This window comes from Phyllostomus hastatus, unplaced genomic scaffold, assembly GCF_019186645.2.
Source record: "Phyllostomus hastatus isolate PE091 unplaced genomic scaffold, TTU_PhHast_1.1 phas_scaffold_317, whole genome shotgun sequence".
Taxonomy (NCBI): Eukaryota; Metazoa; Chordata; class Mammalia; order Chiroptera; family Phyllostomidae; genus Phyllostomus; species Phyllostomus hastatus.
The window spans coordinates 379,460-450,907 of record NW_025334023.1 but is presented as its reverse complement, the minus strand read 5'-3'; the positions used below and the strand labels follow the sequence as shown (position 1 = coordinate 450,907).

Below are 71,448 nucleotides of genomic sequence, written 5' to 3'. Positions count from 1 at the left end.
TTCAAATATGTATTTTGGCTTGTATTTGGTAAATTTGTGGGCATTATAACAATAATAACATGATACACTGTGACATTTTGTAATTTCTTTAGAAAAAGAAGTTTATAGCATCTTATTGATAATCCCATTCTTGACTATAGGATATAAGAATACTCTTTTATTTTTAGGAAAAAAAGTTCTACTGCATCTTCGAGCACAAGTGAATAAGTTCATTTATGAATGGCTACACTCACTTTTCGTAATGTCTGCTCAGTACCCAGCTCCTTCCAGCTCACTGGCATCCCAGGGCTGGAGTCCCTGCACATCTGGCTCTCCATCCCCTTTGGCTCTATGTACCTTGTGGCTGTGGTGGGGAATGTCACCATCCTGGCTGTGATAAGGGTGGAACGTAGCCTTCACCAGCCCATGTACTTCTTCCTGAGCATGTTGGCTGTTATTGACCTGGTTCTGTCTACTTCTACCATGCCCAAACTGCTGGGGATCTTCTGGTTTGGTGCTGGTGACATTGGCCTGGATGCCTGCTTATCCCAAATGTTTCTCATCCACTGCTTTGCCACAGTTGAGTCAGGCATCTTCCTTGCCATGGCTTTTGACCGCTATGTAGCCATTTGCAACCCGCTGCATCATACCACAGTGCTCAGTCCTACCATGGTGGGACGTTTGGGGCTGGCTGCCCTCCTCCGGGGTATACTCTATATTGGACCTCTGCCTCTGATGATCCGCTTGCGGCTTCCCCTTTATAAAGCCCGTGTCATTTTGCACTCCTACTGTGAGCACATGGCTGTTGTCACCTTGGCATGTGGTGACAGCAGAGTGAATAATGTCTATGGGCTGAGCATTGGCTTTCTGGTGCTGATCCTGGACTCAATGGCCATTGCTGCTTCCTATGTGATGATTTTTAGGGCTGTAATGGGGCTGGCCACCCCTGAGGCCAGACTTAAAACCCTGGGGACCTGTGGTTCTCACATCTGTGCAATTCTGATCTTTTATGTTCCCATTGCCGTTTCCTCCCTCATTCACCGATTTGGGCACCAGGTGCCTCCTCCAATCCATACTCTGTTGGCCAACTTCTACCTCCTCATTCCTCCAATCCTCAATCCCATCGTCTATGCTGTCCGCACCAAGCAGATCCAAGAGCGTCTCCTCCAAGTCCTGAAGATAGAAACTAAGATTAGATGACTACTACTTCCTTCTCTGTCAAATAAGCACGTGGAGAATGTGCTTAAATATGGTGGGCAGCCTCCCAAATGGGAACTTCAAGAAGTCTGAGATATTAGGCCCAATGATCTTCAGCTTTAGTAATTCCAAAGGAATGATAAGAAAGAATGTCCAACTCTAAATTCTAAGAGTAAAAAAATGTTTGTTTAATGACTATAGGATATTTGATCTGTAAAAGGTACAAATGACAGTATCAGTAACAGAAATAGCAATTATTGTTTACTCAGCAATTACAAGTCACATAATTCTTATGAATATGCTGAAATCTTATGAGGTAAATAGTGTGTTCACATTTTACACACAAAGAAATAGGACAGGGTACTCTTGCTTTATAAATTGCATCCATAGTTTAAATTGCCTAGGTCAAGTGTTTTGATTGGAGTTTATAATATATTGTGGTGTTATATAATACTTTCTACTCTGTTTTCTGTGTATGCTTTAGTAAAAATCCTAAAAATCTTGGGCTATTTCATTAAAGTTTTCTTAGCTACAAGAAAAACATTTTCTCATTTAAATGTTTAACAGTTGAGATGCTGCCAAAACTGTTTGTACTAATAAAGCATGGAGTGTTCTAAAAAAAAGACTGACTTGTGTGCCTGTCTGGTATGGGGAATACCACTCATGAAATAGAATGTGGCCTGGAAAAAAAGTATCGGCTCAGTGAAGGAAATGAGACAAAATGACCATCTCTCAACACTGCCCTTGTTGCATTTTCTCTGCAGTTCTACTCTCATTGAGTGGCCTGAGGCTTGTGAGGGACCCATGGAAAGAAACACCTTCCTCTTTCCACAGAAACTCTCCTTAACCCCTGAGCCCATCTGTAGGGTCCCTGATCATAGTGTGCTTTTTTTGAATGGAACACACAGTAAGATAAAGTTTTGAGGTCTGGTATTTATAGGAACATTGGCTTCACCCTCCAGGTAGAAAACGGATAATATATGTGAAGCACTTAGTTCCTCAGTTGCTATGGGCTGAAAATTACTAATGTTATTCTCAATCATACCAAAAAGACAGGAATTACTCTCCCTAAATTTCAGATGAAATTGATGTTCCCAGAAGTAATAAAAGATTTGCTGAAGAGCATGCTTATAAGAAGTAAAAATAATAAATTAAGCCTTTAAAAAAACTCTAAAGCTTCTAGTCTTTTCCTGGCCTTCATTTTATTTAACTGTGAAAAAACTGAATGGTCCTTCTCCTGGGATCTGAGTGGTTGTGCATTTAACATTTCCAACTAGCAAACATTTTCTGTACCTCTATGCCCAGCACTGAGAGTGTATAGATCAAGAAAGCAGTTTCCTCTCAGCATTCCCTTTCTGGAGGGACGACAAAGGGTAGATAGAGCTGTGTTCAGTACAAGTCTGGTTACAAACTCCATAACACATTAAACTAAACAGGTGGGAAAATGTTGAGGTTACTAGGTTTCAGGTATACAACAAACTATCACTGGGCAAGGTATAAATGGAGGTAGTCTGATGTGGACTCCATCCAGCAGGGTCTGTATGTTGTAGATGAGACAAACAAATTCACACAGACTACGAAAGTCCTGTGGAGAAAAAGGGATGGCATGACCCTCTCTGAGAGAGAAAGCTCCCCGACCCTTGCCTGGACAGGTTTTTATTGCTTTTCTGGGAGGATTACCTTAAGGAAGGTCTTCATTCATCATTGTCAGGCAGGGAGGGTCAAATAATAGATAACATTCAGAGAATTATGAGGGAGGGCTTATTCTGAGTCAGGGTCAGTTAGCTAAAGAGCTATAAAACTTTGGGAAACAAACTCACTTCAAGCTTGGACCCTTATCAGAAAATTGAGGACATTCTTAGCAAAGCAAGTTTTACAGGATTTTATGCATTCTTTCTTAGGCTTGATTGCTGAGGAACTGCCCATTCCTGCACAGGGCTGAACTGCCATCCAGCATTGTTTCAGGCTTAAGTCAGGCAGGAGAAGTAAGTCAGGCAGGAGATTAGGAGACTTCTTGCAGACAGAATGAGGACTCAGGCTATGTCAAAGCTGAGGGGTGAGGGTCCATCACCCCCTTTTTCTATAGCCCCCCAAGTCCTTCCCTGAGGGCCCCTTCATGACCATGCCTATCTTAGGTTGTCCCTCCTTTGAGGAATCTTAGCTGTCATTAGCTAACCAATCATCTGCCTGGGACCAAGCAGGGTGAAGTAAAAGGGGGCAGAGATGACTCCCCTACTAGGAAGATAAGCTTTGTTTCCTTAGTGGCTTATGGTCCCAAGGTCTCTTTACTCAGCCTTAGCCATGGGGGGTTACAGCTTCTGAAACTAGGCGGGGTGGTTCCCAACAGTAGTCAAGTGCAAAAGAAAGACCACTACACATCAATTGCAAAAGTGACTCCTGGTTTTGCTTTGGCCATTCCGATAACTTTCCCCACTACTGGGAGATCTAGAATGTGTGATCACCTAAGGTTCCAATTACATTCACATTCCTGCTAATATATCTAACTTTCATCTCATGACTCCATCATGGTATTTAGCTTTCCTGAACATTATGTTTAAGTTTGGAGGAGTCAAGTGTTTTTCTATCTATGGATGGAAAAAATAATAATAAGCAAAGTCCTGTTTTACTCATGCCCACCAGCATTGGGGGCCTGGTGAAGATGTTTAGAGTTAGTGCCAAGTATGTGCTCACTGGTTCTTATTTGTGAGAACATGGATGAACCTAGAGGGCATTATTCTAAGTGAAACAGGACAATCACAGAAGGACAAATACTACATGATTCCACTTACATGAGTTATCTAAAATAGTCAAACTCATAGGTACAGAGAAGGGAATAGTGGTTGCTAAGGACTGGGATGAGGGAGAAATGGAGAATTGGTCCTGAAATGGATATAAAGTTTCAGGTATGCAAGATAAAAAAGTTCTAGAGATTTTCTATACAACATAGTACTAATAGATAATTAATAATTATCTATTAATAGATAATAATTATTTATTAGTGAGCTTTAAAATGTGTTAAGAGGATAGTTCTCATGCTAAGTGTTTTTACTGTACATATACAACCCCTCCTCCCACACAAAATAATACAAGGAAATTTTTGGAGGTGATGAATATGTTTAGTATCTTGAGTGTGGTGATGGTATCACATGTGTATGCATGTGTTTAAACTCACCAAAATATATACATTAAATATGTGCTAATTTCTGTAAATCAGTTATACCTCAGTAAAGTTTAAATATTTAGGTTTAATGGCTTACATGAACATATATTATGTCAAAGTTTATGTGGTCAAAAATCTTGGCATTGCTGAGCTGCATGGCTCTGACTCAGGGTCCTTCCAAGGCTGCAGAGAAGGTATTGTCCAGTGCTACAGTCATCTCAAGGCTCAACTGAGGGGTGATCCACCTCCAAGCTCACTCACATGGCTGGTGGCAGCCTCAGGGAGGCAGTCCTCCCTGAATCTTCACTGAGGTATCAATTTCTTGCCACACAGGCATATCTGTAGGGCTTCTCACAACATGGAAGTCTGACTCGATTCATCAATAGTGAGGGCTGTGAGAGGGAGAGAAAGTGAAAGAGAGGGAGAGAAAGACAGAAATCACAGCCTTCCTGTGACCTTATGAATGCTTTGTCACATTCTGTTTGTTAGAAATAAGTCACTAGGTTTTTTCTACCCTCAAGGAGAAGTAATCACATGGGGCAAGCATACCAGGAGTGGGGTTCACTGGGGGTCATCTGAGAGGCTGCCTAACACACCACCCTGCTTATACACTAAATTCTATGATCAGATCTGAAACCAGCCTGAGTTGGTGAAGACACTCAACCAACATTAGATAACTTCTTAGTTAACTTGTCCTACCCCTAAAAAAGTACCTTTTAATATAGAAAAAGAAGAAAAGGGAAGTATATGTCCTAGCATGATAAGGACTCTCCTACTTGAATTATACCCAGGACAGTGTAGACACCCGTCTTCTGGGTCCTCCATTTCCAAGCTGTCAGCTTGTAATCACAGCTGAGTCTACTTTCTAGGGCTATTCCTGCTCAACTATCTTAAGTCCCAGGAACGGACTCTGAGACCTTTTCATACAGACAGTTTAGCATGGAATATACTCAGAAACAACATCCAAACAGATTTTTCAAAGAAAGAAGGTGAATTACAAGGTACTTTCATCAGAATTCTCAGCTGATTAATCTTATGGGGGACTCTGGAGCTGAGCTGATCCTGAACACTTGTCCTGAGTGGGCAAGGGCAACAAGCTTTTCTACCCAGGCTCGGACAGTCATTGGATGCAGTCATTGCATTAGGAGGTTGCATAATTTAGGATGAGGCAGCATCTTTGGCTGAAGGTAATTCCTGGAGAGGAATGAAGCTGTGAGCCCTCATTGGCCAACTCGCAGTGGCTGACTGAATGGGGTCTGTGTGGTGGTGCTACATAGTCTACTATTCAGGAACATTCATAACTGATTCATCTTCTGAGGGGACTTCTGAGGGTTAAGGAAATACACCCTCAGACTTTTCCCAATTGGAGAACAGAATGTCTCATTATTGATCCATTTACACTTAAATTTTATTCTGAATTGAAATCAGGATTTTGAAGCACAATCTGCACCCTATGTCCACTGCAGCACTATTCATAATCATCAAGATGTGGAAACAACCCAAATGTCCATCAGCAGGTGACTTATTATCCTGCACTTATTATCATACTTCTTGGTTAAGAAATGAAACAGATGCAATTGAAGTCATAATTTTAAAATGTAGTTAACATTAAGAATAAAGACATAAATTAAAATGAATGAGATACAATGTAAACAGACATTAGAACAAACATACATTCACTTCCCAATTTTTATTGTTGCTTTTCATTCAAACATGAAATAAATATGAGAAACAGATAAATTTGAAAAATAAAATTGAATGCTCACTTAAGTTTTGTTTGTATTTATTGGTTAGCTTTCTAGCAATAGATAGCATAAGGAAGCATGCGTGGAGGGGGTTGGAAGTAAATATTCTCATGACAGAAAGCCAAAGATCATATGTAATTGATGTGCCACTTTCTAAATCCTGATCTCAAGAGACTTGTTAAACTGATACAACTCTAAGGAGAATTATTCTGCTGTATGGGAAATTCAGCTGTTTTCTATAATAAAGAGACTTTTTTTTCTTTGTGAAGAAGCAACTGAAATCTTATAGGCTGTTTTCATTAGGTGGTATTGGGACTGGTTCTTCATGGCATGAAGTGAAATTCTTCCTTGGAAGATATGGCAGAGTCCTAATGAAAAGTAGTTCAATCAAAAGGGCTGTGTGATTGAAATGGGATTGTGTATCAATACTTACTTGCATTATGCACTTGCAACCATACCTACACATGTAAGCCTGCCATCTGCCATTATGCCTACATGGCATGTCCGAATAAAGCTTTGGTCTACCGAGGTTTAGATTTAATCTTTCTTATTATGTTCTAAAGGGTGGGAGAATCAAAGATGTGGAAAGCTCTTGATTCTATGTAGAATACCTTTTCTCTGTATCATTACTCTGTTATGTTAAGCTTCACTTTTTTGGGAATGCTTCCTCTTCCTTTTGAAACCCTTCTGCTCTGGTACTGGGTGTGGTGAGTTTAAGGTCACACCCTGTTCACATAGGATCCACTCCTGCCATTAATGCCTCAGTAGAAGTCAGGTTGAATTCCAGGGCAAAGTGGCCCATCTGTCCTCATTGGCACTGTCACAGTTTAGCTGTCTTCATCTCATGCTGGGGCTACTTAGATATCACCCCTCTTGCCTTCTGCATTTGATTGCCCACTTTTCCTATCAATATTCCACACTGTTGTTTATGTTGGTTTACATTCTGGCCTGTTCTCTGAATTATCATATAGGCAACAGGGAACAACAGGCTTTGGAGTTTAAACATTTAAGTACAGCAGTGTTGGAGATTAGTTCCCTCACTGGTTTGAAGACTAGACCTCTTAATAGCCTAGTAAGCCTAGTAAATTAAACTTCAACCTCCCGCCTCCACATTTAGGAATGTGATGGGTCAGGTAGAGAAAGGTTTGAAGCACTCCACACTCCAAAGGAACCTAAGACCTCTCACCATTCACATCACTAGTAACTATGTCCCTGCTGAGGATGATGGGAGCATGCACCATCATCTTCTGATGTATTGTTTCCATATATCTCTATATCCTTTGTCATTAAAAAAATAAATTTTGTATCTTGTGCCTGTTGGCTTCTTTCTCTTACCTTTATTTCTGCACCATGATCGTGCCCAGGCAGAAATCACAATCTTTAAAATATGGACCATGAACTTTATTTATTTTCAGTCTCTTACAAGTACCCTGCACTCTATCTTCTTTGGTTTATTTTCTGTTTGGAAAATATTTTGTCTTTTCATATCTTTGTGCTGATGTCCTTGCCCTTCCCCCACTTTGAAAAGCTTATTCACCTTGATTCCTTTACACTCTATTTCCCTTCTTTGTTTATACAGGTCTTTATAACAGAGAATCAGTATTGAAATAGTGAAGCCCACCGTAAGTCCTTAGGCAGTACTTTAGAACTGGATTGAACAGTGAAGTGGACTTTGACAGATTAAGTATGCTATCACTGTGAAGAGTTCTATTACAATGAAGAAATGAATTATGATTGAATTTGAATCCTGACTCTGGCTTCCTAGCTTTGTGACCTTCTCTGCCTTTCAGTTTCATCTATAAAATGAAGAAGTAATAACGGCAGCTACTTTAGAGGGATGAGAAAATTAAATGAGATCATTTTTGAATAGTATTTAGTCAGGGTGCTTGGCACATAGCAAGCTTTCACAAATCTAACTAATCTTGGGCCTATTGTTTTCTCTTCAGGATGCACTCTATATTCTTCTCATTCTTAGGTATCCTCTGAGGACTTAAAGAAACAAAGACTCTTTATCCACTAAGCATCTGCCCCCTCCTGCAATCTGGAAAACCCTAGGGGTCAGAGCACAGAGAAAAGCCAGTCTCTGGAGGTGTGTTACAGTGTTTGGCTGCTGGGCAGAGGCTAAGGGGAGCTGGCCTGTCCAGGGAAAACGCGGGATGATAGAGAATCTAAAGGAGCAGCTCCCAGTGGGAGGTCTTTGAAAGTGACAATACTCCTTACCACGACTCTCTGCTGTTCATCTTTGATCTTAGGCTGTTCTTTCAGTTCCTCCTGAAGGGTCCTGCTTAAACCTCCAATCTTTTGAGTGAAAGACATGTGGACACATCAGAGGAAGTTGAACAGAGAAAACTCCAGAGATGTGGGTAACTGACCAGGGGGTTGGGGATTGGGCTGATGGAGTCTGAAAGCCAGGGTCACCCTAGAAGAAGGATATAAGCCCTCTACTCCACTATAAAGGTCTGGTCAGGTCTGGTGGGTACTTCTGATGCCAAGATCACCTTCTGGAAATGATGAGAGGATGGTGGGGAGGGAGAGAGCAGGGAACACATGACTACTTTGGTTCAAAGCTGAGAGAAAGGGGTAAGTTCAACCACAATGTGATGCAGAGACAGAAGAAACAGAGCAGAAGGGCTTACCGGGTGCAGCTGTATTTGGCTGTAGAGGGGAGGCATAAGGTTATCATAAACAAAGGCTATATCGAATGAGTTATGCATGCCTGCCTTTACCTTAAAATTTTTAAAATTTGGATTGTGTATTTCCCATCCTTTTAAAAGGAATGAAAATGCTAACATATCCTGACTTTATTTCTTGGAGTTAAGTGACTTTTCTAGTTTTTCTTTAGTGATTGGCCCTCCAGGTCTTTATGTGAATGTCACCTCAGGGCTGAATGCGGAGGCAGGTTCTGGGCTCTTGACCAGAGAGCTCTGGTTAAGCTCTTGACCAGTCTGAGCTCTTGACCAGAGCTTTCTGAAGACCACCTTAACAACCAGGAGGCAACTGTGTCTGTATCTTGATCTGCATAGTGGCCTCGTGAGCGTGTACGTGTTCACTTTATAAAAACATTATCAAGCCAAATGCCCAAGATTTGTGCATTTTACAGTATGAATGTTATAGTTCAATCAAAAAGGCAGAAAATTAAGGAGTAGGCAGTAATAGTAAATGTTTTGGGAAGGACAGGTAAAATAAAAAATGAAAATAAATCACTGGATTGGCAACAGGTCATTGATGGAGATCATTGTTGATTTTAGCAAGAAAATTTTCAGTAGCAATAGTATCAAAAAGTGAAATAAAAAAAAAGACTAACCAAGCCAAATGTCCCATCATTTAAAAAGACTAATAAAATATACAAACCATAGGCATTACTAATTAAGAAGAAAGAGAAATGAGGAAAACAAAACCCTCAAGGGAATGAAAAATCTGACCAGCTACATGTTGTCAGGATGGAGAGTGGAGGGAGGTGCAGTGTACAACTGGGGCCCTCAAAAGAGGGAAATTACACAGGCAGCCAGCCAGGAGAAGACAATCCTGGATCAGAGGCAATTTGTGTGAGCAGATATTCTGGTTCCTCAGGCTCTTCTTTAGCTCCTTAAGTCATGATGCTCAACACTGAGTTTGTGGCATCCAGAAAATACACAGAAATCTTATTTCTGATAACCTGGTAGTTCCTCACTTCTGTTCTCTGTCAGAAAGCTTTCCCTTGTCTTCTCATGGTCTATCATTGAAGATGTCTCACCCAGTGACCATACAGCAAGGTTCTTTTAATCTGACCTAAAGCAGAGCTTATTATTTTATTTAGTCTGTTGCAGTATAGGCATTTCTTACATTTAGGGTTTGTTGGTGGTGGTGGTTTGCCTGGTTCAATAAAGGCCACAGCTTGCAATTATAGCTCCAAAATTTTAAAGATAAAGCTTCATTGTTATTTGGAATGTCATGGTAGCTTATCCTGAAGAGACAGTTATCTATATTGAAGAACCATAAAAACATATTGGGGGGTTCATCTATGAGGGGGTACTCCCCAAAAGGAATTTTTTAATAAAAAAAGTGTGTCCTAATATGTTTAAACTTGTCACCTTCAAAGTACTCTCCCTTTGAAGCACCTATTGACATTTTTTTCCGCCACTCAAAATGGTTTTGATGCCTTTTAGTGCTTCTATTGTTTTTTGTTTCACCTCTCCCACATTGGCAAATGTTTCCCTTTCAGGATTTTTTTTTCGTCCTGGGAAACAAACAAAAAAAGTAGCTGGGGGTGAGATCAGGTGAATAGGGAAGGTGGGGCATGGAGGTCATGCCATTTTTGGTCAAAAACTGCTGAACACAGTGTGGTTTGGGTAGGTGTGCTCGTAAATTAGCCATCATGAAATGGGCAAAGCGTTCATTGAAAGAGTCTTCAAGAAAAAAATTCGCTGAAGGTGAATACATCCTCTTAAAACAACACAACCTGGTACACTGATACAGATGGATTCCTAGGACACTCACCTAGTGGGGTTAGCCTGTATGACAAGGGGCCTGCCCTCCAGAAGATAAGTCTGTTTTTTTTGTCTCCCCTTGTGTAAATAGCCCTATGTTTTATTTCCAGCTATTTAATCTATTAATTGAAAGTAGCTCAACAGGCAATCCAGGCTAAAATAAAGAAAAGGTAGGGATTATACAGACTTCCAGACAGTTTACTATGAAAAATAATGTTGGTCTCTAATGACCTTATTTTTGTAAATCTACTGATCCCTCTCTTCAACCAGAAGGTTGCTTCATTCATCTTTTGTCTAGCTCTATACTGGGGATACAAAATATGAAATGCTTAATATCAGGAAGTTCATTGTGTCACTCAACAAATATTAAATATTAGAATCTGAATGTACAAAGAAAAAAACTCTTTCCTCTGATTTCTTTCTTTCATTCATTCATTCAACTGTTTGCTATAATGAGCACACACATCTTCTTTTAATGGACTTGTGCACCACAGCTATGCGTCACAGATTTGGTAAAAGGTGTAAACCCATGACCAAGACACACATGACTGAATACAATAAAGTCATTAAGTAGAATATCTGAATTGTTAATTTAGGTCCCTCAGAGGTCAGCATTGAGAAATTCCATGAAAGCTCAGAAAGTACCAAATTTAGCTTTGATATGGGGTCAGGGAGGAGATAGAGCTGACACTTCCAAAGGAGGTGTTCTCATAAGATGATCTTTGAACAATGAATAATGAGGCAAAGGATAATGAGGAGGCTGGAAGATGGAGAAGGACAACTGTCAGATGTCAGTTTTTTTGGTCCTGAGCTGAAAATATCACCAAGCTCTCCTAACACCAGAGCTGGGAATTAGTCTCACAGGATTACCTCCTTTTCTTACATCATTTTATGCCTTAACAGGAAAGCAATCTCATCTGCAATGCTGAGGCTACCATACAACCACACAGTGGAAACTTCTGCCACCTTCTTCCTTGTGGGTATCCCAGGTTTGCAATCTCCACATCTTTGGCTGGCTATCTCACTGAGTGCCATGTATACCATAGCCCTGTTAGGAAACATCCTCATAGTGATTGTAATCTTGATGGATTCCACTCTACAAGAGCCCATGTACTGCTTCCTGTGTGTTCTGGCTCTCATGGACATTGTCATGGCATCCTCTGTAGTGCCCAAGATGGTGAGCATCTTCTCCTCAGGAGGCAGCTCCATCAGCTTTAATGCTTGTTTCACTCAGATGTATTTTGTCCATGTAGCCACAGCTATGGAGACAGGGCTCCTGCTGGTCATGGCTTTTGATCGCTATGTAGCCATTTGTAAGCCCCTACACTACAAGAGGATTCTCACACCTCAAGTGATGCTGGGAATGAGTGTGACCATCACGATCAGAGCTATCATATTCATGGCTCCATTAAGTTGGATGGTGAGTCATCTACCTTTCTGTGGCTCCAACATAGTTCTCCATTCCTACTGTGAGCACATGGCTGTGGCCAAGCTGGCATGTGCAGACCCCACGCCCAGTAGTCTCTACAGTTTGATTGGTTCTTCCATTATTGTGGGCTCTGATGTGGCCTTCATTGCTGCTTCTTATTACCTGATTCTCCGGGCAGTCTTTGGTCTCTCCTCAAAGAATGCTCAGGTAAAAGCATTAAGCACATGTTGCTCCCACGTGGGGGTTATGGCTTTCTACTACCTACCTGGGATGGCATCCATCTATGTGGCCTGGCTAGGGCAGGACGTAGTGACTTTGCACACCCAAGTGCTGCTAGCTGACTTATACCTGCTCATCCCACCTGCTTTAAACCCCATTATTTATGGTCTGAGGACCAAACAGATTCGGGAGCGAATATGGAGCTTGCTGATGCACTCTCTGACCAGCCTACTTTAAATATGTCTTAGATCTGTGGAGCTGGTTTGGTTCATGAGGAGCCACAGGAGTTCTAAGATGAAGCTATAGATGATTCAATTTCTAGCAAGAATGTGAATAAAAATGGTTTTCTGACATTTTAAAAATGATTTTAATCAACTAGTATCTGAATGAAAGATAAGTTTGAGCAGAGAAAAGAGATTTGGGGCTTTTCTTTCCTTAGCTTCTGACTCATATTTCCAACTTAATATCTTACCAGTCCCTCTGCAAAAGAAACCAACTGTTTGGCCTGCCCACACCTGGCTGATTTATGAAAATTGTTCATTTCCTCATGTGATTATATGGAAGCAGCCATTAATATATGACTGCCTTCTGGCCCTTTGATAACTCTATTCAGCTTGGGTCACATGCTCACACCTGAACCAGAGTCCTTCTCCAGTCAAATGAATTCGTTTGCGATGTAAATTTTGGATCACTGATGGTGGCCATTTCGTAACACATGAACTTGGAAAGAGAAATCTGTTCCATAGCAAGAGAAGCAGATTAGTAAAATGGGATGAAGGAACAGAGTCTCTGGTTCTGTTTCCAATTCATTTTGGGTACCTTGATATGCCTCTATTATTAAGTGTGGTAAGATACCTCTATATCCTTTTACTATGTTCCCTATTGTTAAGCTAGTTGGAATAAGTGTACTAATCACCAGCTTTTTGTTTTTAAGCAACAGAGGCTGGGGCAACATGAGTTCTGTTTTGGACACCTTTCGCTTTTCTTCCTAGTCCTTTTACTTAACTGTAAGACATGAAGGAGAGGAATCAAATACAACATATTTCTTCTTTTGAACACCTCTAAAAAGGTGTGTGCTGGGATGAAAAGGTTAATAGAGAACAATATTGTTAATGAAGCTGAAATGCCACCAGATTTTTGTTTTTCTTATTTTTCCTCCTTACAGAAGTCTTAAGTGAATGATCAGTATACACTTAAATAAAATTTCATATATAAGAGATACATATATTTGACTCTGGTATGTTTGAAAAATCTTAATAAATGATAATTCCCTAATAGTATTGATAACAAGGTATTGTATCTGAGTTATAATATCTCCTTTCTACTGATGGAAGAAACAATGATAATTTATAGAGAGTATGGAAAATCAAATAAAATAAGGAAAGCACATAATGTTAAGATCAACATGTACATACTTAAAGAATAAACTCAATAGATTTCTCTTTAAAACAATTTTTATTTATTGATTTTAGAGAGAGAAGGGAGGCAGGAAGAGGGGGACAGAGAGGAAGAGAGAGAAAGGGACAGGGAAAGAGGAAGAGAGAATCTTGCTTTGTTGTTCCACTTATTTATGCATTCATTGGTTGTTTCTTCTAATTTTGTATGTGTCCTGACTGGGGATTGAACCCACAATCTTGGCATACCGGGATGATACTCTAACCAAGAGAGCTAGCTGGCCAGGGCTACACAATTGATTTCTAATTCCATAATTTAGGAGGTAGTTTTAGGCACTATTAGAACTATAGTACTGTAATTATCATTCATGGGATAATTCTTCCAAACAGATCTGCTGCATCCATAGCTTTTGCTAACAATGGACTTGTTTATGTACTAGAATATATTCTGTTTCTGAATACCAGTGGGGCAGAAGTCACCCTCTGAAAATCTGATAATGCATTGAATGTCCACAGTAGTAAAAAGAAATTCTCTTGCAACCCCATAACATAAAAACAAATCAAGATGAGGTGGTTAAGCATATCTGATAAGATTTCTATTTTGAAAAGTCACACTACTCTTTCTTAATAAGCAAACCTAAGAATTGACTATATTTGATGGGAAGCAACAAAGGCATAGTCCAGCTTGCATCCAAACCAGAAATTTCTTTACAGCATTTTCATTAGAAACCTACCCTGCCTGCTTTGTTTCGTTCACGTTAGTATTCCCTAAAACTAGCTGGAACCCACTGTTGGTATTCAAATATTTAGTGGACTGGTTCCTTTCCATGGCCAACCTCAAACAAAAAGTCCTGTTCTTTTCCCAAAACATTCAGATAGAACCCCTGCCCCATCACATGAAGCAATGTATGCTCATTCAACCAGAGCCTGTGGTCCACAGTAAGCACTCAGTGTTTGCTTTTAAGACATTAGAATCAATTCTGCTTGAATAAAAAAAAAAGGCAGACGAAATTTCCTGTGGGTGAAACCAAGGACTGCCTTCTGTCTCTTCCTTTTGCAAGACTCAAGCATTTCACCCTTTTAGTAACCTATCCCTCAGGGTTCAGGCACTGCACTCCTTGGTTTCTCTGCTAGTGAAACAGAAATATGCAAAGCTTGTTCCTGACTCCTTCCTTGTAGTGAATAATCACATCAAGTTGGAGATGCTCTGGTGGTCATTTCAGGAAATATGCAGGCACCCTATTCTCTACCCTACCTGCCCCTTCCCATGCAGTGGTCCGTATGGATAGTCGTCCATCAAATTAGTTTTTGAACAGGATTATAATTATTATGTAGCCTTTCATGCTCCTTTAAGGCAAGGAGAGCTTACTTTTGTTTTGATTCTAGGAATGAGATGGAAAATTCCTTCACTTACTTATTAATGTGTGCACACATAAATGCACATAGTGCTAGACTGGGGCTACAATGGTGAACCAGATGAATAAGGTCTTGTCTTCATGGGGTTCTTATAAGTATACATAAATACCCTAAAAAGGGTTTTCATATACTTAAGAACTTTAACCTTCTTGTCTGGTCTTAAAAATCAGAAAATATGAAATAAACGATGTGACATCATTTAACCTTATAATTCTTCTAACCAGCAATCATAGTTCCCAAATTAGCATACAAATGGGGGAAAAAAAAACCCCCAACAACCAAAGCCCCAAATAGTATACTATAAATGAAGCCATTCCACTCCTTAATTCATTCTAGGTTTGAAGGAATTTATCACCTAATAATCTTTTCTCTGAACCTTCCAAGGATTACCCTAAGAAAACCATAGGAAAGAACAATATTGATTTGTCCCAAGCCTCTTTTGCCAACTGTCTGAAGACAGATAATGGGAAGCACTTCCTAAAGAACCTATTCCTCAAGTCTATACACAATTCCCCAGGCACTCAACCCTCCACATTGCTACCTGGCTACCTGCATTTTACCCACCTGGACCACTTTGTGTGTTCCTCCCACTCAAAGGCAGTCTCTCTACTGTAGGTCAACTTAGCCCGTTGCTGAGACCAGGCCTGTGACTTACTAGTCCATTCCCCTTCTACTGCTAATACTTAAGAAGTGACTTGGAAGCATGGTAGGTGGAATGAGTTTATTTCCCCATTTTGGCCTGTTTTACCCCCTTCATTTTTTTTAATCCTCACCTGAGGATATGTTTAGAGAGAGGGAGGGGATGGGAAGAGAAAGAGAGAGAGAAACATGGATTGGTTGCCTCCCATATGTAACCCAACTGGGAATCAAACCCGCAACCTACGTATGTGCCCTAACTGGGAATTGAACCCGCAATGTTTTGGTGGTGTATGGGACACTCCAACAACTGAATACCCAGCCGGGGCTCCTCCTTCACATGTTAATGACCAATACAATAAAATTATAAAGACAATTTTTGCTATTATTTATTATAGGAATTACTTTGCTTCTGTCCATACATCACCTAGTATCTTCGTTGCTGCTCAATCCTACCCAAACAGTCACTACCTTCATGTCTAAACTACATCAGAGGTGGTGTCAAACAGTCATTGTGACAATCTGTGAGGCACATACTGTAGCCTCTCACAACAGGTAAAGCCATTAACTCTCACATGCTAGCCTTGCACTTTGTTTCCAGACAGTTATTTCCACATCATACTCTTAAGGCCTGCAGCGAATTATTTTTGCCACACACAGCATTACTTTTAGGTCAACAGCACAGATATATGGTCTTAATTTCTCTTTCACTATAACATATGGCTCCACAACTGGCTTCTTGTGCCTAGTTCTGCTCTTTTCCCTACACTTCCTTTCCCCATAGCTTTAGAGAAGACAAAGGCAGGGAGAACGTTAGGTAGTTACCAGAACCATGTGGATTCCCTTGGTGACACCAAAAGAGCCAAACTTTGGCTTAGCTAGTTTGTGGGTGAGTGAGCCTTCCTTCCTGCGTATTTTTTCTTTTAAAAATTATTTCCACTACCCTGCAGTCACAGCCCCAACTCTAGTGCAGAGAAGACAAATATACAAGAAAATAGATTCACAATATATTACTGGGACCCACAGTATGCCCCTGGTATGGCCACATTCCATCTAAAGGGCTCTTGACTGTCAGGACAGGCCCTGAGACACATAGGCCCTGCTGCAAGATGCTGGCTGAGAAGGAGAGATAGGAAGGCTACACAGGCAATATCCATGGCATGCCTTCCTCTGTCCCTGAGCAAGGAACACAAGTTTGGGATGGATCTGAGATCCTTACAACAACCCTGTGAGGTAGGAGATATGCAGCCCCTCTACCCATTTCTCCATGTAGGACAAAACATCTTCCAAACGAGTGGGAAGTTTCAGACCCAAATGTAATGAATGACATGCAGACATGTGACCTGAGTCTGTCGACCTTTTTTCATTTAAATGTGAGAAACACTTTATAATCTTTACAATCTTCTTGCAACAGCTTTGTGAGAAAAAACTTGCTCTAGTAAGGCCATTTCAGTTTTCTAACCCATAAAATGAAAAGTAAAACACAGCTCACAGGTTTTCTGATCCTGTCACTCAGAGAGAAGGGCAGGACCAAGACACAGGTCTCCTCAGAGTCTGGTACACAGTGGTGTGTCCAGCTCGTGCTCAGAGGGGGAGGACCACTGGGACAGTCTGGGCAATCTGCACTGCATTTCTATGCTTTACACCTCGGAGAGCTGGGGTCAAACACTCGCTCATTTGCAGCAAACCACAGGAGAGGTCTCCTTCAATGGGCTTTAGCACAGCGGCCAGGTCTGGATATGAACAGTATTCTGGCTTGTTGGTAAACCCTATCCAATAGGTTTCCAGAAGGCTGGATCTACTTCATTGTCCTTACTGACTGAATTATGGCAATAACAGGGACTGAAAAAGAGGGGCCAGAGCTACAGAAAGGAGAAGTCGTCATTGTTAGAGCCACTCTGACCCCACTCTGATCCTCACCATTGGCCCTCTCATGTTTCCCTCACAGGGAACAATGCTCATTTGACTAAGCCTCACCTCTTTCACATGAGCGGTTTAGTGAAAGACTCTAGCCCAGGAACAGCAGGCCCCTGGGCAAGGGAGAGGAATCCCCAAATTCTAGGCTCATTTCAATGGAAGGGGACCCTCAGCAGGGGCAGGGCCCTCCAAGATTCCTGTGGCCCAGGTGAAATTCTGAGGCTTCTGGCTGGGATGATGGCTCTCTTAGTCCTCCCTGTCCAGGGAGCAGATGGCCAGAGGAGCGGTGTTGTTGGCACCAATGCTGTAGCAAGGACTGAAATAGGGCAGAAGGCGCCCAGGGAAGGGATAGTGGGGAAAAGTAAAAATGTGGGAGCCGTTGTCAGTCACATTGTAGAAGGAGATGTCATGGGCCTCATAATCCAGGAAGATGCCTACCCGTCGGGGAGGGATTGGCAAGGACAGGAGTGGGTATTCGTCGGTGCCTGCCCGGTACTCATTGCCTTTCCTTAGCCTTATCACCCAGAATCCATAGTGGGGGGATAAATAGACCACCTCCTTCCGGTCCACATCTTCCTTACACACTCCTAGGCCCCATTCAGACCTGTCTCCCACCTCTACCTCCCAGTAGTGCTGGCCTGAGGAGATGCACTGGCTTCCCAGGACGATATTATAGCGGTAGAATCTCTCGGGATTGTCAGGCAGTTTCTGCTTGGTGTCTCCATAGCGTACACATTTTCTGTCCTCAGACACGATGAGGCGTGAATAAGCAGTGTCTGGATCAAGACGCACATCAGCTAGGGAAAAGGATCCTGGTTGGTGACACTGGTACAGAGTGAGGGGGCACCCAGAGGGCACTGAACCACTTTATTTCTCTGGGAAGGGTTCCTCCCATTGCCCATCACAGCCTCCCCCAGCATTCATTACCTGCATATGTCTTCAGCATCTCTCTTAGGCCTGGCACACAGCAAACCGTTTTCAGCTCCAGGGAGACTGGTTCTGGCCGCTGCAGGTTCCAAGAGTTGCTCCTAGTGGAGGAGGGTTAAGCCTTGAGGCAAGAAGTCTTAGTTCTGCCACATGGACCTCCCCTTAGTACAGGGAAGAGGGGCTTGGCAGGGAGGTGTCCCTCTCCTGCATCACCAGGCTAAGCAGAGATGTGATGCTTATTCAACTGAGATGAACCGTTTGTGGCACAGGGAGAACATCTGTGTACTAGTGCTATGAGTAGGGTTAGATGTACACCTGATGTGAGGAGAGGAACAGGTGTGCCAGAGGAGAAAAGCTATGCTGAAGAGCTTAGAACACTAATGGTTCATCTGCAGGGTTTTTCCCTCCTTGGGAGATCTATTGGAAAACATATTTTATAACTTTTCTGAAATCCTTACTGGTAATACTTGAAATGAATCTTACCAAACACAAAGAAGAAAAAAGAAACATGAACAAAAAAGAAACATGAACAAACCTTCTTTGGCCAATACAAGGGAAGAGGAAGAACATTATGGAGCAGGCCCTGCTTTTCTACAGTACTGGCTCTCTGTTACTTCTCTACTTCTGGCCAGGCCCCACTATCCCTCCCAGGTTTGCCTAGGTGCTCCAAGGATGGGAACATACCTGTTTAAGACTTCCCGAATACCCTGGAAGGAGAAAAAAAATGAAGCACATGAGTATATGCTGTTCCTGGGAGGGATCAGATGGATGATGAGCTCTGGGAGGGGGTTTCTCTAAGGGCAGGAAAGGTGAACAAGGCTGGATAGAAGGTATGCAGAGGTGGAGGGTAGAATCCTTCAGGAAGGGAGCAGAGCAGGCTGAGCCAGACTGGCCGACTCCAGGCTCCATCTCAACTCTCTAGCTAAAGGGAAAGGGCTGGTATGATGCCAGAGTTGCCTGGACACTGCCCCACCTATGTGCCTACAATGGGCTGAGTTGGACAACCAACCAAGGGTAGAAGAGCAGGCATTAGTGGGAATGGGAGTAGATGGTTATGAGAGCCAATCACCTGCAGCATCCATCGGACAGGCCTCTGAGACCTCTCTTCAAGCTCTGCAATCAGCCTGCACAGGACCCGGCTCTGCTGGATGAGTGCGTCGTGATTCAACTCCAGTTTCTGTCTGGTCTCCCTCTCCTCCTGCTCCAAGCTGGCTAGAGCTGTGGCTGCCTCTACGTCCAGCTGCCGACCTGGTGGCTTTTTCTTTAGCAATCGCTGATACTTCTCAAACTCCCACATGATACTCTGCTTTCGGGTTTCTACCTGCATCTGCACAGCCAAGATCAGAAGCACTGATATTGTTCATGTAAGAGCCACCTGGGACTGAGGACACCTGGGTGTGTGCATACATACACATTCTGGAATGTTTTGGTACCAACTTTGTGCCAGATACTATAGAGGCCAAGACAAAGGACACTATTTTTCCTACCTTTTTGTCCCCACATGCTTCTCTGCATGCTCCTGGGTCCCTATTCCTTATTCTTATTGACTCCAGTAGGGCCCAGGACATTATCTTGGCACTATATGCTCTGCTTCCTATTTTCTGAATAATATATCCTATTCTCATAATAACAACCAGAGCATTACACTTAAGCCTTTAAGGCACTGTGACAGCTACAGTGTTAGATTCATTTGCTTCTTTCTGGCATTATATCAGTTCAAAATGTTGTTTTTGACTGGTTCAGGTTGTCTTCTGTTGATCTAAAGTTCTGATAGTTTGGTAGTTATGGTCCTCAAATTTATTTGAGGGGACTTTCCAGGATTTTAATAACTTAACTTTTAGTAAGTATGCTCTAACTGGGGAAAGTGAAACAGAAACTACGTTTTACTAAGCATTACACAAGTTGTACCACCGTGAACTGACACATAAGTGAGGTGTGTATAAGGACATATGAGGACATTAGGCCAGAGGTTACCCCTATATCACAAACAAGAATCTGGGATGAGAAGCACATGGCCCACCTATGGCTGCACACCCGGCAGAGAAAGCTGGTATGAACATTCCTGGCTCTCTGACCTCAAACTCTACATTCTGCTTCACAGAGATGAGGAAGCTACCATAAGCCAGCTCCAGAACACTACTGGGACCACCCAAACTCCTTCCCCAGGTGGCAACCTGCCTTCCAGGTGGCAGTTCGTTTCCTCTCACCAACTTCCAGCTTCCAGGCCTCTTCTTGCTCTTTCCTCAGATGTTCCAGAGCCTCGTGGAGTTTCCACTGGAAGAGATGAAAACCTCATGAGGTCACCCAGGGTAGCTGGGTTGCTAATGAGGCTCCCTAGCACTGGTAGGTAATGGGAAAAGAAGTGTCCCTCAGGTGATGAGCCAGAATGAATGCCAGGAGAAAAGGGATGCCAAAGAGGGAGTGGATTCCTGCCCACATGACATTCAAAGTAGCTTTTGATTTGAGAATCACTTCAACTCCCAGAGTCCCTAAGTTTCTGTAGAAGAAAAGGACTGTTTCCAGGCTTCCCAGAAAACCACCTTGGCCTATCCATACTTTTTTTTATCCTTACCTGCTATGTTATCCCATGGCCTCCTAAAACCTTCATATTCCAAGTGCTGTCCAAGTGGGCTGGCAGAATCAGTACCATCTGGGAACTTGTTAGAAATGTGGGGTCTCAAGCCCTACCCCATGCCTCCTGAGTTAGAATCTGAATTTTAGGAAGAATTTTGGGTAGTTCAAATGCCATTAGAGGTGAGAAGCACTATCCTAGAACACCAGTGTAAAAATTATTCCTGGAAAAGCATAAAGTATTCTGATGATAATATTAACCATTTCGTTAGAGTTACCAAGTGCCCCACATGGCTTACGTACTAAACATACATTCAATACTCCCAATCCCTTGAGACTGGTATTATTCCCATTGTATAGATTAAGAAAACTGAGGCTTAGAGTCATATTCAAAGTCATTCAGCTAGTCAATGCTTTGGGCTGGGATTTAACATTGCTGTACAACTCCTATGCCTATGTGATACTGCCTCCCTATTCTAATGGCTCTCAAAACAAAATGACTAAGTTAATACTTTAAATTTTTTAGAAATTCTTCTCACATAGAAAAATAGCCAATTCTGAGGATTTGTCTTATACTCTTACCTTCTAATTCCAACTTCTAGAAAGAGAATTAAGACTAGTATTGTATCACTGGATCACAGAGTCATTACTTAATTCTACTAAAGATATGTCAGCATGAACAACTGAGAAAAGTATAAGCAACTGGAAGTTGATGACGGTAGCTATACAAAAGGGGTAGCAGGTGTGTCAGAGATGACGCCCCTCTTCTCCCACAAAGAAAGGCTTGGGAGAGGAGAAGGAATACTGGCCAAAGAGCAAGAAGACCTGATTCGTTTCCTTTGATCTTCCTTTAGCTAACTTTTGACTAACTTAACCTAAAGTCAATCCTAAATGACTCGGCCATAATCTCTTCCAGCTCTAAAACCAGTTACCATGATCTCAAACCTCTAAGCCTCAGTTCTGTCTATAAAAATAAGGAAGTTAAAGTGACTCATACAGTATCAAATGACTATGGCATTGCTAGGAGTCCGCAGGTGTTGATGGGTACAGCTTTGACTACCTCTTACACAAATTCATCCAAGGCACCAAGAACCTCAGGTAGACCAGACTGGTCTTCAAATTCCCAATAAAGAGGCATCTTTGGGTAAGGCATTAATCCACTTTGGGACTGGGGATGGAGTTGGAAGTGGGAGGGAAGGAGGTCAAAGGAGATCATAAATGTAAGGAGAGATGTGACTCACTATATCAGATCCCAAGGTTCTATGGGCATGAGGACCTTTTCATTTTACCTCTGGGGCTTCTGATCAAGTCCTTAATTTAGAGATAGCCAAGTGAGGAGCAGGGGAGAGATTGGGGTAGGTAGCCTCTGTCTCCCACCTTATACTCCCAGGCGACATCCTCCATGGGCACGACACTGTGGGCCTCATGCTCAGGAGACCGGCTGCACGCCTCACATGTGATCAGGCCATCCTCTTTGCAGAACATCTTTAGCTGTTCCCCGTGGAGCTCACACACATTACCCTTCAGCCCCATTCCTGGGTGCAGCCCTAGCAGACGGACTTTTTCTACCACACTGGCCAGCTGCCAATTGGGCCTCAGGTTCCGGGGCTGGACAGGAGCCCGGCAGAGGGGACATGTGTAGCCCCAGTTCTGGGATTCCCCTGGAACCTCCCAGAGTCCGGAGAGACAACCGTGGCAGAAGCTGTGGCCACAGTCAATGCTCACAGGCTCCCTCAGGTAGGTCATGCAGATGGGACAGGCCACTTCTTCCACCACGGCTTCTACCAATGCTGTAGGATCCATGGTTCCTTTTCACAGACTCCTCAGAACATGAACAAAACCAGGCAGAGGTAATAAAGGCTGAGAAGAAAAGAAAAACAAATGAGAGGAAAAGGTAACAGAGGAGCAGGGGGATCAGTAAAAGGGAAAATTAATGAGTGGAAAAAACAAGTTTCTCCTTTTGATCCTTCATTGACCATGTTTAATAAGCACTGGGCTTCCCAACTGAAGTTCTGACTGGGTCACATTACTCACATCACAAAGGGACATTTGGGGTTGCCAAAGCAAGTTGGGATTTCTGTTTTTATTCATTTGGTCACCTCTGACCCTCCTCTGGGTTTGCCCACTCCACCTGAATCATGCTCTCCAAATCAGCATTATTTTTCTTGAACTTGGATAAGGTCACACAAAATGTGATGTTTCACTATCTAAAATAAGGCCAGAAATACCCCCAGTCTCAGCCTGTGGTATGTTTACATGTATACTTATACCCCTCAAGGGGCAAAACAGTAATATGCCAGAAACCCATTGCCTATGTGCTTAATTGGTTTTCTTGCATTGCACACTAAAGTGTTAAGTAGAAGAGAACAAGCAATCCTTTCCCCACACCCTGTAAAGCCCTGCTCCTTATCCAGCACCAGCTTTCACTGAGATAGATGCTAACACTCCTCAGCCTTCAGTGATATGTTGGAAGCAGAGATGAAACAATACCCCTTGGCAGATAAAAACAAAGGTCATCTGATGTTAATCAAACCTATAGGATGAAATCATTACCTTAACAAGAAAACTGAGATTTTTGCCGGGGCCATATGTGTGTTTGGAACTTACACGGCCAATGGCAGGCTCTTGGCACAGTTGGCAATGTTTACTTGTTCACTTTGCAAGTTTGTGTTAGTAGCTGGAGTCTATAAAGGGAAGAGGCATCTTGGACTTAGTGTTGTATCCGTACTACCTGCCTGAAATGTAGTTATTGCTGAAAAAATATTCCTCAAATAAATAAACCAGTTAGACATAAGAAGTAGTTCCTATATTCAAAATGCTTTTATAATTTGTTAAGATAATTGAGAACATATATTAATAACAGTAAGCACCCCTCGAACTCTTATGCTATATACCAGGCACTATTTTCACAGCCTTAAGTAGAAGCCATTATTCTGCTGTTCTCATTTTACAGATACTTGGTCCTGGGCCCCGCCATTCTATCTTGGGCAAATTACTAACCTCTCCAGCTTCAACTTCTAATAAAAATTCAAGAGAGACAGAAACTACTGTGATTTCAGGTATTCCAGTAAGTGTCCCTGGAGGAAATGAGGCAGTAAGTAGATTTTGCAGGACTCTCTGTAAAAGGCTAGCAGGAGGCCCACCCTGCCTCCTGCTTTCCCTGGCTCCCAGTATCATTACCAAACTGTGGGATCAAGTATCCTAACACCTAGTTTTATGAAATCACTAACTCACTGAAGAGCCTATCTTGGTTCCTGAGCACCCAATTCAGTAGGAAGCTCTTGCTCTTCATCTTTGAAACAGTGTCTGTGTCCAGTTAAGCAGAGAGAGAAACTTCCACACTTTCCTGGAAACGCCACACCTGTTTATTCTACCCTACCTGGGTTCCTGCTGTTCTCCCAGCTTTAAATGACTTCTCCATGATTCTGTTAACATCATTTGACACGTATGCATTTATTTATTGTCTTATTTCCCACATAGAAGTTTCATGAGAATAGTGACATCATCAATTTTGTTCACTACTATATCTCCAAATCCAAGAACAGTGCCTCCAATATTTTTGAATATATGAGAATTAAATGTAACTGTTGAGGTCCAGCTGATTGTAGGCTGCAGGTAGAAGAAGTGTCAATATCCTCATGTAACACAGAGGGGCACCAAGAGCTACCACCTAAGGCTGACAGGAAACAGGTTGAAATCTATGATTGAAAGCTACAAAGATCAACAAAAGAATAAAAATGGAAATAAAAAATTGGTGGTAGTAGGGAAGTGAGATAAAAAAATCTTAAAATGACAAGTCAAGAAATATGGTGTAAGCATATTATTTAAATTTAATAGGGTGATAAAAACACCTAAACATGAAAATTTTAAAAGCAGTGGCCTCCGCAAAATGGATTTAGGGGTGGGTAGGTATTGGTCTTAGACAAAAAACCTGTTTCAGAGTGCTCTTTTTTATTATACATAAACTACTTCAACAAAACTTTAATTAGTAAACATTTAATTGCTTCCAAATTGCCTTTCGCAGGGTGGGGAGTCAGTCTAGGAAACACATTTATTTGAAGGGGCGGAGCTTGTTAAAGACTCGCGAGGAGGGACCAGAGTGGGCAAAGTGGGGAGAGTGGCGAGTGGAAGCGGTGATCTCCGGTTTGGGAGCAGAGGGGGATGGTAACCTTCTGGCCACTGGGCGCGAGGCAGGGCCCCAGGGCAGCGGGTGGGTGGGCGACCGAGACGACTCTGCAGGACCTTTGACTTCCGAAGAGGCATGGCTGTTACCCACGCCCCTCCTTCGCCCGGTCTAGTGCCCACAGGCGAAAGCCAAAGGTGTAGGTACTAGGGCCCTACTGCTAAGTGTCCAAAAAGTCAGAAGCGGCTATTCTTACCACAGCACTTACCGCCGGCCTGGAGAAGGTCCCAGCAGCGGCCCGCTCCTCAGCCTCCGGCTGCGCTCTCAGGCCCCGCCCATAAGGCCAAAGCCAATGAGCGGCTAGCAGGGTTCTGAGCACCAGCGGCATCTTTATGGGAACAGCTAATCGCAGACAGGGATGAGGAAAACCCTAGCCAATCAGGGCGGGGACTGTGCACACCTCTTGGCTTCCCGGTGTTTTTTTCTCCGCTATGTTGATTTTTCTGGCCAGTTCTGCAGCGCAGAGTCCTTCACAGCATTATAAGGGCCAAAGAATCAGTTCTGGACTCGGTGAAGGGTGGGGCTCCCATGTGAGACCGTCGAGGCTCTGCTTTAGTAGAGGCCCAGCTGGCTCTGGGTCCAAGGAACCATTTACGTTTCATGCTTCCGCTCTGGCTGACCAGTCGCTCTTCTGAGCGAACCTTGTTCCTTCCGGGTGACGGCACCTGATGTTGTTCATTTGCCAGTTTCTCTTGTTAAACTCACCAGCATGTGAGATCAGCCATGTCTGGTTCAGTGACCCTGTTTAGTGCAGGGCTGGGCAAATACATGCTGTGGGCTTTGCAGTTTCCAGCAAGAGATCTGTCCTGGTCCCAAGCTGCACATACTGGGTTCTTTAAAAAAAACGAAACCCTCCTTGTGTACTTCAGAGGCCGTGTCATCACTATTTCCACAACCTACCTTAAAGTTAGAAGCGGATACTGGGAGCTGGTGGAGTCAAACAGGGATAAATTTCTAGGCACAAACTCATTTAGAAAAATTAAAAAAAAAATTTAAACAACTGGTCCTTCTTTCTCCACCAATCACAGACAGGAATAAACACATACTGCTACTTAAAGGTTGTGATTTGGGTTTTTCTTGGACTCCTCGTAACTTCTCCTTTTCCTGATATTTAGGTGTTTACTGAATAAGCAAATGAAGGCACATCCTGTTTATGTGGAAAATAACAAAGAAACTCTTCAGCTGAAGCTCACATCCATTGTTTGGATTTAAACTCTTTTGTGTCTTCAGGCCAAAGTCAGGGCCCAAGGTACAGTTGAAATTCTGAAGAGTTAGGCCCAGAAAATTCCTGAAGCAATTGGAGCTGTGAGCAAAAAAGATGTAATGAGGTCTGAGCTGGACCCTCTGTATCACCTGATCTGGAGAAATGGCTGCCCTGACAGAATAGTGAGTGAATTAATTTAAACAAGTCACTTTAAACATTTATTAAGCATCAAGTTTTTGCAACATTTTGTGCTGGATGCTGGGATTATAACTATGGGTCACAGAGTCTCTGCTCCTAAGAAGCCCAAGAGCAAGTTTGTTGTACTTCTCTGGAGATTCTGTAAAGTTAAAACAGTTAATGTGGAGATCTTTTTAATTTGTAATGTGAAATTATCCATAACCATGACCCCAAAGTATCTATTTGCTAAAAGCCCTGGCAAAAGGGCACTTTAGGGTTTCTGGGGGTGGAGGCTTGTGTTCATGAAGAGGGAGGGGAAGGCTGGACAGAGAGCTTTTGAAGACAGATGAGTCCACAACCCAGGCACTGAAGCTCTCTTTCCCAGTCTCCCTCAGGGTGCTTGTTTGCTGTGAGAGGCATACAGGTGTGTCCAGGTGATGCTCTGTCTTTGATACATTCCTTTGGCTGCAACTGCAGACCTCAACCCTCAACCCTCTGCCTAAATCAAGAAAGATCAGGACAACAAGTTGAGTGGCTGTCAGATGATGTTTATCTGTGCTTGGAGAGGAGTGGCAGGAAGGTGGTGCAGATATTGAGGAAACTGGGCTAAAGAAAGGGTAGGGAGCTGGCACAAAACCCGGGAGCCTGTATTTGTGGAGGGAGAAACTGACCACACTGCATGCCATACAATCTGCCTTGTTGAGAGACCCAATTGGTTTCTGTCTCCCTATTCCCTGCCTTAGTATGAGCCACAGCTTAAGTTTCATATAATCTTAGGTTTGAATTTTGTTTTTCATATTTTTTAAAATTATGCATTTATTTATTTACTGCAAAAAAGACATCTGTAGAGAAATTGTTATAGCTGTGAGCAATCCACATTAATATCTGAAACAGTGAACTGAACAGAGAACTGAACATACATAGAGAATTGACTCACTCTCTTTGAAGTTTGCTTTTTCCTGAAATCTATCCCAAACATTGTTATAAAGTTTCTATATGCTCCCTTGTTCCTGAGTTTCTTATAGTTTATATAGTGTCACTTTTTAAAATTTCTATTTCACACATTTTTTGCTAAGTATCCCAACACATTTCTCTGGTTATACATAGATGCTTTCTTTTTTTCCCATCTCCCCATCCACCTTCACTTTGGCAACCATCAGCTTGTTCTTGTATCTATTCTGTTTCTGTTTTATTTGTTGGTTTTATTTTTTCTAGATTTCACATATAAGTGAAATCATACTTTACTTGTTTTACTCTGTCTGACTTGGCTTAGCATAATAATAGCTTCAAATTCCATCCATGTTGTCACAAATGGCAAGATTTCATTCACTTTTGCTGAGTAAATATATATATATAATATCTATATATAATATTGAGATATTATATTTATATAATATCTATATTTATTCCATTTATTTAGGCCTTCTTCAATTTCTTTTATGGATAACTTCTGGTTTTCTATGTAGAAGGTCCTTTATATCTTTTGTTAGATTTAATCTTAGATACAAGTTTTTTATACTATTGTAAAGCTATTTTTAAAAAATCATGTCTACTTTTATTAAAAATACAATGGATTTTTGTACATTGGCCTTTTATTCAGCAGTCTTTATATACTTACCTATTAATTCAAATTATTTTTGATAGATTTTTTCATTTTTCAACATATGCAATCACTAACCCACAAATAATTATATAATTTCCTTTGTCTAACTCCTATATCATATAGTTATTTTCTTGCCTTATTACAAGTTATCAACATAAGGAATCATTTCTATCTTCACGCAAAACTATGTTCTTTTCCTTGACGGTATTTAAGGCTTTGTATTGACATGCTCATCAGTATCTCTTAACCAAAATCTATGGCATCACTCATCTGCAAATGGAATTTGGATACCCTTGGAGACAAGTGAACATTTTCTTAAAGGATAGATATCCTTGTAGAAGCAGCACCTTAAATGGAATCTAAGAATGGTTAGTATGTATAAGAGGAGAACAAAGAGGTCGACCATTCCAGACCAAGTCAGAGTTTGAACAAATGCTTAAAAGTAGGTGTGAAGAAAAAGAACTTGTATTTGAGGAACTGAAAGAATGCTATATTGAGGGACAGTTCAGGTGTCATGAGAAGGTGCTGGGGAATTATCTGCAAATTCATGTCATGTGGGGCCTCCTAGGACAATTTGAGTACATTTGCAGCCAAAGTTTTTCATTATTGGTTGGACCTTTTAACATTCTGTTTATGTTGATTGATTTTTCCCTCTTTCTTGTAAAAATATTGGAAAAAATATAGGGATATAATATTATTTTAAAACCCATACCCTGATCTACCTTAGCCAGTATCATTACTGTAACAAGTGAAAAACTGTTTGAAAGTTCCTGTGAAAAATAGCCATTTAAAAATTGAACCAGCTTGGTACCTGATGTTGATCCCAAAAATTTAAGGGAACTTCTCATTAGACATGTCTCAATTCAAGTAATGTAAATGTGAGTTATGAGTGAACATCAATGAGAGGATCAATCATCTTTGCATTGAGAGCAAATCAAAGAGAATTCTGTAGACCTCCTCTTATACATATGCATGTGTTTCTCCCTCTTACCAAAAAGGAGGATAAGATCTGCTCAGAAGTATGAGAAATAATTAATTTCATAATGTTAAATGGTTTAAGTTAAACAAAGAGAAAAGAGTAAAGTGGTTCCAGACCTCGGCCAAGATAGAGGCGTAGGTAGACACACTGTGCCTCCTTGCACAACCCAAAGAAGGACAACAACAAATTTAAAAACAAAAAACAACCAGAACTGCCAGAAAATATAACTGTATGGAAGTCCTACCACCAAGGAGTTAAAGGAGAAACATTCATCCAGACCAGTCAGAGGGGTGGAGAAGGGCAGCTGGGCAGAGAGAACTGGAGGCAAGGTGGCAGCTGGAGGACCGGGGCATTCAAGGCTGCATCTGGCGTAGTGGCTGGCAAACCTGATGAGGCGTTGAATTGTGGACTGAGCGATCCCACATTCATGTGCAGATAAACTGGGAGGAACAACTGGGGAGTGAGACAGACGGAGCAAGCCAGGGTTCCAGCGTGGGGGAAATAAAGCCTCAAACCTCTGATTGAAAACACCTGTGCGGGTTGAGGCTGCAGTGAGAGAAACTCCCAGCCTCACAGGAGAGTTTGTTGAAGAGACCCACAGGGTCCTAGAACGTACACAAACCCACCCACCTGGGAATCAGCCCCAGAAGGGCCCAATCGGATTGTGAATAGCTGGGAAAGTGACTGAAAACTGGCAGAGAGTGGAGCAAGTGTCATTTTTCCCTCTAATACCCCTCCCCCACATATAGTGTCCTAACATAGCCATGTGGGTTGCCCTGCCCTGGTGAACACCTAAGGCTCCACCCCTTACTATGTAACAGGTGCGCCGAGACAAAAAAAAAAGGCCAAATGAAGGAACAGATCAAAGCTCCACAAAAAACACAACTAAGCAATGAAGAGATAGCCAACCTATCAGATGCACAGTTCAAAACTCTTAAGCAGGATGCTTACAGAATCAGTTGAATATGGTTGCAAATTAGATGAAAAAATGGAGGCTATGCTAAGTGAGATAAAGGAAACTGTGCAGGGAACCAACGGTGATAGGAAGGAAACTGGGACTCATATCAATAGTGTGGACCAGAAGGAAGAAAGAAACAACCAAACAGAAAAAAAGGAAGAAACAAGAATTCAAAAAAATGAGGAGAGGCTTAGGAATCTCCAGGACATCTTTAAACATTATAACATCTGAATCATAGGGGTACCAGAGGGAGAAGAGGAAGAGCAAGAAGTGGAAAACTTATCTGAACAAATAATGAAGGAGAACTTCCCCATTTGGCAAAGGAAATAGACTTCCAGGAAGTCCAGGAAGCTCAGAAAGTCCTAGGGAAGTTGGACCCAAAGAAGCACACACCAAGGCACATCATAATCACATTACCCAAGACTAAAGATAAGGAGAGAATCTTAAAAGCAGCAAGAGAAAAGGAGACAGTTACCTAAAAAGGAATTCCCATTAGGCTGTCAGCTGATTTCTCAAAAGAGACCTTACAGGCAAGAAGGGGCTGGAAAGAAGTATTCCAAGTCATGAAAGGTAAGGACCTACATCCAAGATTGCTCTATCCAGCAAAGCTTTCATTTAGAATGGGAGGGCAGATAAAGTGCTTCTCAGATAAATTCAAGTTTAAGGAGTTCATCATCACCAAGTCCTTATTATATGAAATGTTAAAAGAACTTATCTAAGAAAAAGAAGATAAAAATATGAATAGTAAAATGACAATAAGCTCACAATAATTAACAACCACATCTAAAAGAAAAACAAAAAGAAACTAAGCAAACAACTAGAACAGGAACAGACCCACAGAAATGGAGATCACATGGAGGTTTATCAGCAGGGAAGTTGGAGGGGGAGAGAGGAGGAAAAGGTACAGAGAATAAGTAGCATATGTAGTAGGTAGAAAATAGACAGAGGGAGGTTAAGAATAGTATAGGAAATGTAGAAGTCAAAGAACTTATATTCATGACTCATGGACATGAACTAAAGTGAGGGAATGTGGGTGGGAGGGGGTGTGCAAGGCAGAGGGGAATAAGGGGGGGAATGGGACAACTGTAATAGCATAATTAATAAAATATATTTAAAAAAAGAGTAAAGTGGTTCCATCAAGATTAGAAGCTGGGAAATATTTTCCTAAGCAAGGATGTTTAAACAGAAGGTTAATTTGTTTAAACAAATCTTAACTTGAAGGTTAAGATTTAATAAGAACACGTCTTTCCAGCCCCTTTTTGCCTGCAAGATTTCTTTTGAGAAATCAGCTGATAGTCTTATGGAAAATCCTTCATAGGTAACTCTTTTTCTCTTGCTGCTTTTATAAGATTCTCTCCTTATCTTTAGTCTTTGGTGATAATTATGATGTGCCTTGCTGTGTGCTTCTTTGGGTCCAACTTCCCTAGGACTCTCTGAGTTTCCTGGACTTCCTGGAAGTCTATTTCCTTTGACAGATTGGGGATGTTCTCCTTCATTATTTGTTGAAATAAATTTTCCACTTCTTGCTCTTCCTCTTCTCTTTCTGGCACCCTTGTGATTAGAATGTTGGAATGTTTAAAGTTGTCCCAGAGGTTCCTAAGCCTCTCCTATTTTTTAAAAAAGATTTTATTTATTTATTTAGAGAGAGGGGAAGGGAGGGAAAAAGAGATGGAGAGGAACATCAATGTGTGGTTGCCTCTCACATGGCCCCCACTGGGGACCTGGCCTGCAACCCAGGCATGTACCCTGACTGAGAATCGAACCAGCAACCCTTTGGTTCACCACCTGAGCTCAATCCACTGAGCTACACCAGCCAGGGCTCTCCTAATTTTTAAAAAATTCTTCTTTCTTCATTCTGTTCTGGTTGATGTTTATTTCTTCTTTCTGCTCCAGAGCATTGATTTGAGTCCCAGTTTCCTTCCCGTCACTGTTGGTTCCCTGTATATTTTTTCTATATTTCACTTTGCATAGTATTCAAGTATTCAAAATTATGAAAGGCAAGGACCTACATCCAAAATTACTCTATCCAGCAAAGCTTTCTTTTAGAATGGAAGGGCAGATGAAGAGCTTCCCAGATAAGGTCAAGTTAAAGGAGTTCAGCATCACCAAGCCCTTATTGTATGAAATGTTAAAGTGTCTTATCTAAGAAAAAGATCAAAATTACGAACAGTAAAATGACAACAAACTTAGAACTATCAACAACTGATCCTAAAAACAAAAACAAAGATGGAAAACAAACTAAGCAAACAACTAGAACAGGAACAGAATCACAGAAATGGAGGTAACATGGAGAGGCATCAGCAGGGAGAGGGAAGGGGGAGAATGGGGGAAAATGTGCAGGGAATAAGAAACATAAGTGGTAGGTACAAAGTAGACAAGGAGAGGTTAAGAATAGTATAGGAAATGTAGAAACCAAAGAACTTATATGTATGACCCATGGGCATGAATTAAGGGTGGAGGTTGCAGGGCAGAGAAGGGATAAAGGGGAGGAAAAAATGGCACAACTGTAATAGCATCAATAAAATATACTTAAAAAAGAATTAATAAGAACAGGGAGCAGAATGTATGTTTTTTCCATGTGGAAAAATATTTGAAAGCTGAAAAGTGAGATAAGGCATGGCACATTGTAGCCATGGGATAATTTTGGTACTTCTGGGACTTGGTATGAAAAAGGAGAGGAAGACTTGCTGGAGATGGTGGTATAGAGATACACTGAGATGGCTCATGGAAGCCTTAGGAGCTGGGTTAGGAAGTATGAACTCCAACTTTTCATTCTAATGTCACTGGGAAGATACTACAGACTAATTGGTGTTTTGAAGATCATGCTGGCCACTGTGAATTGGTAAGAAAAATCTCCAGTGAGGCTCAGCAGTGAACAAATTATTCTGATGATTTAGGCAAGAGATTTTCTTGGCTTGAACTGGAGTAAAGGCAAAGGAGATGGAAAACATAATCTAATTCATGAGATATCCAGGAGAAAAATAAAAAAGACTTGGCAATTTTTTTCTACTTTAAAAAATTTGTTTATTTTATTTATTTTATTTTAAAATTGTTTTATTGTTGTTCAAGAACAGTTGTCTGCATTTTACATCCCCCAGCCATCCCCACCTCCCTCCCCTGATCCCATCCCCCTTGGTTTTGTCCATGTGTCCTTTGTAGTCATTCCTGAAATCCTTTCACCCATGTCCCCCCATAGTCCCCTCCCACTTCCCCTCTGGTTACTGTCAGATTGTTCTTAATTTCAATGTCTCTGGTTATATTTTGCATCCTTATTTATTTTGTTGATTAGATTCCACTTAAAGGTGCAATCATATGGTATTTGTCTTTCACTGCCTGGCTTATTTCATTTAGCATAATGCTCTCCAATTCCATCCATGCTGTTGCAAAGAGTATGAGTTCATTCTTTCTTTGTGCTGTGTAGTATTTTTCAATTACAGTTTAATTTCAATATTATTTTGTATTGGTTTCAGGTGTAGTTAGACAATCATATACTTCACCAAGTGTTCCCTCAGATATTTGGAAATATACACAATTATTAGAATATTATTGACTATATTCCCCATGCTGCACTTAATATCCCCATGACTATGTTATAACTTCCAATTTTTACTTCTTAATCCCTTCACCTCTTTCATTCAGTTCCTCAACAGACCCTCCCCTCTGGCAACCACAAGTACTCTCTGTGTCTATGAGTCTGTTTCCATTTGTTTACTTATTTATTTTTTCTATAGATTTCACATGTAAGTGAAATCATATGGCATTTGTCTTTCTTTAATTGATTTATTTCACTGAGCATAATATCGTTTAGTTCTATCCAGGCTGTTGTAAAAAGTAAGATTTCGTTTTTTATGGCTGAGTAATATTCTGTTGTATATATATATACCACAGATATTTTATCCACTCATCTGCTGATGGGCACTTGGGTTCATTCCCCGTATCTTGGCTATTGTAACTAATGCTGCAATAAATATAGAGGTTCATATATTCTTTCCAACTAGTGTTTTGGGTTTCTTTGGATATCCTCAGAAATGGAATTGTTTGGTCATGAGGTAGTTCTGTTTTTAATTTTTTTAAGAGCCTCCATATTGTTTTCCATAGTAGCTGCAATAATTTGCAATCCCTTGTAGTGCACAAGGGTTCCCTTTTCTTCACATCCTCTCCAATACTTGTTTCTTGATTTATTAATGATAGCCATTCTGACAGTTGTGAGGTGATATCTCATTGTGGTTTTAATTTCATTTTTCTGATGATTAGTGACATTGAACATCTTTTCATATGTCTATTGGCCATCTGAATGAAGAGGACTTGATGATGGATTGGATGGGTTTGGGGAAGGGAGAGAGAGAGAGATAGAAAGAGAGAGAGAGAGTGTGCAAAGGCAGAGATGATGGCTTCCAGATTTCTGGGTTGGGCAACATAGTTATTTCTGTGATAAGAAATAGAAAACATAGAGTGGAAGCACAGACGGGGGGCCAGAGATAATGAGCTTACTTGGAGATACTGAGTTTGAGGTGCCCTAGGGAAAACTGAATTGTGATGTCCTATAGACATTGCCACATCTTGAGTTCAGGATATTGGTGTGGATTGTTTGGGAGATAGAAGCTATGGAAGCAGGTGACATTGCTTCCACTCTACTCATGGTTACCATGTAGAGGGGAAAGGATAGAGTTGACCAGGATCATAGCCTTGAAGAGCTCCACTAGTAGTATGAGAGGTAAAGGACAGAGTATTTCAACTAACTCCATCCTGTTGACATTTGTGTTCAATTCTCTCCTGACTCCAAAATACACATTTAAAAACTTTTCTAGGATCTGTAAGTTCTTCACATACTGCCCATTTTATTGATTTTTGTCATGTACAAACTTATTAAAAGAGTTGTGTATATTCACTTTCTCCACTTCTTCCCTACACACTCCTTACTCTACTTCATTCAAGATTCTGTTACCACTAGCTCACCTCAACAGTTCTTCGCAAGGTAACCAGTGAGCTTCTGTTTTTAGTCTATTTACTGCTTGATCTCTCAGCAGCCTTCTGCACTGCTGTCTACTCTTCCTTCCCAATGTATTTTCTTCCTTTGGTGCTTGTATCACTATTTCAATTGGATTTCCTTCTATGTTGGTGGCTCTTCCAGTTTAGAATATGAACACAAACATTCACTGGAGAATTGCTAATGTCTCCTTTTACTTTTCAACTCAAACTGAGGCTAAGGGTGGTCATACCATTAGTAAGTGGTTGGACTCGAATTTGGACACAAGTCTGTTTCTTCACAGAGTTCTATGTATAAAAACGACCACACTATGCTGTCTCATTTGGGGGAGAACAGAAGAACTATGATTAGTGGCTCAAGAAAGAAAAGGTTGTCTTGAGAGGGAGGGAGAGCTAAGGGTTAGCATAGTGCTGTGGAGTGAATTGATTCAAGGTCAGGCCTTTGGTCCTTGAAGTCATTGTCAGATCTTCAGCCCAATCAGCCACGGGGTTGCAACTCCCATAGACTACCACAAGAGGGCAGTATCAAGAAGCGAGAAGCTGTCTGAGCACAGCTCTGGATTCCCTTGGACAGTGCATTCTGGACGTGAATAGGAATATGCATACACAGGTCTGTGTGCTTTCTTGTGTGTGCCCACACCTCCATTCCAGGAGCTCCTTTCTCCCAGCGTGGGTAATTTTTCTTCTTCTATCCACCTTAAGGCACCTACCTGCCTTCCCTCTTGTCTCTTGAGCTGTCCTTAGAATAGTAACAGAGCAGTCCCTTTGGGTAGGAGTCAGGGCTCAGCTTTCCTGGGGCGTCTGAGCAGAGCATTGGTCCCAGGATGCCCAGAGTAATTCACTTTTCCTCATCCCTAATACTCCCTGGGGCCTCAGAAAAGCTATATATGGGCAGTGGCCTTGGACAGAGGTATTGTAGGTGAGTGTGCCAGGCTCGGTCCAGGGAGGGAATGTGAAGGGTGGCTTGTCACAGAGACCTGGAGGGGAGGAGGCATTGCTGAGGCCTTTGCTCAGACAGCCTGGTTGCTTGGAGAGGTCTGCCTGCTTCTATACCTCCTAGATTACAGAGACCTGGATCTCAGACCTTGTTCAGGGGTGTACTCAAAAAGGAATTTCTTTAAACCACTGAGACCTATTCTGAACTTTGGACTCTCCAGTTCCAGCCTCCTACCCTTCACTGAAGAAACAAGGCAAGGGCAGTTCATTTACCCAGGGAAAAATATGTGTGTGGTGGTGGTGGTGGTGGTGATTGATAAAGAAGGAAACAGAAGCTGGGTGGGAAGTTAGGTTGGAGCCACACTGCAAAGGGCCTTGAATGCAGACCAGGTGGTTTCAACTCTGTCTTGAAGGCTTTGGGAATCACTTGTTAGTTGCTAACCAGGAACCTGACATGTCAAGTTTGCTTGTATAGGTGGTAGTGATGTGAAAGGTGGATTGACACAGACTGGGTGTGGAATCAGGAAGGTGAGTGAGGAAGCTCCTTTCATAAACAGAGCAGAGTGGATGATATAATGAGGTTGGGAGGGAGGAAGGGTGTGTTAAATAAGAGAAAGGGTCATAGTAGGTTAATTGGAAAAACAAAATCACATGTGGAGGTGAAAACACAGAGAAATTGAAATGGGATTAAATGGGGCTGGATGACTTGTGTGACTGAGTGGTACCATTCTGAAGGAGTCCTCTTTGGGGCAGGACAAGTATGAGATCCATAGGCTATTAAGTAGAAGTATGAAGAGGCAGAAGGTTATATGGGTCTGGATCTCAGGACAGAGACTTAGAACAAAGTAGTCTGTGTAGAGGAAGATGAGCCTGGGGCATTATGTGACCACAGGAAGAATAATGGAGGAAGAGGGGGTGCGCCTGTGGACACCAGATAGCATCGCAACATGACTGGTTTTATTTTTATGTCTCAGCTGCAACTGGTTTCCACGTCACATCCCAGTCAAGCACAATCTGGGTCTGACTGTCATGTGGGCCTTGAAAGATACTGATGAAAGATTCTGATTTTCCTTGGGGGCTAGGAATAATAGTTTTTCTTCACCTTCATCTCCCCACCTCCCAGAACACCAGACTAGCTTTTCCTCAACCTCTCAGATTTAAAAAAATCATCTTAAAAGAAGAGACTGTTTGTTTTTTTTAAATCAGATTTCTGAACTCCCCCCTAAAAATTCTATTCTTTGGTCCTGGAGTAGGACCCTGGGTATAGTGTTCTCAGTAACTGCTTCAGATGAATCTATCAGGGAATCTGTCTAAGAAATGCTGCTCATGCCTAAACACAAACTTGTCTCTTGAAATCCATTCCCAGGCTTAACCCCTGATTATTGCCCTAAATCAGATCAGGGTGGTCTTAAAGGTAACCACAGACTGAGCCTCAAAATCTGGATCGAAACCAACCCTAACCCCACATGCACAAGAAGAGCCAGAGTCTACGTGGAAGGTTCTGTGCAAGCTGGTCTACTCTCTGTTGGGGAAGTGGCCAAGAGCAGTACCTTGACCAGCCACATCTGCTCTAAAAATGAAGAGCTGTCGAACATGTTTTCTGAGTGGGTCATCACACACTGAGATTGATGGGACCTCCAAGGAGGTATGCACAAGAAGACTTAGAGTAGAGAGAAGCTGGAGTTCAGAATTAGTCTTTCTCTTTGCTATTGTCACTACTTCAGTGCCCCTTCCATATGTCCTTTTTCTCCTCTGAGACACTAACTGAATGGTGTTTCCCCTTTTCCCTTTCTTAGACCTTGGACTTCAGTGCAAAAGCCTCAGCTCTTGGGTTCTGTCATGGCCACTCCAAATGGAACTGTGGTCCACCCAGCATACTTCTTGCTGGTGGGCATCCCTGGATTGGGGCCTAACATTCACTTTTGGCTGGCTTTCCCTCTGTGCTTTATGTATGCTTTGGCCACCCTGGGCAACCTGGCCATTGTCCTCATCATCCGCATAGAAAGGCGCCTGCATGAGCCCATGTATCTCTTCCTGGCCATGCTTTCCACCATTGACCTAGTCCTGTCCTCTGTCACCATGCCCAAGATGGCCAGCCTCTTCCTGACAGGCATCCAGGAAATTGAATTCAATGTTTGTTTGGCCCAAATGTTCCTTATCCATGCTCTGTCAGCAATGGAGTCAGCTGTCCTGCTGGGCATGGCTTTTGACCGCTTTGTGGCCATCTGCCACCCACTGCGGCATGCTTCTGTGCTCACAGGGCCTAATGTTGCCAAGATTGGATTAGCTGCCCTGACAAGGGGATTTGTATTCTTCTTCCCACTGCCTTTCATCCTGAAGCGATTGTCATACTGCCAAACACATACTGTCACACATTCCTTCTGTTTGCACCAAGATATCATGAAACTGTCCTGTACTGACACCACAGTCAATGTAGTATATGGACTCTTCATAATCCTCTCAGTAATGGGTGTGGATTCCCTCTGCATTGGCTTCTCCTACATCTTCATCTTGAGAGCTGTGTTGGAGCTATCTTCTCGGGCTGCAGCAATCAAGGCTTTCAACACCTGCGTCTCCCATCTCTGTGCTGTGTTGGTCTTTTATGTGCCCCTCATTGGGCTCTCAGTGGTGCACAGGGTGGGTGGCCCTACCTCCCTGACCCATGTGATGATGGCTAATATCTACCTACTACTACCACCTGTGGTCAACCCCATTGTCTATGGAGCCAAGACCAAGGAGATTCGTTCACGAGTCCTCCATATACTCTCACAGGATGGCAGGTGAGCAGGATAACCTCCCTAGTATCCTCAATTCCTACCAAATGTGGGTGGAGAGGATCCTGTTCACAGTCTTGGTGTTTGGAGCATGAAACCTATTAATCTGTCATTTAGTTATCTAAAGAGATCTTTAGATAACTTTAAAGAGATTTTTGTTTCCAGGAATGTGCCAAATGCAGAAGAACTTATGACCCAGTCTGGACAAGCCATCCTGGAGAATGATCACCCTAGTGTCTCTGGTCTGGTGGTCTTGCCTTATTTCCCTCTTCCAACTAGAAAACACATACAGTTTTGACATGATAAGGCTGCAAATGCCACAGCTCATATTAATTCCTGTCTTGATGTATGATTTCAATGATGCTTGGTCCCACAAATCCTTGTCAGTGAAGCTGTGTGGGTCTTCAAAATTCTTTCTTAGACTCCAAGGTGGTTACACAGTTATTTTTTGTGGGTGATGATAGTAATTGAAGAGAGGGGAGGGAGATAGTAACAGAAGAGGAGTCAGTTCTCATGAAATGTTTGCATCTCTGTATGCACGTGTGAGTATTTATGTGGAAACTGCCAATGTTATCTATGTGGGCCTACTGGAGACTGCTTTCCCCTAGAAGTACTGTGCATTCTGATTGTGGCTGTGAGTGTGTAGGTGTATTTATGTGAGTATAAGTGATTTTCATTGTGTGTGTGTACAAAGAAAATGTGCCAGTTGTGCATTTGTGTCTTGGTGAATGTGGTAGGTGTGCCTTGACATGTATGTTTCATGGATAATAGATCTGATTGCACACTGACTATGTTTCTGTGGACTGTGTTAGTTGGCATGTGATATGCATCTACTGAGAATGTTGGACAATATCATTATAAATGTCTGATAAAAATGTTGCCTCTATTTTTATTCATATTTCAAATATGGAAAATGTAGAATATAAAATATTACACATTTGTAACAATTTATATAGAATATCTAATATGTACGAGTATGTGGAATGTGTTGAATTTGGATGGCTACAGCTTTCAGCATGTGGAGTCTTTGTGTTTGGGCACATGTCTGTTGTATACGGTATTTGTGATATGAAATAATTTTTGTGTGATACAAGCATGTTTAGTCACACACAGATGGAATGTAATGTCTGAAGGACATGTGTGTATGCAGGTATGTGTGTACATGCAGTGTTTGTGAATATTGCATTTTAGGGCATATGTCTGGTGCATGTGTTTTAGGGCACATTTCTTTTGTGTGGTAGCTGCCGCACACATGGCTCCAGAGTGAAGACAGCATCTGTGCTCCTGGGCAATGATTGTAGAATTGTGTCTCTATGTATTAGGGGTGGAAGTAGGAACTTAAGGAGGTCCTGGTTGTGGAAGTAATTGCAAATCTGAGAGCCACCTCTGGGGCCCAGTTTCTTGGACTGGGCTCCATATGAGTATGGCTCAGCCTCTGGGAATGATTGGAAAGCAGAGTGCTTCCTTTCTACATCTTCTCCAAGGCCAGATCACACCTTCTTTATCCTGACCACATCACTTTAGGTGCTTCTGTCACCTCTTCCCATCTATCCTCCCATACTTCCGGCCCATCCTGAGGTATTGATCTTCCTAAATCACTGGCCTCCTGCATCAATATCAGGACCCAGTATCTTCTTCTTCCCTTCCCTTTCTTTCTGGTGTACCAAACATGTTTAAATGTCCTTGGTTGCAGGGAATTTGTCTTAATCCCTTTGGGGAAGCAGTGACCAAGAAAGAGGAGTGGGTCAGAGAACCAATATGAGACACTACCAAGGCTCTGGTACCTTCTACGGGACTCTTGCTGTAGTTCTAAAAACCTAGCTTCCAGCTCTTGGAATGTGTTATATCAAAAATGTTCACATTGATGGAAAAACAAAAAATAAAAAAATAAATTAAAAAAATTTCACATTGAAGAAAATAATGCAGGTTCATGTGAGGCAGAGGAAAGAATCCTGAAGTAGAACTTATGAGGTTAAAATACTGGAAACATCATAAAGTGGCACACTGTATAACCTCTCTGGATCTCATTTCCTCTTCTGTGTAATGAGATATCATAATAGTAATGACGTTGTAAAGCTCAAGTACTGTGCACATCCTTTGTGAACTACAAACTATTGTAAAAATGCAACAATCATATTCACGTTTGTTTAATTGTACTGCTTTTGGAAACATCCTTCACATCATGGTCTAGGTGAATGGTGCCCTCAGAACTGTGCAATGCATCACTGGTTAGGCCTGAGTTATGACCATTAATTAAAGCAACATTTTTATTTCTTAATCAATTGTTTTCATGAAGCTTCAGAGAAGTTGAAATTCATTTTCCTGTGAAATTCAAATCTACCAATGAAATTCAGTGAAAGCGCAACCTTGCTAAGAAATTCTTTTAACTGTGGTTGATATCTCTATCAGGAAAAGAGGCATTGTGGGATTGAAATTAAACATCATCTATGTTAGGATCACTAACTTTGATATTTGGGTGTGTTACTTAGCGTACTGAAACTCAGTACTTTTGGAAACTGTAAATATTGTAAAACAGAAATGTAGTGTAGGTCTTGTTGGGTGTTTGTGGGATTAAACTGGATAATAGGTGTGAAAACACATAGAAAATAGAAAGTGATCCATAAATGTTGATGGCAATACAGTCAGTCCTCACTTGAAGTCATTGATAGGTCCTGTGATTTTAAGTCGAATGACTTAGAACAAAACCAGTTTGACCACAGGCTAATTGACATAAGCAAGAGTTAAAGTTCCTCATCAATGTTATAACAAAATGATGTTGTATAATGAGACTGATAAAATGAAGTATGTTTATTCAGTTATGGGGGATAATATTAAAAAACACATTTGTCTTTGTCTATCACAACCACATTTTGTGAAAAGGCCAGAAGCTAATCCCTTGTCCTGTTGAAATGCCACTGGTTTTAGACTAACTCATGGCTGTCTTTCTCAGGAGATGTCAGGACGTGTCTGAGTCCTCTAGAATCTCCTTACTTGAATAACTGATGGTGACGAGGGTAACTTGCTTGTTGGAAAACCTGGCTAATGCTAATGGGATTAAGCACTTCCTCTAGACATCCACAGTCTCCGTGCTTCCTTCTATCAGAAAACTTAACCTCTATATTCCATCTGGATGATTGCCACTCTGTCACAGAGCTTCAATAAGTTATGTGATAACTGTTTGTTTATCCTCCATTATATAAATTAAATAGCCATATGATCACTGTCTGTTTCCTTTGAGGACAAGAACTAAGTTTCTTATCTGCAGAGCCTGGCATATAAGGTGCTTAATGGCTGTCTGGCTGGGGTCTCTCTGAGAGAGGGAGAGGCTGAGTGTCTTCACTTTGATAAACAAAATCACTCTTATTTCCCCATCCATTCTCATATCTTATTCCTTTATGTATAAATCATAGTCCTTAATTTGACTTGTGCACAAATATGAAGTCCACAAATTAGTATATTTGGTATGTATAGTGTACATGTTTTAGCCCAAATTTTTGAAGGAAAAATAAGGGTGTGCATTATACATTGGTAGTACCTGAAATACCTTGTGTCTGTTCTTATGTTTTGTAATTATTTGTTACATAAAATTTCTTATACCATAATGTGTTAAAAATAAATGCTCAAATCCCTTTATAACACAAAGAGCAAGCATCTAAATATAAATAAATAAAAATTCAATTAAAAATTCAAAAGAAAAATTTTTTCTTGAAAGTTCAGGCTGAAAACATGGGTGGATATTAGGCACAGCAAGATATGGTATTGTCCTTTCCACAGCTATTAATGATCAATTATGATCCAAATATTATACTGTAGACAAAGTTTGGTTAAATATTCCCACTACTGAGGCAAGATCCTTCTGCATTCTCTGCCCATTTCCCTGTGATTCCGAAAGTTTTGTATTCTTGCTGTTGAGAACAATCATTGTGTCTGACCCTAAGTGAGCACTGGACGTGCTAAGTCTAATATTTTCTGGTGTAACTTTCCTGAGCTTTAGGTAGCTTGCTCACACACATGTGCTGATCAGTACACAGCTGAATTTTTGAAGAGGACCCTCTCCATATCTCTGGAGTTCTCTCTCTCTCTGTAAAGCTGTCATCTCTAATTCTCTACCTTCAAGTTCTAGCTAGCTTGGTCTTCCTGAACTCCCAGTTCCATATCCTCAAATTAAGGTGTGCTGTGGACTCTGGGATCTCCATTGCTGTGCCACAGCATGGAAACTCTCTCAAGGGTTCACATCACGTGTTTCCCATGTCTCAGGGCTTACAGTCCTTCATTACCTGTATGGTATCTCACAAACCACTGTTTTATATTTATTGTTCATTTTAGGTCTCTTTGGGTGAATGTTACCTCCTGTTACTCCATCAAGGTCAGAAATAGAAGTTCCTGGGAGTATTTTTTTAAGCCTTCACATGCTGTAAGTCTAAATAGGAGGTTGTGGGAAGTGGTTCAAAGGTGATGACAGCAAGGGTCAGGCTGCAGGTTTGAAGGTACCTGAAGCTCTTGTGATCATGAGTTTTGATGTGGTCTGAGTTGAAATGGCCTGATTTGACATTGTCTATTTTTGCACAGCTGAAGTCAGCATCCCCTGAGCTGTGAATTTAAACCTTAGAGTGGTGAAATTAATCAGTAAAAAGTAAGGAGAAACCAACTAAAATGTACTTTGCTTTGTTTATAGACATGTGTTTTTAAACTTATTTAAATATATAAGGTATTTACTTTCACATTCAAATTGTTCTCTAACTCTTTACATATTCCCTTGCTATTTTTGCCCTTAAAAGAGAAGCCAGACATCCTTGGTCATATATGGCTGGTGTTGGGGTTAGGGGAGGACTAAGGAAATCATGCCCTCCTTCCTCAGCCAGAAGTTCAGAACCCAAGGCCAAAGAGAAAGGCAGAAGCATGGTCCCCAGGGAGCCCTGGTATGAGTTAGCTAACACAGGACCCAAGGCCTGGGGACAAAGATGTAGCCCTGGAGCTTTGGAGACAGGCAGATGAGTCCATTAGGATCCAGACTTAGTAAGAATCCAAGCAGGCACCACCAACATAAAAAAGGTGGAGGACAGAGAAGCTTTGGGAAGGCTGGGAGCTGGTGCTTAATCATGGGGAATCCCTGAAAGCTTATGCTACTTTTCCTTTGGCTGAGTTTGATGCATCTGAGAAGAAACTTGGAGAAAAGCCCTTCACACAAAACACCATGGACACAAATTTGTTCCTTGTAGCTTTTCCTCACTCATTCCCTGTGTCTAACTTCATGTTGTGAACTGACACAGGGGTCATCTGGGGAGGACTCTAGGGATCCCCTCTCTTTACTGCTCCTCCTTCCCTATCCCTCCAGGCACACCTTCCCAGGACACAGAAGCCAAGAAGGACAACAGACCCACAGTTGGCCACTGAGGTGTCCCTGCTGATAGACTCCCTGGGCAGCACACCTCTCCCCAGCAGGAAGAGGAAGTGGGAGGAGGAGATAAGACAGAGAATAAATAAATAACCCTGACCAAGGAGGTGCAAATGAGAGGGTAGAAGACAGAGAGAGCTGTACTGCCAGACCTGTTCAGAAAGAGTACCTGGGAAAAGGGCACACATTCTTGCAGTGCAGCTGAGGTGAGTGCAGGAAAGCAGGGCTATGTCCAGGCGTGAGGTTGGCTTGTAGCTAGGAGTCTCCCTTTAGAGCTGCTGAGTGAAGGAGAAGCCAGCCTGTGAAATCACAAATACAGGGATGGGGCCAGGGATGTGAAGGTGGCCTCTGACTCAGAACAGACAGCCTCATCAAGAATTTCTGTTTGTGTGGTGACAGGACGCATAGATAGTGTTGGATGCTCCTGTGGGGAGTTTTCAAGTAATTTTCACTCTACTAGGTGCCCATCTAGAGCCTGGCAGGAGTTGGTTTAAATGAAGGTGAACAGGGACAGAGAACAGATAGGGTTGGAACTGGCCTAGAATTAGATTGGGGTTTGTGTGAACAGGGCCAGTCCCAGGCTGCTAGTATGGTCCAAGCTCAGCTTGTGATTAGGGGTCACACTACATATAGCTCACTTTGGGCTCTGAATGGGGTCCAGGCCAACTGGATATTCAGCATCAGGAATCAGGCTGTGGCCGAGATTGAGATTTAGCACTCTTTCTGGGCTTCTGTGTCTCGGATGAGGGTTAGTGTCCAGCACATTTAAAAATGAATTAGTGCCTACACTGCAATGTCCCCTGCCTTGTATTCTTTCCTAGCCACACTGAGCTACTCGGAGCTTTCCAAACAAGGTATGTTCTGTGTAACAGGGTATTGGTATGTTCTTTTTCTCTCTGGGTCTCTGCATTTGTGAGAGTGCACTCTTAAAAAGAAAGTAGATCAGGTCTGTTGCTTAAATTCTTCCAAATCACTCAGAATCAAATCAAAGCTTTCTGCCTTGTCCTGAAAGCCACTACATGATCCATCCCCTTCCCTCCTCCCTGCCCTCATCTTTTAAAACTGTCCTGTGTTCCCGATACTCCAGCCACTTTGACTTTCTTTCTGTTCTGAGAACCCCCAAAATCATTCTTGACTCGGGCCTTTTCTTCTTGCTGTCTCCTCTGGCTGGAATCATCTCTCTAGATCTTAGAATGGCTGACATATTTCATCACAAGTTCTCAGCTTATATGTCACCTTCTCAGAGAGGCAGCACTGACTTCCATCTCAAATATAGGTACCCTATCCCTGCCCTTTGTCTCCTGTTACTCTGTCTTGTCTTCAGTGCATACATGTTTGTCTGAAATGTTCTTGCTTATTTATTTGTTATTTTTTTGTTGTTACCATCCTAATGCATGAGCTGCATGAGAATACTGATTTTTTCCCTCTGTTTTATCTCCAATTTGGGGCAAATAGTAGACACTGTATATGTTGTTGTCGTCTAACTGAATGTTGCTGTCCCCATGCCCCCAAGACTACCTGGTTAACGACTACTGGCCCCACAAGTCTTGGCTCAGATGTGACCTTCTCAAGGAAGCTCTTTGAGCAGGACAACTTGGTGAGCTAGTATCTGTTTGCTCCCTAGGCCCTTGCAGTTACCCTTGTCCTAGCATTTTTCATAAAATGCTGTGATTGCCACATATTTGTCTCCATTAATTCTCACAGCTGGAGGGCTGACCTATGACTTGTTCACAAGATGCAGATATCTTAATATCTCCAGTGCTTAGCACAGAGTCTGGTCCACAGTAGATATCCAATCAATAATTGTTGAAGAAATCAGTATTTCTTCAGCTATTCCCTATGTGCAGGCAGCAGCCAGAGGAGCTGTGCTGGACACTGATAACTGTGTCATACTGTCCAGATCTCTCGGACTCATTGGCTCTGGTCTTCCTTGGGAAGTAGAGGGGCAGGAACCAGAGCCCCTGGGGTTCTGCATAGGAGTGACTTTGGAGGGCCAGGCTGACTTGATGAGTAGAGTGGGTCTGGGAGCCTCACTTTATATTTAGTTAGAAATTGCACTGTTTTATCCTTCCATTATCATCTAAAAAGAATGGCCAGGGCCCTGCAGGGGTTCATTTGCTTTATTAAATGGAAGCAAGGTATGGGGAACAGAGGATGTGGTAATTTGGAGTGGGTGTGATTCTGGGGCTATCACCCTGATAGAGTATTAGGAAATGGGGCTTCTACTCTGTGAATTGAGTGATGAGCTCTGGCCCTCCTTGCTGGTCACAGCATTGCCCCTGAGGTTGGCCTTCCCTCTGTGGGCCTGGGATCAGAAGCTAAAGTCTCCTATGTGTTTCTGGGCTTCCCTCTAAGACATTCTCTGTCAGATGTTCCCACAGAGGCCAGCAGTGGTACAGGAGATGTCTACCTAGTGTTGTAGGCATGGAACTTTCTGTGTGCTTAGCAGAAATATGGAAGTGACCACAAATCCCCTCTCCCATCCCTTCCTTATGCCCTTTCCCCACTGGACCTGGCCCAGTGTCCTGAGTTCTGGAGAGGTCCTCTAGATTCATGGGTCCTCAGATTTTGGATATTCATTGTAAGTGAACATTGAAACTGTCCTTACAAAGCATTGGCCCATTCTAAGAAGTCTGGTAAAGAGGCAGGGCGGTAGCCTGGCCTATTGGAAAGCACATGGATTTGCAATGAGAGAGCTAACTAACCCTCAATATCCTTATCTGTCAAGTGGAATTAATAAGGCCTGCCTGGCAGGTTGATGACAGACTCTAATCATATGTGAAGGAACTACTGGGTAGAGGGTAAAGCTTTTTAATTTGCATTGTGGGGACTGCCCATGCCCGAGTCAAAGGAGTTGGGGCTGAAAGGAAGAGAGTGCCTGAGTCTCTGTCAGGAGGGTCTACCTTACTTCTCTCTTGGGTTCCCTTCCAAGGGCCTAACTGAGTCAGGTGCTCTATTTACCACACCCTCATCTACTCTTCCTCTTGGGAAGAATTTATTAGCTTTGAGAAGGTGCACAAAATTAAAAGCATTCTAGAATAGGGGAAAATGTAAGGCCTTGGAGTTAGCCAATCTAGGTAAAATTTCTGCTTCACCAATAAACTGTTAAGCCCCAGCAACATTATTTTCCCCCTTGGGCTACCAGGTTTCTCACATACAATATTTAGAGAAGATCCATAGAATTTTTATCATAAGCTTTATGCAGTATCTGCAATTTTGTAGGCACTCAGTGACTTCTGCTATCACCATAAAAACAATAAAATCTGTTTTGGGAGTGGCCTCATTGTCCTGTTGGGTCAGAAGAGATAGAGCTGATAGCCATGGCCTATCTCCCTGACTGCTTTTACTTGGGTCTCTGAGAAGGCATGAGCTGAGAAAGTTCTGGGGTCATGAGGGCTGAACTGGCACTGGGGACAGAGTGTTAGAGGCCCGGGGGAAGGACTGAAGAGGACTGAAAACCTCAAAGTGGATTTCTACTATTTGAAGCTGGGGCTCTGGCTCCCTCAAGCTTGAGAAAAGGCCAGCATGTCCTTCACAGTTCTCCAAGGAATATACCTTGGACTTGCCAAGACATGTGACATTTTCAGAGAGAAATCTTAAGCACAGGATTAGTCCCTGGAGGTGAGAGCAGTGTAGGTGGCCTTTCTAAAAAAAAAAAAAAAAGAAAAGAAAAAATGTCCTGTATTCATTTTTCCTTGATTGTGCTTTACTTTTAAGCTAGAGTGGGTTAGTTCCAATTTTCTTCAGAACTCCAAATGGTCTATCTCAGAGTATGTGCCAGTGGCTCTGATTACCAGCTGTTGCTCAGGGTGGAAGTCATTTCATCCCTCTGCCTCCCTCCTGGTGGGACTGTGGGAGATTGGGATGCCTCTAGGATGGGCAGTCTGAAGGGTGATCCTTGGGCCCTCTGGCTGGGTCGTTGGCTAATCCCTTCTTTCTGTCCTGCTGCATCTTTTGAGGTCCAGTCTGATATTTTACCTCCAGCAATAGCTGCTCATTTCATGCTGCTGAGACACCATCCTTCCAGTGCAGGTGAATCCTCCTCTCTGATTTCTCCCTATCAGTGCTTAGTCTTTGCCATTGAGACAGATGGACTCCTCATCAGTATGTGTGTGTGTATTAGTATGTGCTTGAGGTAGAGGGGCAGTGAGGTGACAAATAAGAGGGAAATGCATAGTTTTAGAAACTTCATACCATTTCAGAGACCTTGTCTCCTATTTTTACAGAAACATAAAAAACAAAGTGGTTTGCACACTGAGATACAGTTCTTACAATGCCTTTTGACATGCTTTATCTCATATCATTTTGCCAAAGTACTGTGAGTTATTATATCCTCTGCATTGATTTATAGCTGAGACTTGTATTGCTAGCCTCAGGACTCTGCTCATTACATCATTTTACCCTTGGAGGTTATAGGATCGAATATGGCAATCCATGATTCTTTCCTAACATGTCTTCTAAGACAGCACATTTTTATATTGGTATTGGCTTTGCACTACCATTTCTGTTCATGTGAAATTTCTGGATGATATGGATATCTGGCTCTCTGGGAAACTAGAGCCTTCCTGCTTATGTCTGCAGGGGAGGAATCCTAGGTCACCTCCTCTCTTGGGCACAAACTATGTGTATGTCCACTTTACATTTATTTAAAGCTGAGGCTTTCCACCTACTCTGTTCTTGCATGCCCCCTGGCTCCCTGGGTGAGAAAGGCCTTTTCTGTTTGGCTCTGAAGATTCTTTTTCTGAAGTTAAGATCATCCCACACTCAGATTGTAAGCATTCTCTTATTCTTTTCAAAAGTCTCTATAGTTCAGAGAACTGGCAATCCTTCCTTCACTCTTGACTGTGTTTTACTCATTAGATGCCCATTGATGGATTTGTCTTTTAATAAAACTCATTTTTATTTTTGACAAACATTAACTAAACACTAATAAAGATGGTAGGGTTTCTGTCATAATTCAGGGGAAAGCAATATGCAGTAATTATAGTTCAGGAGGTTAAATTAATAAAGTGAGACCTAAACAAATTTCTTTGGGAGTATAGAGCAGGGGATATTTAATTATACCCAAGGGGAAGAGATTTAGGAAAATAGCATAGGAGAGAGAGACAGTAAGCCAGGATGCAAAAGATGAGTAAGATTTTGCTCAGTGGAAAGCCAAGGAGGGAGGCCTGGGAGGATCTTGACATTGGGACAAGAAATTAAAAACACAAAAAGACACAGAGGTATGGGGATCAATGCTCCTTTATGAAACACTATGTAGTCTAAGACGGCTGAATCATAAGGGCCATGGTGGGGAGTAGTAAGAGAGAAACCTAGGGCTGGATAATGAAATACAGACCTTTTACCCCAGCCTTGCAGTTCAGTCTTTATTTTAGAATTGATTTGCAGATTTCAAAGGAATTTTTTTTTTAAACAAGTGTTAGTGACCTGATTTATTTTGGTGAGAAGATTATTGGGATTGTACAGATGTCAAAGTTTGCACCATAGTCATGGCAATCAGAATCAGAAGCTAGTGTGACAGTTTTGGCCACTATAACAGGAAGAGGAAACATTAGAGGCTAAACAGTTAACAAGGATAGATAGGATTTTCTGCACACTTACTACGTGCCTGGCATTGTGTTATATGCTTCATACTCAACATCTCATTTGATCCTCACATTGACCTCTATTAGGCAGTGACTGTTATCCTCATTTTAAAGATGCTAAAACTGAGGCTTAGAAAGGTTAACTGATTTGCCCTACATTACATACCTAAGGAAGTCCTTGACTTGGATTTGAAGGATTGACTTCATAAGTCATATTCTTAACAGCTGTATGACACTGCCTCTGGAAGATTTGTTTCTGGACAGGGAGAGTTGGATATCCTTAAGAGACAGATAGATAGGTCCTTTATAAGACTTTGTGATTATGAATTTGGATCACAAATGATAATTCAGGGCTTTCCAAATAGATTTGGGGATCAACAGTTTATGCATAAAATGGCTTTACTGAAGGGAATGAGATGGCCTAAGAAGAGGGATAGAGAGCAAGAACATTGAGGATAAAATTCTGAGAGCGTTGTTATTTAAGAGTATGTTTAATGGTCAAGCAGAGGAGGCTGAAGGTCCAGAAAGGAGACCAAGAAGTAGTGATCAGAGAGAGATGAGGAGCAGCAGAGAGATGAGGAGGACATTTCAAGAAGGAGGGAAGTGCTCACAGTGCCATATGCTATGGAGAGGTCAGTGTAGAAGACTTAAGTGACATTGATGGCTTTGGCCTATTACCTGAAATTCTAGGTTAAATATGACTCCTTATACCTTCTTTCTCCAGCAGTTTGAATTAAACTCAGTCACTGTGTTCTAAAACCCATGGTCCTAGTGATTTCCCCTTTGTGTCTGGTCCGAGAGAAGCTGTAGGTGACAACCTAATGGTAGAATAAAGTGTATTGACACATCCTGAACCCCAGTGACCGGTTAAAGCCCTTCCTGCTGGTGGCCATGAACACTCAGCTCTTCCCTGGTTCCCCAGGCAGAAAGGCCCTACCCCATGGTCAAAGGCCCTATCTTATAAATCTACCTTTGCTTTTTAATTCCCAAGATAAAATTATCTCAAATACACCCTAAAGTAAATAGCACTATTTCCATAGCTTGCTCCCAAACTGTAGCTGAATGTGTATGTGTAATGTGTGTATGTATGTATACACAAGCATATTAAATCTACACAATTTGCACAATCTAATAAAAATTAGCAACATGTGAATATTTGTGGATGCTGGAAAGGCAAGGAGGAAGTTAGTTAACTCTCTAACTCAGGGGTCCCCAACTCTCAGAGCCGGGGACTGGTATCAGTCAGTGGTCTATTAGGAACAAGGCAGCCCAGCAGGAGGTGAGCAGTGGGCAAGTGAGCAAAGCTTTGCATTACTGCCTGAGCTCTGCCTTCTGTCTCTGCTCCTCCTGTCTCTCACTCCTCCCACTGCTGTCCTTGGAAAAATTGTCTTCCATGAAGCCCACTCCCTGGTGCCAAAGGGGTTGGGGACCGCTGCTCTGTTTCAACTGAGAGAGATGATCTTAGCAAACTCAAACCTGACATTTTTCACCTCAGCAATCACTAGTTACACCCATCAGTTTTGTAGCCAGGGGTGGGATTAGTAAGCAGGGCTGGGTAAATTTTTATCTGGGCCTTGAGTTTTGAAGGATGGTTAGGTTGAATTTAGAACAGAATCAGGGTTTGGATAGACAATGAAGTTAGAGTCTGAGTCAGAGAATAGGGCATCAGCATGGAGGGGAAGAAGTATGGTACTGTGATTCTGGAGGATCTGACAGTGGCTTATCTTTGCATTCCAGCCTCTCCCAGCCTGGCGTTTGTTGGTTCCTTGTAGCTCAGCTTCTTCACTATGGTGGGCCCTGATGGCAATGAATCTAGTGCCACATATTTTGTTCTAATAGGCCTCCCTGGCTTGGAAGAAGCTCAGTTCTGGTTGGCCTTCCCATTGTGCTCCCTTTATCTCATTGCTGTGCTAGGTAACTTGACAATCATTTACACTGTGTGGATGGAGCACAGCCTACATGAACCCATGTACATTTTCCTTTGCATGCTTTCTGGCCTTGATGTCCTCACCTCCACTTCATCCATGCCCAAAATGCTGGCCATCTTCTGGTTCAATTCTACTATCATCCAATTTGATGCTTGTCTGGTGCAGATGTTTGCTATCCACTCCTTGTCTGGCATGGAGTCCACGGTATTGCTGGCCATGGCCTTTGACCGCTATGTGGCAATCTGCCACCCACTACGTCATGCAACTGTGCTAACATTGCCACGTGTTACCAAGATTGGTGTGGCTGCTGTGCTTCGTGGTGCTGCACTCATGGCACCCCTGCCTGTCTTCATCAAACATCTGCCTTTCTGCCGCTCCAACACTCTTTCCCATTCCTACTGCCTACACCAAGATGTCATGAAATTGGCCTGTGCTGACATCCGTGTTGATGTCATCTATGGCCTCATTGTCATCATCTCTGCCATTGGCCTGGATTCACTTCTCATCTCCTTGTCCTATCTGCTTATTCTCAAGACTGTGTTGGGCTTGACACATGAAGCCCAGAAAAAGGCTTTTGGCACTTGTGTGTCTCATGTGTGTGCTGTTTTCATATTCTATGTGCCATTCATTGGATTGTCTATGGTGCATCGCTTTGGCAAGCGGCATGATTCCCTCCTGCCAGTCATCATGGCCAACATGTACCTGCTTATCCCTCCTCTGCTCAACCCTATTGTCTATGGAGTGAAGACAAAGCAGATTCAGCAGCGCATCCTTCATCTTTTCCATGGGATGACCATACTGTAGATACCTAGAAATATGCACTGTAGATACCAGTGATCAAACTTCTTATTCATGTGAAGTCCTTTAGTTTAGATTTGTGGTGTCAACATTTTGGGAGACAGCACTAAGGAAAATTTTTTTCTTAACTAAAGCCCAACAGATCCTTCAAAGATGAAACTGGTTAAAGCATCTCCATGTGGATAAGGGCAGCAGAACCTTGTACTCCCAATCCTTATTTTTGAATATAACTCTTCCCTTTAGGCCTGGAGTGCCATTGGGATTGAGAGAAATAGAATGAAAGACAAAGACAGATCTTTTATTCCTATTAGGGAAGCAATGTGATTATTGTAAACAAAAATCTTAGACACTCTGAAAATATAAAAAGAAGTAATGATATAGTAAAACACCAATAAACTTGTCACCTTAAGAGAGAAAAAATCGTTAGCATTTTGGTGTTTATTTTTTTTAGATTTTTTAAAGTGTTTTTAGGACATGCTTCTATATGGACATATGATAAATGTGTGTGTATGTTTTATATTTGAAATCCTATTGGAGACACAGTTAGATTAATAATAAACAGAAAAATCAGACAGACACGTTTTACATATTTTTTTCTAAAGATGCAGCCATTTTCTAGATTTTTAGAGGGAATTCCAGACCCAAGGTAGTTAATAATGCTTAGGATAAACACACACACACACACACACACACACACACACACACACACACACTGAGTCTGCTGGAAAGGCTTGAAGTGGAGGGCCAGAATGAGAGGGAGAGAATTCCTCTTTTAGGAAATTTGGCTGGAATCTAGGGTAGTTCAGGGCAAAGACCTTCATTATATGCCTTTTACTTGCACATCCTTCTACCTGTCCCATTTCCTTTGTATGTTCCTGTCTCTGGTGCTACCACCTCAGCCTTCGACTATTTTTGAGTTGTGAGGAAGTTTGAATAACATTGTCTGTATAGGAGCCACTTGTTCATTTTTGTAGGTTTTATCTAGAAATGCTTCATAAACAAGTCTCATATTCTCCATTCCATCAATGCTCTAGTCCAGATACTCACTTTTTCTTGGACAATGCATACCCTCCACACTGGTCTCCTTGCCTTTCAACATCATTCATATCAGTGCTAAATCCTACACAGCTTGAAGAAGTTTTTCACAACACAGCCGATTATCTAACCTTCCTGTTTAAAATCCATTAAGGTCTTTAACTGCCTTCCATATAGAGTTCAACCCTCTTAGAATATAAGTAGGCCCCTCCTTTTCTCTTTTATACCTATTTCCATCTTACTTTTCCAGTAAATATTTTTCATATTTCCACATACAATGTCATTCAGCTACTGTATAATACTTGCTATTGCTTAATGATTTTATGAACCTCTAAGGCCTCTGTTTTCCTTGTCTGAATTGCCATTTGCCATTTTATTTTAATAATATCTCATAAAATGAAGCTCTTTATGATTTGCCAATGTCAAAGCCAAAAACAAAATCCCCCAAACAAAACTCTCCTCAGTGTTCCCAGATTTCTTGGCATACTTTTAAAAAAACACTGAACTATTTCAAGTTCAGAAAAGTTTGGGAAACTTCTGAGCTCTATCTATTCAAGTTAGTGAGGTATGTTACATCACTCCTCTAACTGAGATAACACTCCTGTGGCTACAATCAATAGACATTCATGTGGAGTGTCCATCCCCTTCCACTATGTCTGGCATGCGTCAGTTAGGCAGACTTGGACTTGGGAAAGGACCATATAATACCACTGTCTTACGATTTCAGAGTTGTACTCTCAAACTTTTTCTTGTCCATTCTTCTGGCATCTCATAACTTTTTCTATTACACTTGATCCAAAGGAAATGAAGCTACTACAGAATCAAATTATAGTGTTCCCTTCCCACTCCTAAGGAAGCCAGCAGCGATGCAGGGCTTTTAACTCAAAGAAAGTTGAAGAATAATGGTATGGAGAACCTGGAGGGTACCTAAAATAGGGACACAGAAGAGGATGCAATTTTTATTATCAGACTTCACCATGGCAACCAACAAGCAAGGGACATGCCTGAGTGAGCTTAGAAGAAGAGCTGAGGCAGATGGCACCATATTGCTGTGCCACTATCAGCATTGCCTGATGAGCACATTTGTTTAACCATTATTTACAAACATTTATGGAAAAATATAATAAGATAAGACATTGTGGTGGAGGAGGCTAGGGTTACAGAGAAGAATAAGACAAAAAACTCAGCCTTAGGGAACTTTAAGTCACTACATATTCTCCAGCACAAGGATTTTCAACAGGTGTGCTGCAAGTGGCACACTGGTGTGCCACAATGATTTTTAAACAAGCGATACCTGACTATTTAGTCAGAGGTACTGACCTCTTTTCCCTGAGATTGTCACACTGAAAATATGAAAACAGCCAACACAACAATAGCTATCTGGTGTGAATGAATCAAAAGCATATTTTTTGGCATGCTGCAGAATTTTAGCCATTAGTTTATTTGTGCCACCAGATGAAAAAGGTTGAAAATTGCTGTTGTAGCATATAACCACAAGAGCTTAAATCCTGACCCCAAAGCATCCTTTCTTCATTTCTGCCACTGAAGTTGTAGGATGGAATTGGGGTAGATGGTGAGAAAGTCCATTTTAGACCACTGGTTCCAGGGTAGCTTGTATAAGAAGTAGAGCAGTTCTTCCTCTAAGGTCTCCTTCACAGAGGTTTTTAGAGCCCTGATGTAGTCTTTCCATACCCACTTCCTTTCCCTCCTCTTATTCTTTCTTTTCACATTTCTACTATCTTCTTCACATTTCACATTTCTTACTAATCGACAGGACATCTATTCCTTACCTTCATTTTTAAGCTCTTCTTATTGGTCATTGTTCTGTATTAAAATATAGGTACATCACTGGAAGGAAGCCACACTAAAGATAGAGAATGTAAAATTTCGAAGACAGAAATTTCTTCTTGTGAAAACCATCCAGAGAAAAGTGTGTGTAGGAAAGGAAGGTAACAGGAAGAAAGACACTAAGGAGGACTGGAAGATGAATCACCCTTTGAGACTTGGAAGGTTTTATGTCTTTCAAGGCACTTTCTATCTTATCTAAGTTATCAAATTTACTGGCATAAAGGCATTTATAATATTCTCCTATAATACTTTAAATATCTGTAGCATCTGTAGTGAGGTCACCTCTCTCATTCCTTGTATTGATGTCTGTCTCTCTCTTTCTCCCACCCCCCACCTCTCTCTTCTTGTTCAATCTGGATAGAGCTTTATGTATCTTATTGCTTTTTTCAGTGAAATAGATTTCAGTTTCATTGACTTTCTCTTTTTTGTTTTGTTGATTTCTTCTCTTTATCATTCTCTTTTTCTGCTTAAATAGGATTTAATTTTCTCTTATTTTTCTAGGTTCTTAAGGTATAAGCTGAGGCTATTGGGATCTTTTTTTCTTATATAGGTGCTGTACCCTAAACATTTCCCTTTTAAGTATTACTTGACACCTATATCTCACAAATTTGATATATTTCCTTTCCCTTCAGTTCAAAATAATTTCCCTGTTAGTTTCTTTTTGACCTATAGTTTATTTAGACATGCATTATTTACTTTTCAAAGGTTTGAGGAGTTTTCCAGAGATTTTTATGCTATTGCTTTCTAATTGAATTTCTTTGTGATTAGAGAACACAATTTTACATAATTTGAATGTTAAAATTTATTGAGAATTATCTTAGGGCACAGAAGATGTTTGGAATAATGCTTGTTATATGCTGCTGATTCATGGACAAATGCTCTCCAACTGTACAAGAGACCCACCTGGAGAACTTTTTGGAAGTGCAGGTTTCTAGGTCTACTGTTATTAGAGATTCTAATTCCGGAGATCTTGCATAGGGCTCAGTAAACTGTAAGTTTGAAGAGGCTTCACAGGTGACTCTGAAAGGTAACAAGGATTGGGAATCATGGCTAAGATGGCATAAAAGGAGTGGCAGATGTAGATAAGATTGGCCATTTGAGGGTGGCTGTTAGCTGGTAGGAGAGGGAGTTTTCAGAACTGTGCTTCAGTTGTAGTCATGTTGGGTATGGAACAGAGGACAGTCTTGCTCTTTACAAGCATAGCAACCAGGCAGCTCTGCTTTCAAGGACACTACACACTCCCTCAGGCAATAGCCCCCCCTGTTTTGAAATGCATGAGTCATGCATTTAAGTCCTTTGGCTACTCCATTGGCTATACAGTACTTTACATCCCCATGGTTGTTCTATAACTACCTATTTGTACTCAATCCCCTCACCTCTTGCCCATTCTCCCACACCCTTTCCCATCTGGCAACCATCAAAATGCTCTCTGTATCCACGCTTTTATCTCTGTTCTTGTTGCTTAGTTTGTTTTTTAGATTCAATTGTTGATACATATGTATTTTTTTGCCATTTTATTGTTCATAGTTTTGATCTTCTCCTTTTTCTTAAATAAGTCCCTTTAACATTTTCTATAGTAATGGTTTGGTGATGATGAACTCATTTAGTTTTTTCTTGTCTGGGAAGCTCTTTATCTGCCCTTAGATTCTAAATGATAGCTTTTCTGGTAGAGCAATGTTGGCTGTATGTGCCCGCCTTTCATCCCTCTCAGGGAGTTCCAGGGAGGGGCAAACAGTGTTAGGTTGTTGGAAACACAGATAGGGTGTCCACCTGCCAGCTATATAGGGGGAGGGATCATCCAGTACATAATGGCCTCTGCCCGCACTTGTGTCTGGGAGCAAGCTGCTCCTCCAGCTGTTCCTGGACAACCCAGTTTCTCCCCATATGTCCCTTGCAGCTTTTGTACTGCAGCCCCAGTGCTGGAGCTCAGAGCAAGTGAGTCCAAGTAGTCAGTGAATGAGCCCTTTCAAAGGAGTGCCTGGGACTACAGGAGCCCTCTGTCTTACTTATCTACAATCTCTGCTAGTATTTATACCCAGAAATTATGGGGACTTGTAAATCCAGCAGTGGAACCCTGGACTGCGGGTTCTGGTTTGAGACTGGGACTCCTGGCTCCTCAAGGGGGACCTCCCCACCTGGGATAATCTCTCCCAGTTTTTAACCACCGCACATGGGTGTGGGATCATCCCATTCCTGGTTTGCACCTTTCCTACCAGTCTTGATGTGGCTTTTTTATATGCTTAGTTATAGGGTTTCTGTTCAGCTAGATTTAAGGTGGTTCTGAATGATGGTTGTTCTGTAGTTTTGTTATAATTTTGATGTGATTGTGGGAAGTTTCAGGGAGTTCACATTCCTATGCCACTATTTTGACCATAAGCCGCATCTATGTCTTTCTGTTTATAGGTCTACCCTGTTCACTATTTCAATAGCCTTCTAATTGGTAAGGTTGCATACATTATAGCTTTAATCCAGTCTGTTCTCTACCACACAGTATGCAATAATCTTTCTAAAATCAATATGATCATATCAAAACTACTCCCATCCTTCCTTATGGCCCTAATCATTTCCCATATTTCTGATTGGTCCTCATTTATGTTTTCAGGCAGATCTTGAGCCATGGGTTCCTTGCTCTTTGACTTCCAGTCACCCTGCCTTTCCTTCCATTCCTTAACCATACCATGCTTCTGTTCCTATAAGCTCTTTGGAGACATGTTTTTCTGTTACTAAAATACCTTCCCCTAAACACCCACTCTTCCCTTTTTCTAATTAATTTATCTTCAATAATTAGACATTAATGACCACTTCTTGAGAAAAGCCATTCCTGACCCCTTAGAATAGTTTAGATATTCTTATCATTTGCTTTGGTAGAAATATCCATTAATTAATCCATTTATTCAGTCACTGTAGTAGGCAGAAGTCTGAAATGTCCCACAAAGTGTCCTGTTTGAGTTTTCATAATGTTTGAATATTTTGAAATACCACTCCCATGCTTGTGTTATGTTATGTGACACAATTAACTTTATGACAGGTGTGGGTGGAAGTATGGCCCACAGAATCCTCACATCCTCCATGATGGTAAATAAGTTGTCCCAGACACAGTCTTGCTGTTCTGGTGGGAAAGGGGGTGGCAATTCCCTCCAGTGGAGAATGCCCTGAGCCCTTCTTCCAAATGACTTTTTTGGGAATGGTATGTGTAGGTGTGCACAGCATACATGCATAGCTCATCAATCAATGTCTAAAAGGCTATAGCCATACAAAAAACAGGTATTATCTATAGATAGTAATTGAAGGAACACAGAGATCTGTCATAGGTCAGGGTCTGTTAGTCATGCTGATGCCAGAGGGTCTCTAAGATGTATTTAATGAGATAAGGAGCTTATTCCTTGTGCCTTGGACTTGAACATGGGGTTTATATCATCATGGTTATACAAAACAAAGCAGAGCAAGCTTCAAAGGATACAATGTACATTTCAGGCCCGATTCCCATGTGGACGCTTGGTGTTAGAGTCAGGTATGCTTGCCATCTGTGTTTTTACCTGGTTTTCCAGGGAGATTTACTAGCCCCTTTCAGGCTTGTTCTTGTGGGGCTACAGTCTCAGAAACCACACAGAGTGGTCCCCAGCAGACAGGTAGTTTATATCTTGGTAGGCCTGATCTAATTACGAGTCCTTAAAAGAAAAGGGACCTACATCTGATGATAAAATAAATCAGAGATATTTAATTGATCTGTATTTCTTACATAAGAATGAAGTTGGTTTTGGTACCATTGTATTCTCATCACCTAGCAGGGTACTTGGCATATAGGGTCAGTAATCAAACCAAACTAAAAACAAAAAACCCGGTTTGTTAATAAATAAATGGTGAAATGCTCCAAGTTTGATACCTGGTAAGTATAAGACACATGTTTGACAGAATTTAAGATTTGTTTCCCTGAGTGTAAAGTTTGTGTTCTTAACCACTGCAACATAGGATATTACTTACCCAGTGCAGACATGATATAGGAAGATCTTGCAATATTGAACCTCACCTTTTCAGGAGGAGTGTTGCTGGGGGAGGTATGAAGAAAGACATACATGCCCTCACAGCTTCACTTTGGAAGAAGTTACACTCAAACAGAAATATATTGACAAATCTTAGTATAGTCACCATTTTCCTATGAAAATTCATGGAGCCAGAGTATTCCACAGAGGTATGAAGGACATCAATTTTGGGAAGATGGCAGGGGAGTTCCCCTAAAGTGAAAAAGTAGGAAACCTTCACTAGGTGATGGGGCTTAATTCAGTGAATCACTTGTGTTTGACTTCTCACACCTTCAGATCAGCTATCCAAGTTCATCAAGAAAACTTCTCCCTGACTTTTGTAATTACTTATATGTATTCTTTTTTTCTGAAATGCCAGAGGCTGCCTGGAGGTAAAATCTCCAAGTTGCCTCTTAGATGAATTAATCCATTGGGGACTCAAATTCATTTCCACATGCAAAAGAATGTTGGACTACTATTATTCCACAAACACCACTAGGCACTGAGTTGACTTGGGCACCTTTGGAGTTGCAGTATTGTTGACTGACAGATTATTACTCATGTGCAGGAGGCAAACACAGTCCAATGTTTAATGTGGGAAAAGAAACTTAATTAGGATTTTCTGAGAAATTAGGCCTCTGCTTGACAAATGAGAAGGTAGGCAGAAATGCCATGCAGGTAAGTGGGGTGAGGAGAATGTTGGAGGCAGAGTGAACGGTGTCTGGCAAGGCCATGAGACCAGATAAAAACTGATAGTGTGTTAGGCTCCAGTCTTGTTCACACATCCAACATAATTCTAATCTGCAAGTCATACTCCTAACTTATGTTATTGTAAAAGTATTTAACAAATGATTCGCATGCATTTGATACAAAGCAAGCTACTTAGTATGTAGTATGTGCAGTCCTGTGTAGTCTACCTTTCTGACTTCATCCCCTCCCTCTCCCTTTTCAGACCACAGTCACACTGGTGAAGCTAGAATAAGCAGTAGAGATGTTAAAAAAGTACAGAGATGCTCATCCTTCCACAAACACTTTTACTTTTTCAAAATGTGGAGATTTTTTCTATGTTGCTTTTGTTTTCTAGATTTTTCTCTGTTTTACTCGATTTCTATGTTGCCTAGAACCGACACCCCCCCATTTTTTTTAAAAGGTGAAGTGAAAAGGATCATCTTCCTTGTTGGTGTTTGTATAATTTTTTCTTAGTAAATTCTGGCAACTATCAATTTGCAGTTTCTAGTAATCTCTTGCAAATAACTTTACTATTATACTTATGAGTGGAATTTTATATTTTATATATATGTATATATGTGTATGTATATACACACACATACACACAAACATATATATACACACACATGTCTTTATCCTGCTACACAATTGTGTTTCTGGAAAGGACCATGTGTTATATATTTCTCAGTCTTTATTCCTCAGCACTGCTTTCACTACAAAGCACATGATGAACATAAATTTCTAACAGGAGTAAGTCACATGATCTTTCCACTGTTAAGAGAGACTAAGAATTATCTGTGCTTGCTGAAGGTAGCAGGTTTCTGTGAGTTTATAGCAAGTCTCTGTTAGCATATCCTGGCTGTGTTATATTTCATAGTTTCATCAGCCTTGGCCCTTCCCCCTCAGCACTCTAAGCATGGCCTCCCTGATGGGCTTGGATTTCACACTGTAGATGATGGGGTTGAGCACAGGGGGTACCACCAGGTACACATAGGCAACCAGGGCATGTACAGTTGGGGGTAGGTGCCTTCCAAAACGGTGAATCATGGACATGGTAATGCCTGGGATGAAGAAGACAAAGACTGCTAGGATGTGGGAGATACATGCGTTGAGGGCCCGGACACGCTCCTGGGGAGAGGCCAGCCCCAGGACTGTGTGCAGGATGAGAGAGTAGGACAGGACAGTGAGCAGGGAGTCTATGCTTCCAGTGGACACAACCACATAGAGTCCATAGAGGATGTTTATGGTGATATCAGCACAAGCTCTTCTCATTACATCAGGATGGAAACAGAATGAATGGGACAAGATGATCTTGTTAGGGCAGAAGTTCAGACGTTTAAGCAAGAATGGCAGTGGGAAGAGAGATAGAATAGCACGGGCTACAATGGCTAGTCCAATCCTGAGGGACGATAGTATTTGTGAGGACAGCTGCATAGCGCAGGGGCTTGGAGATGGCCACAAAGCGGTCAAATGACATGGCCAGGAGCACCGAGGACTCCACCACAGAGAAGGAGTGGAGGAAGAACTGTTGGACCAGGCAGGCATTGAAAGCAATGAGACTATGGTCAAACCAGAGCACAGCCAGGGTGGTGGGCAGTGTGGACAAGGTGAGGCCCACATCAGTGAGGGCCAGCATGGACAGGAAGTAGTACATGGGCTGGTGCAGGCTGGGAGTCCTCCTCACAGCCAGGAGGATGAGGCAGTTTCCAGTGAGGGCTGCAGTGTACATGCAGGAGAAAGGAATGGAGATCCAGCCATGGAGGGCCTCCAGCCCTGGGATGCCAGTCATCAGGAAAGCAGGTGGCTGGAAAAAAGGACATGTTGACATAGGACTGGGAAGGGAGCATCCTTGGAAGGCACAAAAGGTCTCCAGAAGGATGTGACCTCTTCAACTGGGACAGACAAAAGACACTGACAGGACACCTGTCATTAGGAAAACATTTATTTATGCTGTATAGGCTTTTAAATTAATTATTTCTTGTTTCTCTGTTCTTACTTTGTATTATTAGTTGTTCTAGGAATGTGCATACATTAGCTAATGAGTTCTCAAAACAAATGCAGAATGTAGGAGATAGTTTAACTTCTTTATGATTACCAGGAAATTAATGACTGAAATGGATTTAGAATTTAATTGTTTCTAAATAGAAGTTCTATACTCTTTCCAGACTCTTCATTAAGTGAAGTGATGTTTGTTAATACACTTTAATATGTAAAGCATTCTCTAAATGATAATCATCGCCATTGTCATCATCATCGCCTTTGTCCTGGTCTCTACTGTTATTCCACTGATACAGGAAAATGCAACATTTCTAAGTTCTTTCATATAATCGTCTCATATTTACCTTGCTGACAGACAGAAAAGGGAAATATTTTAGCTAACGTGAAAGGAGAGAAATTCTTAAGCCCACCTCAGGAAGACAGCAGCTTTACCCTGGACCAGTTATTAGAACTGAATAATAAGTTCTAACTTTATTAGTGTTGGTGGGGTTTTTGTGTGTGTGTGTGTGTGTGTGTGAGGGGTTTGAGTACACATCCTAGGACATCGTCTTTTAGTTAAGTCCCAGTAATGATAAAGTCCCAGGTGAAAATGAAAATCAATATTAGGGAACTTTTGGTAAATGAAGAGACAGTTGGTTCTCACCAGGTCACTGAGGACACTTACATATATAGGGTCCATCTATGCCTTGCCCAGAGAACATCAGTCAGGGTCACTGGATGCCAGTTTAAGAGGCTACACTGTGCTTTTTGGGAATCATCCTTTCACTCCATTCATTAATGTTCCCCAGAGAACTCAGCATACCAGTTGAACATTTTGTTCAGCCCCCTTAGCACACCCATCTTGAGGCCTCTATTTGCCCTTGAATGTGGCCCCCAGTAAATCACTCAGCACTGACATCTGTCCTAGCTGGGAAGGGCACAGCTGCAGGGGCCGAGGACCCAAAGTTAGAATCTCTATAAACACCAACTGAAAACATGTATCAAAGATACAAATTTAGACTCCTTTAGTGTTCAGTGGGTCTGTTCTAATTTTGGTGTTTGATGCTGGGCAACTAAGTTTACTAACGTATCAACTGTTGAATATCTATCTCTTACGTTCTGGATATTCGATTTCTCACTATTTTGTTTGTTTGAAAATTCAAAATTGAAATTCAGGTGTATTTGGCTTAAACACTTTGAACAGTCTTACACCGTCTGTATTGGCCAATGGTTGGTGCTAGATGCTGGAAATTTGCGAAGTGTGGGGCTGTTTGGTTGGATTATGTGGGAGGGATTGTTTTCTCCTGCTGTTCCATGATGTGATTTGGGGCCCTGCAAATAAAACCTCTTCCTATTTTTCCAAAAACTCTTCTGTTTACCCCTCAGCACGAACTTTTGTGTTCTTCTTACAGTGCCATTCATTGTGCTAATTATCTCCTCATCCTTACTGTTCATTTCACTAATCCAAATCACATTTCATCAGAAACCTCATTTAAACTTACTGTTGTGATTGTGATGATTTCCAAATTTCTGTCCTCTGTTTTTTTCAGGTACAATCAATGAATGAACAAGAAAATGAATTATTGAATGAAAACTCCTTAATTTTCAATCTAATTCCTTTCCACCCCAGCCCTTAGTACAGCATCTCCTAGGTGTATATATGTTTGTTCACAATTTATGCTCTCTAGTTTGTATGTAAGTAAAGACCAGTGGCTCTTTCAGATGAACACAATTGAAATTTATTTTCATCCAGTCTTATTTGGGTTTTCTTAGAATCAATCCAAGAAATATTCTTTGTCATTGGTAGTTTAAGTCAGAATAGAGGGTAATTCTGGCCTGTCTATATAACTTGCAGGAATTGAAGGATTAATTTTTAGCTGGGATGAATGTCACAGTTCTTTCTATTTTATCCTGCATTGATTTATCTATTGTTGAGTAGTTGACAAATCCTCAGTGCCTTATGTTAGAACTTAACCTTTGTCCCCTAGTTGATATGTAGGTCCTGTGTACCTGTGGATGTTTTTGTGATCTGCTGCTCTTGGCTGTGGCTTGAGGATCCCATTGCTAAACGAAGCTGAATATTATAAAAACTTTAGAGCTCACAAGGGTAAAATTTTAGGGTAGCATTTAAGACAAATTTCCAAAAGTTAGGGGCAACTCTTATAGGATCAAGCCAATTTCTTCCTTCTGTCTGGATAATGCTTTTTCCATTTTTATGTTTTATGACTCTGACAGTGTTGTGAGGGGCCTGACATTGGGAAGGTATTCTGTGTGGTGAAAGGACAGTTTGTACGTGTGTGTGTATTTACTAAAATGCCCATGTTAGCAGAACAATTGGATTGCCACGTTTTCTGATTCCCATGGAGTCCAAAAGCAGTCACTTAAACCTGGAAATCCAATTAGGTTTGGTCTTCTATTATTATCTCCAGGACATAAAAGGGTCAAAGATATTTAAAAATTGTAGCTTTCCCCTGAGGGATTCAATCATTTCCCTTTTAGCACTCACTCCAGGATTCTGTTAACCTGTGACTGGGTGCATGTGGGAAAGTCTAGCTGCCTGGAAACAAAAGGTGGGATCCACCATGCTTTCTTTACCCCAAAGCCAAGTACTTTTATTTCTTTTTTTTTCCATGACAAGGAAATGCTAATTATGTGATGTGATGAAGGTGTTATCTAATGGTATGGTGGTAATCATTTTTAATACACATGTAAGCCAAATGCTTTTCTAAAAGAACCCTTCTTAATTAAAAGATGTGAAGACAATCTTAGACAGTTTAGAAACCAAGCATTCAGGTCACTGGCCAGATACTGTCTGGGATGGAATCTTAACATCCCTTTGTACTTGACCCTACTTAGAGGAACAAAAGGGTAGTAATCTGGTTGGACACAGAGTCTGGCTTTCTGAAGAGTTATCTGATTTGGGAAGCCTCTGTGCTTCAGGAAAGCAGCCCCCTTAACTTCCTACCCCTTCTTGAAGGTCATAGGCCTGCCATCTATGGATGCAGGCTTCCTCACTTTTCTCCCTGCTTTTGATGTCTGCTCATCCTCCACCCCATATGCTTCTCTACCTGGTAGCAGCTGACAGAGAGGGGATGTCAGACTCACCAATTAGGCCCTCATCCTTCTAAGTAGTGTAGATGGGATTGTGTGGGACCCAAGTTACTCACTCTGCTCGTTGTCACAACCTTCTCTATCTCTTCATATCCTGCATGAGCCCAGGAAATCTCTGCAACTAAGATGTTACCTTTATACCTCTGGCTGGATGCCTTAGTGTGTTGCTGCTCCCCAGGGACGTCCAGGCCACAGGTCACAAAGGAGACTTTGCTTATTTTTTTCTGCACAGTGGGAAAATTGGAACCCCTGTGCACTCTTGGTAGTGATGGAAAGTGCTGTAGCCACTGTGGAAAATAGAATGGAGGTTCCTCAGAAAATTAAGAATAGAACTGCAGTAATGATTAATCAATCCCACTTCTGGATATATACACAATAGAATTTATATCAGGATCTTGAAGAGAGATCTGCAGAAAACATCTTAAGTCAATATTTATGTTTCCAAACATTGGCCTCTAAATCCTGCTTTCACCTTACTCATTCCCCAGGTTTTTGCCAGTGCCCCTGATATTGAGCAAAGTGCTTACCTGAGTGTCCCCTTTGGGATAACTGGAATGAGGGAGTCCCTCCCCCAGGGACACTGAATTTTGAAAGGCGAGGTAGAAGAGAGTGATGTCTAACTAAAATCTAAAGTCACTAACTAATGTTGTAATTTCAGGCAACAGTGCGTGACCAGAGAAAGGGTATTCTTGAAGGAGCCTTTCTGGAGCAAGGGATGCCCATTTGCACCATAGATGTGAAAGGCTATACCTACAGCCAGGATTGCTTGAAATGTGGTGTAAACTTAGTAAGTAATTGTTAAATAAATGAATAAATACACTTCAGGCTATTTGTTTGGGATTCTGATTCATAAATAGGTTTATTAAAGTAATGTTTTGGAAGCCACCTCTGGGCCATTCCCTTAGCCAGGTAATGAAGGCATTCATTGTAAAGCAGGAATCCGTGCTGTCTCTGAGGAACTAGGATTAGTACAAAGGGTAATTTCAATAGCAGATGGTAAGTGCTCTAAAAAAGATGTATGCAACCAACAAAGAAAACAGAAAAGAGAAGATCAAGGAGCAGGACACAGAGCACAGAACCTTTGATCTCGTCCTGGAAAAGACCAGAGTCTTCTACTTAAGAGGGAAAAAGTTGTAGGGAGTACTATAGCAGCAACGAATGCTGGGATATTCACTCCCCAGCCCTGAGTGGTGATGGGTCCATCACTCTGCTGCCACCACATGCTACATTCTTTCACTGTCTTCATTCTTTCATCCACTAAAAACATCACTTACTGAGTGGTGAGCTTTTATGTGCTAGGCCCATGTTGACTAAAATATAGTCCCTGATCCTTAGTCTCAAGGATTTCACAGTCTCACATACAATTATATATAATTATGACACAGTGGGTTAAAAACTACAATTGGAAGCAGAGGGTGCTGAAGGATCACTGTTGAAACCACTGACACGGCTTGGGGTGAGAGTTAGCAAAATTCCATTTTTGGAGCCTTAATGGAAATTACATTTCAGTAGAAAGAAAGTATAAATATTTTGCTTTCTTGCTTCCTCTGCATTCTAATTCTGTACTTTGAATACCAATGAATCAGCTTATTGAAGCTCTTTCCTGTCTCTCTTAAAATATAGGAGAATCCCACGCATATAATAATTGTGTATAGTATACAAATGCCCCCTTGACGTCTCCTGGAATTATCCTCCAATAAACTCATTGTAGTTTGAAAATGCAGTGTATATATGTATGTGTGTACATATAAATACACATATACACATATATTTTGAAATATGTATGTGTATTTCCTCACACATTTTAGTTTTTATACATTTCAAACTATGGAAAATTAAAAGACTATTATAATAAACACTTGTATTCCTATCACCTAGATTGATAACATTTTTGTCATATTGTTTTGTCTCCCTATCTATCCATCTCTTTTTTCTCCTCTTTCTACACTCGTACATTCACACACATGCACATACACACACACACATGCAGACTTGTAATTTTCACTTATTTCCATGAAAATAAATTCTAGACATTATAACCTTTCTCAATAAATACTAAGTATGTATATCTGAAAAGTAGATTCTCCTATATAACCACAGCACCATTTTCAAAACTAAACAAATTATACTAACCTAATAATATCATAAATATATAACATATATGTAAAGTTCACAACTGTTCTAGTAATGAATTGTTAATGCTAGCATTTGGTTATGGTCCAGCCCCTTTAATCTCTCTTAATTTAGATTAATTCCCCTGACATGGTTTTTATAACCTTACATTTTAAATAAATTCCAGGCTAGGGGTGTGTGTGTGTGTGTGTGTGTGTGTGTGTGTGTGTTGCTTCCCATGTGCAAGATTTTTCTGATGATTTCCTCATGGTCAGGTTCAGGTTGAATATCTTTGGTAGGGATTTTGCACATGCAATGTCCTTAATGTTCATAACAGTAGGGTAAAGCCAAATTACCCCAATATGGGTTAAGTTTTATCACTTGCTTAAGGTAGTAATTGTCAATGTCTTTATTGTAAAGGTACATTTATTCTTTTGTATTTAGTAACTAAACTTTGCAGTGATACTTTGAGACTGTGTAAATATTCTGTTTTCAATACCCTTTAAGTATTTTTTAATTACTTTAAATTACATGAAAAACTGCAGAAAGGTAATTTTCTAAATCTGTTGATACCTTAGCACTTATTACATGCCATTCTTTTATAAAGAAGAGTTTTCTTCTTCCTTTTCTTTCCTCCCCATTTGTTTATTTTCCATGTTCCCGTTGGCCTACCTTTGGCCACTGGTAGCTCCTCCAAATGGGTTTCTGTATTTGTTTATATTTTCTACATTATGCTATTGTTTTTGTGTTCTTTATTGCTTTCAGGCATGTATCACCTTTTGTTCTCAGTATTTCATACCTGGAATTAGCAATTGCTCCAAGGATTCCAGGTTTCTGTAGGGGGAAATGGCATTTAGATATAGTAGGGGATGCTAGCTCTGCTTCCCACTACTGGTGTCATTGCTTCTAAGGACTTCCAGGGGCCCGAGTAGGAAACATAGAGATATAAGTTTTAAAAAATATGTCTACATTTTTCCCACTACTGGTGACACCGATTTAATTTCAGCTTCCATTTTGCTTTTTCTACACTCTTCCAACAACCTCCTACATGCATTCTTTTTATAACCTTAATTTAACCTTACATTTCAATAAGACTTACATTATAACCTTACATCCTCCACTCTTACCTTTTCAATCTGATATACACAGGTAAGCCAGTGAAAATTTTACAGTGCGATGATAGCCTTTCCATGGCTGACTTTCAGACAAAAAGCAAAGGCCAAAGGTTTTAATCAGATCTGAAACACCCCAAGAAGTCTCACCATTGCTCATTGTCTCTAGTTCATCTCCTGTCCTTCTTCCTCCAAGACCTACACAAATTCTGAGTCACATATGACTACTGACTGGCCTTTCTGGAAGGAGATCAAATAATTACATACCTCAGTATTCTTACATTGTTTTCCTTTATTAGGCATGCCTTTCCCTTGCCCAACTTTTCTACCTGCCTGACTCCCCCTCACCTTTCATCCTCCTTCTTACCCAAGTCCTTTCCAGTTTCCTCTCAACAAGGCAAGAAACCCTCTTCTAGATTGCTAAGCACTGAGTGTGTATCCAGCACAGCCTCAGCACACTTGGTTATAATGGTATATTTATAAGCCTGTGTCCTCCAAAGTAGGGAAAAGATCCTGCATGGTTCATGTTAATATCTAGTATTGAGCACAGATTCTTACACAAGTAAACACTGGATGCAATAACTGAGATTAATGAGTGCAGCAAAGAATCAAGACTGTTCTTGACCCATCAGTCTGGGGGTTTCCATTTGCTTGTCATACTCTTGATTTATGTGTCTGGGTCAAGGCTCAAAATAAGGGCTTTCTGGACAAAGATAAGACTGTTCGGCCATGTTTTCCCTCAGACCTTGAGGTTGTTTCTTGATTTTATCAGCCTTGGCCCTTCCCCCTCAGCACTCTGAACATAGCATCTCTAATGGGCTTGGATTTCACGCTGTAGATGATGGGGTTGAGCACAGGGGGTACCATCAGGTACACATAGGCAATAAGAGCATGTACAATGTGAGGCAGGTGCCTTCCAAAACGGTGAATCATGGACACACCTATGACTGGGATGTAGAAAACCAGAACAGCTAAGATATGAGAAATACAAGTGTTGAGGGCCCGGATGCGTTCTCTGGGAGAGGCCAGGCCCATGACTGTATGAAGAATAAGGGTATAAGATAGGACAATAAGCAAGGAGTCTACACCCGCTGTGGACAGAGCTACATACAGCCCGTAAAGGATATTGATGGTAATGTCTGCACAGGCCTTTTTCATGACATCTGCATGGAAGCAGAATGAATGGGATAGGAGGATCTTGCCAGGGCAAAAGTTGAGTCTCTTCAGTAAGAAGGGTACTGGGAAGAGGGACACAGTGGCTCTAGCCACAATGGTCAGTCCAATCCTGGTGATGACAGTATTGGTGAGGATAGCTGCATAGCGCAGGGGCTTGGAGATGGCCACAAAGCGGTCAAATGACATGGCCAGGAGCACCGAGGACTCCACCACAGAGAAGGAGTGGAGGAAGAACATTTGGACCAGGCAGGCATTGAAAGCAATGAGACTATGGTCAAACCAGAGCACAGCCAGGGTGGTGGGCAGTGTGGACAAGGTGAGGCCCACATCAGTGAGGGCCAGCATGGACAGGAAGTAGTACATGGGCTGGTGCAGGCTGGGAGTCCTCCTCACAGCCAGGAGGATGAGGCAGTTTCCAGTGAGGGCTGCAGTGTACATGCAGGAGAAAGGAATGGAGATCCAGCCATGGAGGGCCTCCAGCCCTGGGATGCCAGTCATCAGGAAAGCAGGTGGCTGGAAAAAAGGACATGTTGACATAGGACTGGGAAGGGAGCATCCTTGGAAGGCACAAAAGGTCTCCAGAGACATGACTTCAATCTTGGAAGAAAAATAAGACATGACACAATTACTGGAAAACAACACCAGCTCTGAATTAGGTGACATGGGTTTTTATGCAATGGCAAATATAAAACATAAAGATTAAAAATTATACTGCAATCATATGATTCTTGTCTTTCCTCTCCTCATATGTGAGCTATAAAAGATAAAGCAACAAATGAACAAACAACACACAAACAAAGAAACTCATAGAGGCAGACAATAGAAGACTGTTACCTGAAGGGAAGTGGGGTATGGGGGAAGACAAAGAGGGTAAAGTGGGTCAAATATATGATGGTGCAAGGACTGTAAACTTCAGGTGGTGAGTACATAATAGAATACACTGATATTGTATTATAAAGTTTTAACACCTAAAGTTTACATAATGTTACTAACCACTGTTATCCCAATAAATTTTATATAAAAGTACTGTGTCTAAAAGGAAACTAGAGAATTACTGCATTTTAATCTTTTGACTATGAAAATATCATTTCATCTGTAAAACACTAATCTATTCACATACTGAAGAAAGCAATGATTTAAAAATATATGTGAAATGTTTGTAAATCATCTAATCAAAACTACCCTATTTTAAACAACAGAGTGACCTCCTGGAAAACAATTGTTAAGATATTGTAGAAGCCTGAAGTGTTGACAGTATAGGTTTGTTATCTTTGGTTTACTGAGTTGCTTTAGATCCCAATACAAACAAAGAAGTAAATAAACAAACAAGGACACTTCAAAGGTAGGTTAATAAAAGAACATAAGAGAAACAGCCACCCAAATATCTTTGAGCAGACATTTAAAAAACCATCACAGATAAGCCTGTGAGCTCAGAGAGGTTTTAGCCTGAATGCTGGGCTGTAGAGTATGCTATATTTAGCCAATGGAATGGGCTTGCTCTGGAGGTAAGAATGACCTTTTTTGTTTTTGTTTTTTCCCTTTAGGTGGTGGGGGAGTGCCTCTAGAGCAGAGGATTGTGCATATTATGGTAGAATGTTTTCCAAAGAAATAATATTGCTGATGGTGTCAGTTCTGTCAGCCTCTATTCTTTCTGTCTCAGATATATTTTTGGAAAATATGAAACAAGGGTGTAACTTGCCCCATTCAAAGATGAGTAAAAAGCAGAGAAAGTGCTCAAACATAGAATTTGAGCAGATATATTTTGTA

The 71,448-nt window shown here is 41.5% G+C and overlaps 6 protein-coding genes and 1 pseudogene across 6 annotated transcripts; 4 read left to right on the top strand and 3 right to left on the bottom strand.

The window, feature by feature from the left end:
- Window positions 1–219: 219 nt before the first annotated feature.
- Window positions 220–1,179, top strand: LOC123805323 (olfactory receptor 52M1). The gene has a single exon (XM_045817803.1). It carries the CDS (start codon window positions 220–222, stop codon window positions 1,177–1,179), a length of 960 nt encoding a protein of 319 aa, XP_045673759.1.
- A 10,230-nt stretch (window positions 1,180–11,409) lies between these two features.
- LOC123805322 (olfactory receptor 52I2-like) lies at window positions 11,410–12,432 on the top strand. The gene has a single exon (XM_045817802.1). The coding sequence runs from the start codon at window positions 11,470–11,472 to the stop codon at window positions 12,430–12,432; it is 963 nt and encodes a 320-aa protein (XP_045673758.1). The 5' UTR covers window positions 11,410–11,469.
- A 2,824-nt stretch (window positions 12,433–15,256) lies between these two features.
- TRIM68 (tripartite motif containing 68) lies at window positions 15,257–25,514 on the bottom strand. Its single transcript, XM_045818339.1, has 7 exons — window positions 25,448–25,514; window positions 22,434–22,916; window positions 20,664–20,759; window positions 19,555–19,812; window positions 19,170–19,192; window positions 18,486–18,586; window positions 15,257–18,355 (listed from the first exon to the last, which is right to left on the bottom strand). Exons 2-7 carry the CDS (start codon window positions 22,857–22,859, stop codon window positions 17,805–17,807), a joined length of 1,455 nt encoding a protein of 484 aa, XP_045674295.1. The 5' UTR covers window positions 22,860–22,916; window positions 25,448–25,514; the 3' UTR covers window positions 15,257–17,804.
- Window positions 25,515–37,897: 12,383 nt separating this feature from the next.
- Window positions 37,898–38,866, top strand: LOC123805590 (olfactory receptor 51D1). Its single transcript, XM_045818252.1, has one exon. The coding sequence runs from the start codon at window positions 37,922–37,924 to the stop codon at window positions 38,864–38,866; it is 945 nt and encodes a 314-aa protein (XP_045674208.1). The 5' UTR covers window positions 37,898–37,921.
- A 12,698-nt stretch (window positions 38,867–51,564) lies between these two features.
- On the top strand, window positions 51,565–52,568 carry LOC123805321 (olfactory receptor 51E1). The gene has a single exon (XM_045817801.1). It carries the CDS (start codon window positions 51,624–51,626, stop codon window positions 52,566–52,568), a length of 945 nt encoding a protein of 314 aa, XP_045673757.1. The 5' UTR covers window positions 51,565–51,623.
- Window positions 52,569–61,075: 8,507 nt separating this feature from the next.
- LOC123805575 lies at window positions 61,076–62,040 on the bottom strand (annotated as a pseudogene).
- A 7,233-nt stretch (window positions 62,041–69,273) lies between these two features.
- Window positions 69,274–70,237, bottom strand: LOC123805538 (olfactory receptor 51I2-like). Its single transcript, XM_045818177.1, is given in 2 exon segments — window positions 69,274–70,203; window positions 70,205–70,237. Coding segments are annotated over 2 exon segments (963 nt in total).
- Window positions 70,238–71,448: the final 1,211 nt, after the last annotated feature.

Bases quoted from the DNA above. Each gene is read 5' to 3' on its own strand.
- LOC123805323 (XM_045817803.1), top strand. From the start codon at position 220: ATGGCTACACTCACTTTTCGTAATGTCTGCTCAGTACCCAGCTCCTTC.
- LOC123805590 (XM_045818252.1), top strand. From the start codon at position 37,922: ATGGCCACTCCAAATGGAACTGTGGTCCACCCAGCATACTTCTTGCTG.
- LOC123805321 (XM_045817801.1), top strand. From the start codon at position 51,624: ATGGTGGGCCCTGATGGCAATGAATCTAGTGCCACATATTTTGTTCTA.
- TRIM68 (XM_045818339.1), bottom strand. From the start codon at position 22,859: ATGGATCCTACAGCATTGGTAGAAGCCGTGGTGGAAGAAGTGGCCTGT. The intron at 19,813-20,663 runs GCAGGTTGCCAC...TTGGCTGTGCAG, and splicing joins AACGAACTGCCACCTGGAAG to ATGCAGGTAGAAACCCGAAA. The intron at 18,587-19,169 runs GTATGTTCCCAT...CTCCTCCACTAG, and splicing joins ATTCGGGAAGTCTTAAACAG to GAGCAACTCTTGGAACCTGC.
- LOC123805322 (XM_045817802.1), top strand. From the start codon at position 11,470: ATGCTGAGGCTACCATACAACCACACAGTGGAAACTTCTGCCACCTTC.